This window comes from Pleurodeles waltl, chromosome 6 (genome assembly GCF_031143425.1).
Source record: "Pleurodeles waltl isolate 20211129_DDA chromosome 6, aPleWal1.hap1.20221129, whole genome shotgun sequence".
In the NCBI taxonomy this organism is placed as follows: domain Eukaryota; kingdom Metazoa; phylum Chordata; class Amphibia; order Caudata; family Salamandridae; genus Pleurodeles; species Pleurodeles waltl.
This window is the reverse complement of record NC_090445.1, coordinates 772463455-772535543: the sequence shown is the minus strand read 5'-3', so window position 1 is coordinate 772535543 and position 72089 is coordinate 772463455.

Below are 72089 nucleotides of genomic sequence, written 5' to 3'. Positions count from 1 at the left end.
AGCAAGGATAAAACTGGCAGACCTGCACCCACGCCTCAGATCCCCTCCAGAATTCAACAAGAAAGGAACTAAAGAAGAAGAAGGACTGCCCTGCTGGACCCTGCACTCAGAAGGACTGCACCAGCTGCACACTTGGGCTTCACCACAAGAAGGACTTTGCCTGGCTTCAACTGGTTCAAGGAGGGACTCCCTGTTTGCTACAGGTGAAAAATTGCTAAACCAGAGTCCCCTGCACCAACTCCTGAAGAAAGCGACCAGCTGACCACTGTCCAGTGGCCAAAAAGGAGTTTGCGCCAGGTGCATTCTGGGAGTTGAAGTCCGCACCCCCAAGGACCATCACAGAACTTCTGGACCCTTGGGGTGAGCTGTGGACCCCAAAAGAACCTTAAAAGAACATCTGGGTGAAGCCCCAGAAGTTTGGAAAAGATTGGAGAATTTTTGAAAAAAAGCTCCATAAAGTGACCGACCCGACGCGGAAATTCTAGCCGGCTTGCCTCAACCGCGACCCGGCCTGACTTCGTGGTTCGTCCCGGTAAAGAAAAACATCCAAAAAAAGAGACTAAGTCCGAACGTAAAAAGTTGACCGGGACCTTCCAGCCATCGTATCCGAGAAGGGCTCCACGGACGTCGGATCAAGATCCAGGTTTACCCCGGTCGAAGGATTTTCATCTCGAAAAAACGACTAAGTCCGAAGGTAAAAATCACCACCGAGGAAACCGACTTTGCGTATCCGGACAGGGGCTCCAGGAGGTCGGATCCAACTGGCAGGTTCGTCCCGGTGAAGAAAAACTTCAAAATAAAGACTAAGTCAGAAGGTAACTTTTTAACCGAGGCCTCCCGCGACCTGTAGCCGAGCAGGGCTCCATCGCGGTCGGCCTGAAAGTTTGACTTAGCCCCGGTCCTGGTGCAACCAGATGACCCGATTGGCGCTTTTTGTTTCTAAGCGCTAGAAAATAATAATACTTTAAAAATTCATATCTCCGGTTCCCCTGAACCGATTTTAATCGTTTTTGTGTCATTTTAAAGATAAAAATATAAGCTATTTTTATAAATTGGTTTTGGATTTTTAAACTGTTTCCTGTGTTTTATTTAATTACTGTTTTGTGATATTTGAATGCTTTACACTTTGTCTCCTAAGTTAAGCCTTGACGCTCGATGCCAAGCTACCAAGGGTAGAGCTGGGATTAATTTACTGAGACCTAACTGTACTTTTGTGGAGGTTTGTGGCTTGTTGCTAGGTGTAGGTACCTACCTGCCCTACCAGTAACCCATTTTCCAACATAATTGGAAGCAGCGACGGGATCCTGTACTTGTGTTCAATATCACGTTACAGTTTTAGATAAAACAAATTAAAAATCCTTTAAATTGTCCTAGTGCAAAAATTGTTTTTAATTTTTAATTTTAATTTTTTTTTTTATTTAAACTAATTTGGATTAATTTCAATTATTGAATTTTTGTAATTTTTTCTAAATTCTTGTTTCCAATTTTTGCAAAAAGTTTTTGTTGACACAAAACTAGGGAACCATGGAGCTTGATCTGGCTAGCCTACCCATACTGACAGTAGTCCAGCTTAGGGGGTTGTGTATTGAGAGGGGGTTGCCTGCAACCCCTGATCTCAGGAAGCAAATCCTGATTAAATCCCTGACAGCATGGGCTGAGGCACAAGAGGTAGAGACAGAGGAAGCTCCAGAGGAGGAAGAAAAAGAGGAAGATGCTAACTCTAACCACTCAGGGGAGGGAAGGCATCAGACCCCAAGTGAGGAAGAGGAGGAACGGTCCTCACTGGATACAGTCACTAGGGGCAGACCCAAAGCTAGTGGTAGGAAGAGGGTCCTTTCAGGAGGAGAGAACCCATCCATCAGGGAAAGAGAGCTGGAAGCCCAGCTAGCCTACATAGCTTTGGAAGCAGAGAAGCTGGCCCTAGAAAAGAAAAAGTGGGCATACAAAGAAAAAAGAGATGGAAGCAGCGATAAAGAAGCTGAGGTGTCCATGGGTGGGGGAGTTTGCCCCAGATTACCCAAGGGGGTGGTCCCTGCTTATGTAGAGGGGGATGACATAGATAAGTGGCTGGAGGCCTTTGAGAGGGCACTCCAAATGAGAAGGGTTAGGCCTCAATACTGGGGTTCCCTTTTGTGTGAGTTGGTCCCCAACTCAGGGAGGGATAGGCTTCTGACCTTAAGGGGGGAGGAGGCAGATTCATACCCTAGTATGAAAAGGTGCTTAGCCAAGAAGTTTGGTCTGACCCCAGAGCAATATAGAATGAAGTTCAGGGACACCCAGAAGGTCAGTACCCAGTCTTGGGTTGACTTTGTAGACACCTCACTAAAAGCACTGGAGGGCTGGATTATTGGCAACAAAGTTAATACTTATGAGGGGTTATACAATCTGATCATGAGAGAGCACATCTTGACCAATTGTATCCAAGAAAGGTTACGCCAGCATCTAGTGGACTCTAAGCAGACCAACCCTAGAGAGCTAGGGGAGGCAGCTGATGAGTGGTTGAGAACCAGGGTGGTTGTCAAGTCCCAGGGGGGAGACTCCAAGAAGGGGGGGACAGGTCCCCAAAAACCTAAGGAGGGAGGTGGTAAGCCCACCACAGAGACTCCCTCTGTACCCCAGAACCCTAAGAAGGAGGAGAGTAAATCCCACTCCCAATCTGACATGCAGAGACAGGGAGACCCAGGGTTAAAAAAGCTCTTGGACAGTAGGGCTTGCTTTGACTGTCAGCAGACAGGTCACTTCAGAGGAGATGCAGCCTGTCCAAAGAAAGTGGTTAGCACTGGGCTGTCCAGTGTAGCCATAGAGGAGGATTCCTCAGATGATGAAGTCCTCCTAGCATTGTGCTGGGAGACAGGACCAGATGGTAAGCTGGTGATCCCTGAGGGTGGGAGTAGGCACTTCCACCACATTCAAGTGAATGGGATCCCTACCACTGGCCTGAGAGACACCGGTGCCAGTCACACTATAGTGAGTGACCGGTTAGTGACCCCAGACATGTATGTCCCAGGAAAGACAAAGAAAGTCAGGATAGCCACAGGGGAGGTCACCTCCAAACCTGTAGCCATAGTGCCCCTAGAGAGGGAGGGTATCCTTGACTGGATTAAGGTGGTAGTCAGTGCTGACCTTCCCCTAGATTGTATCCTGGGCAATGACCTCCCAGAGGTGAGTCTGGTCACAGATGGGATGGTCGCCCAGGGCGCCCCCCCAACCCAAAGTCCTGGGGAGTCAGTCCCTACAGTTAGGAGACAGGGGTCCCCAAGAAAAGGAAAGAAGAAAAGGAAGGGTAGGCCACTCTTAAAGAGAGTTCCAGGGAGCCAAGGGCCTTCTGCCCCAGTAGGGGGGGAGCCCAGAGTTGGCACTGGTGAGGCCTCACCTGACCCCAAGGAAGTCCTGAGTAGTCAGGCAGCTGTCCAGATGCAAGGTGTTGCCCCTGCACTGACAGAAGGGAGAGTGGAAGGAGGGTGTCTGCCACAGGAGGTGGTAGCCCCCCACTCTAGACAGCAAGAGGGGTGCCAGGACCCCAAAGTTGCCCCTAAAGCAGCTCAGCCACCTGTCAGTGGAGAGCTTAGGGTGTGGTTCTGGGTACTGACAGCTGTCAGTAGCCTCTGCTGGGTGCTAGCCTTCCTGGCAGCACTGTACTTGGCCTGGGAGGCAGACCCCAGGGCCAATAGCAAAGTAGGCCCCCTGACCCTATTGGTCATGGTGGGGTTGCTCAAGTGTTGGGTGACCTCTTTGGGTAAGCTAGGTGTTGCCCTAGCAAAGTTTGGAGTAGGGGAGGTGGGCACCTCACTACCCAAGTTGGCAGAGAGAGAGGAGGAAAACCCCCCTAGAGGGAAGTTTCAGTTTGAGTTGGGTCCTTTTACTGTTGGGATGGCTTCACTACCCAGAGGGAGTGACCCTGACAGGAGGATATAAGGCAGAGTAGGCCCTGCAAAGGGACAGCCAGTTTTCTTCACTGTCTTCCTCGCCTAACAAGCCAGGAAGACTCTCCCAGGGTTGGGCTGAGTCTCCTGGGCGTGTGGGCTGGGGGGGGGTTGTGTGAGAAACTGGGGCTGATTGCAGAGGCCCCCTAACTTTTTGCCCCCATTTTCCACTTTATTCTGGTGTTTTCCTGACTCTGATGGTGCCCTGGGTACTGCTAACCAGTCCCAGGGCCTGTGCTCTGTGTAAAATGGATATGCAAATTAGGCTAATTATAATTGGCTAAGTTAACCTACCTATAAGTCCCTAGTATATGGTAGGGCATGTAGGTTTAGGGACCACAGCATAGGTGGTGCACACCTAGGTGCATTGCTGAGGTGCCCAGTGTCATTTTAAAAGCAAGCCTGCCTTGCTGGCTGCTTTTAAATTAAAGTTATATGCAAATTCGACTTTGGAATTAAAGGTACTTCCAAAGTCTTAAACTACCTTATTTTTACATATAAGTCACCCCTAAGGTGTGCCCTATGTGCCCCTAGGGCTGGGTGCCATGTAACTATAAGCAGGGACTTTATAAAAATAGATTTATAAGCCCTGGTGAGGTAAAAACAGCCAAATTCGTTTTTCCCTCATTGAAGTAAATGGCCTTCATAGGCTAGAATGGGCAGACTTTATTTTAAATTTTAAAGTCTCCTTAAATGTTACATACCAAGAATTTGGTATCAAATTGATTGTTATAATAAATCCCACAACTTCCAGTTGTTGGATTTAATATAACTAGTGCAGGTAAAAAGTTTAGACTTTACCTAAAAAGTTGCCAATTTCAGCTCTGCATTGTTTTTGCTGCTGTGCTCTGATTGGCCAGCCTGCAGCAGCTTCTGCCAGGCTACTTTAATGAGGTGTGAAGTGGCCTGACTTCACACAAAGGAATGTGCTTGGGGGAGAGAATCTCCCCTCAGCAGATGGTGAGGCAGGAAGGGGGAGGGCTGCCAAACTGGTCTTCAAAGGCAGAGAAGGACATCTGGAGCACCCAGCAACACCCCCACATCCTGCAACCCCAGACAGCTAGGTGCCCCTTTGATTAGATTAGGAGAGGGCAGGAGAGGGGTGTGTTTATGATTTTTAGCCACACCAGTGGGTGGGCTCAGCCAGATCTCTCCTCCAAAAATCAGATTCATCCATTTTGGATTTTTAGAGACTGTTGCCTTCTGGGATGGATTTTTGCCACACTTCCCAGGAAGTGGTCATCACAGGGGGACGACCCTGTCCCTGATTGGAGGACCAGGGCCCCCCTGCTTTTCACCCAGGAGCAAGGATAAAACTGGCAGACCTGCACCCACGCCTCAGATCCCCTCCAGAATTCAACAAGAAAGGAACTAAAGAAGAAGAAGGACTGCCCTGCTGGACCCTGCACTCAGAAGGACTGCACCAGCTGCACACTTGGGCTTCACCACAAGAAGGACTTTGCCTGGCTTCAACTGGTTCAAGGAGGGACTCCCTGTTTGCTACAGGTGAAAAATTGCTAAACCAGAGTCCCCTGCACCAACTCCTGAAGAAAGCGACCAGCTGACCACTGTCCAGTGGCCAAAAAGGAGTTTGCGCCAGGTGCATTCTGGGAGTTGAAGTCCGCACCCCCAAGGACCATCACAGAACTTCTGGACCCTTGGGGTGAGCTGTGGACCCCAAAAGAACCTTAAAAGAACATCTGGGTGAAGCCCCAGAAGTTTGGAAAAGATTGGAGAATTTTTGAAAAAAAGCTCCATAAAGTGACCGACCCGACGCGGAAATTCTAGCCGGCTTGCCTCAACCGCGACCCGGCCTGACTTCGTGGTTCGTCCCGGTAAAGAAAAACATCCAAAAAAAGAGACTAAGTCCGAACGTAAAAAGTTGACCGGGACCTTCCAGCCATCGTATCCGAGAAGGGCTTCACGGACGTCGGATCAAGATCCAGGTTTACCCCGGTCGAAGGATTTTCATCTCGAAAAAACGACTAAGTCCGAAGGTAAAAATCACCACCGAGGAAACCGACTTTGCGTATCCGGACAGGGGCTCCAGGAGGTCGGATCCAACTGGCAGGTTCGTCCCGGTGAAGAAAAACTTCAAAATAAAGACTAAGTCAGAAGGTAACTTTTTAACCGAGGCCTCCCGCGACCTGTAGCCGAGCAGGGCTCCATCGCGGTCGGCCTGAAAGTTTGACTTAGCCCCGGTCCTGGTGCAACCAGATGACCCGATTGGCGCTTTTTGTTTCTAAGCGCTAGAAAATAATAATACTTTAAAAATTCATATCTCCGGTTCCCCTGAACCGATTTTAATCGTTTTTGTGTCATTTTAAAGATAAAAATATAAGCTATTTTTATAAATTGGTTTTGGATTTTTAAACTGTTTCCTGTGTTTTATTTAATTACTGTTTTGTGATATTTGAATGCTTTACACTTTGTCTCCTAAGTTAAGCCTTGACGCTCGATGCCAAGCTACCAAGGGTAGAGCTGGGATTAATTTACTGAGACCTAACTGTACTTTTGTGGAGGTTTGTGGCTTGTTGCTAGGTGTAGGTACCTACCTGCCCTACCAGTAACCCATTTTCCAACATTATCTTTCTAATATTTCTTCTAATAATTTTCTTCTCTCTTCCTAGACTTTGGGGTAATGGGACCTGGTGTATTTCCTCATTTCTTTCTCAAATCTATTTTCCTTCCCTGGGCTATAACCCAGTGGATTTTTTGTTACGATCACTGACTTGCATGACCTTCTTGCGTGCCCAGACTTCTACTATCTGAAATAAATTAGAGCTCACAGGTCTACTAGTGACCTCATTATATTTTTTCTTAATGTTGTTTTCAGGCTTGAAAAGGCCCCAGGTGAAATAACCATAGGGGGCGAAACACGTGTCGGCTGTTCTCATTCGATCCTATGTATTGTGATTTTATTGGATCTACCTTATTACATTTCTTATCATTCAACGTGTTTTTGTGTCCTTTGCCTTCAATTGGACTCATGGAGTATTAATTAAAGACATTTCTGTCGCAATTGATGTATGTGGGTCCTCCTCTTTCTAGCTGCATACCTGTCATTTCCTGTCCTACCCACACACTATACAATTGAGATCCCCTCAGGTGAGTATAGGTCAAAGGCTGAGTAGAGGGAGAATGGTCATAGTAACAGAGAACACAGTTGAAGCGAAGTGTAGTGAGAGTTCCAGTGCCTCCTGACCTTAGCATTCCTGTCATTGCCTGACCTAACCACACACTATACAGTTGAGGTCCCATCAGGCGAGTACGGGTCAAAGGCTGAGTGGAGGGAGAATGGTTATAGTAGCAGAGAACACAGTTGTGGCTGAGTGTATTGAGAGTCCCTGTGCCTTCTGGCCTTAGCATTCCTGTCATTGCCTGTCCTACACACACACTATATAGTTGAGATCCCCTCAGGTGAGTACAGGTCAAAGGCTGGGTAGGATGAGAATAATCATAGTAACAGGGAACATAGTTGTGTCTGAGTGTAGTGAGAATCCCAGTGCCTCCTGGCCTTAGCATTCCTGTCATTGCCTGGGCTACCCACACATTATACAGTTAAGATCCCCTACCATGGGTTCACTCCAATGGGGAGTTGATAAACAAGGTGATTTCTATTAAAGCTACACTGCTCCGGTTTTAGTGATAGTAGAACAGTGCCTGCTGGGACTTGTAGTGCTGTCAATCCCTGTACTACACCCACAATATAAAGATGTTGTTCCCCCATATGTGACTATGTTGGAGCCAGACAGGAATCTATGCACAGGTGGACACTGGGCTGTTGAGTGGGGTGACATTGTAGGTGTCAAGAGGTGATCAGTGAACATGCATTTCAATACATTTTGGTGCATTTTTTGTTGTTGTTACTTAACCAACTCCACTTCCCCCGGTATTCCTGTCAAGCCCTCAGGATGCAGGATGGCCAAGTCCTTCTCCTCCCATAATGTGAGCTGTAGGGGAGGAGGTTGAGGACCACCACCAATGTTCAGGACTGCAAGCTGGTGCCTGGACGCCCTGGTATGAACCTTCCCCATGAAGTTGTTCTACCTGTTCCTGATGTTCTCTCTTATGCGTTGGTAGATACCTACAGAATTCATTCTGTCGACTAACCTGTGCCACATTTCCATTTTCCGAGCAATAGTAGTTTTCTGGACTTGGGCCCCAAATATTTGCGGCTCTAATTTCATCCACCATGACTCTTAACTCAGCATCATTTTTCTTTGGTGACATGGTGGCGGAAAACAGGAAGAAAAATATAACGGTTAGATGATGTATAATGAGGAGGAGATGGGGAGTAAATGGAATGTAGAGGTGCAAACATGTGTGGTGGAGTGTGGGATATGTGCTTGGTGCAACTCAGTGGGGTGTCTAATCCATGATTGGTGAAGTTTTTGGGCAATGCTCGGCATGGAGATGCAAAGAGTTGTTTTGTATGAAGGGGTGTGTTTTACAGTGTGGTTTGTAGGTGTGTCAAGTGTGTGAATGTGTGTCAGGGGTGTTGTTTTCGAATGCATCCAATGTGGTGTTGTGTACTATTGTTGTGACCGCTGACCACCACTGTTCACAATGCCATTTGTGGACTGCAATAGCAAGACCACCATCGCGATTTTCGACTTGTAATAGTGTTGGTGGTTGATTGAGGGTTTTGGCAGTGCCAGTGGTGAGGCCATCCTATTTTCCTCCCTCCAGGGTCCTAGAGGGGTCTGAATTTTGTCTGGCCTTCCTGTGTAACTCATAATACGGCAATCTGAGAAACCATCAAAATGGCTTTCTTTTGGCGGCGGCCACCATGACGGTTTGGCGGTCTGACTGTCAAATTTATAGTGAGGCACAAAGAAAAGTTCACATTCAGTTCCTGATGCAAAGACACTCTGAAATACTGCACACAGCAGGACGTGTGGCAGATTCTTCACCATTTAGCCTTGAGGTGGAACATCCATTGTGGAACAACAAAAAGAGGACCAAAACAGCAATGACTTGGAATAATACAATCAGTATGTGTCAAAAAATACTTGAAACCAAAGAGTGCAGAAAGAACGGTTTACAGTCTGGAACTTGGATTACAGTCAGGAACTTGATCACAAAGCCAGACCCAATCACTTTCAAAAAGTGTACCACTCCCTAGATATTAGCTGCATTAAATATTCAGTAAACAAGTTCACCAAAATGCTGCAGCAAGTTAGCGTGCAATAAAAATTGGACTTCCTTCAGAAGAAGACCTTGCAGCTTGGATATCAAACGTTTCTTGAGCTAATGTTAAAAAATCATCCTGTTGTCAGAAGTCAAGAACTACGCTCTACACATGTAATGTGGAGCTCCCGTTGAATTCTGCCATCCTATGTGTGGTAGAATTATTTTTCTGCTGTTGCATGCAAGATTTGTTTTGGTGCGCGCTGGTGAGCGCAGTGAGATTTGCAAACCAATAGTGAGCGCACGCAAGATTTGCTGGCCGCTCGTGTGTCTTCCATTCACCATGGAGACTTCTAGTGCCATTTTCATGATGCTGGCAAGCACGAGCGGCCACAGCTGCCTCTCAAGCAGATTTTCTCCTAGAGAAGCAGCTAATTCTACTCAAAAATACATTTTTAAGTGAATATTCTACTCTAACAGACCGTTCATGTTGTTTTAAAGTAAGAAAACATTTTTGTTTTCTTTTTTTTCAACATGAAGAAAGTGCACCGGAGACTCCAACTTCCTCTTCCTGTCCATCAGGCTTCTCCCAGTGCTTTGTCCATCGCCTAGTCACGTTTCATTTGAATTTCAAGGTGGAAACTCTTTGCCTGCACTCACTGCTGCATATATACCATTTGATTTTAAGGACTTTGTTTTTGTGATATCACAATTAAGTTGAACAACTTTTGTATAAGGATGTTGTTTGTGTGACAGAGGGCATGCATTAGTATTTATTCATACTTTTATTTGGTTTTCAAATTTGATTGTGATTGTGGTGGGTGTTCTGGAAATTAAGTAGAGGCCTAGTTACTATTTTGCATTGAGTATTTTTTTTAAGAGAAAAAGGTTGCACAGTTCAGTACTTTATCTCTGTGTTTGTTACATTTGACCTATTCATTTATTTGACTATGTGGCCTAGTCTGCCCACGGGCCATTCAGCCAGTACTAGTCATGGGTACATGAAAAAGCTGTTTATGTGGTATGTGTTGTTTTGAAACGTCATTTAGGCCAGGGTTGGCATTGAGTTGAATGAAAAATTGGGATTACAATTTTTTTGTAGTACACATTTCCTTCTGCAAAAAGTGTAATTTGGCAGGGTAATATTTGATGCCTTGGGAGGATGTGTGTTGTACTTTTTTTTATAGCTCACTTCATTTTTGTTTTAGGCATTTTTGAAATAATGTTAGTGTTTTCTTCATTGTTACCATGCATCCTTTGTCTGGTCAGCGTGTGTGTTTGCAATAGGCCACCATTTGTCTTTTTTCTCCATGCCATCTGGCTGGGTCCATTTTGTGTAGTCGGTGTCCATAGGCCTGCATGTGTATTTTGTTCTCCAGGCCTCGTTGCTTGTTGTTTGACTGTGTGGCCAGCAAACATTTTGTGTAGCCAGCCAGTTTGCTTTTGCCATAGTCCTGCATCTTCTTTGTTCTCCAATGCCTTCTTGCTTGCTGTTGTTGTTTTAGCATGTGGCTGGTGGCCATTTCGTGTAGCCAGTCAGTGTGCTTTATTCATAGACCTGCATAAATTCTTTGTTGTCCATGCCTCCTTTCTTGTTTTTGTTGGTTGATCATGTGTGCAGCTAGCCAGTGTGCTTTCACGATAGGCCTGAAAGTATTCTTCTTCGTTGTTGCTTGACCATGTTGCAGGTGCCCATTTTGTGTAGCCAGTCAGTGTGCTTTTTCCATAGACCTGCATGTGTTCTTTGTTGTTTATGCCTCCTTGGTTGACCATGTGGATGGCTGCTATTTTGTGTAGACAGTCAGTGTGTAAATCCTTTGTTTCCAGTTTTCAAAAGCCATTTTCTAGGAAGATTGATAGAAGAGGGTTATGCCTTTTTGTTTTTGTTCATTTAAAAAAACGTTTTCTCTGATAACAGTTTAATATGCGTGAGGATCATTGTAGTATACGTATGAACAGTGTTTATTATCATATGTTTTATTTATTAGTTTTCACCTGCACCTCCTAGCTTCCTAAATCCCAATGGATTACTCATTGTCCCTTAGTACCCCAGCAATTAATGAATTATTTAATAAATTAATGTATTTATTATTTATGTACTTATTTATTTTTTACGTTTTTAATTTAAAAAATAAATAAATAAATCTTTGTTTTGATTTTTTTTAATTTTTCCTTCATCCACCCCCTGCTTGCAATTAGTGCCTGCTGCACACCAGCATTCATTTTTTTATAGCCAACTTTATTTTTTTAGTAGTAGAATAAGGACAGTGAGCACCATTTAGTCCAATCAGTAAAAACATATAAATACATTTGATGCCAATCTCCCTTTTCCCCACAGTATCAAGTAATTCCACACAGGGGGGAAACGCATGATAAGCTCGCCATTTCCCCTAGATTTTCTCGTATTTCTGAGGGCATCCCCATGCTTCATATAACGGCTTTTCTAGTTGAGAGCACCAGTCAATCCCCACTCGCCAATTAGACATTGATGGTGCCACAGGTTTTCCCACAGTTGAGCAATATCTCTATTAGCCAATAGGCATGCAACCCCTACAAAGGTTCGGTCTGCCCTTGGCCCACCCAACTCCTCCAAAGCCCAGCAGTGCCACTTTAACAGTCAGCTCAACCGGAAGCTCTAGAACCCCAGAAATTTCCCGCTCTGCCGCCTCCCAGAAGGGACCCACCCCTGGATATTCCCTGGCTACATGCAGATGGTGCACCTCCAGGTGGCCCCATCTCGGACAGGCATGAGGCATCGCCGGACACATGCATTGCAGGTGCAACTGGGACAAGTATGTCATATGGAAGTAATAGACCTGTACCATCTGTGAGAGTGTGGATATGGCCAGTTCTTTATGTGTAAGGTATGCTTCCCTCCAGTCATCTTCATCCTGTTTTCCCACCCAGGCCGTCTACCTGTCTCGCAGTGTGGCAAGGCTGTCGGGGGCATTAGTAAGCAACAAGTGAAAAATCTGAGTAATGGCTCTCTAGCCCACTTGGCCCATAAGCAGTTTAGCCTCAAGATGAGGGGACAAATCAGACAGCAGATCAGGTTGTAGGGTGTGGTGCAGCTGAAGGAAGTGGAAGAACCGGGTATTGGCCAGGGTGTACTGGTCCTTCAGCTGCTAGAAAGACATCAAGGCCCATATTTACACTTTTTTTGCAGCACACTTGCGTTATTTTTTTACGCAAAAGTGGCCCAAATGTAGAAAATACAATTGTATTTCCTAAGTTTGCACTGTTTTTGTGTAAAAAAATGACGCAAATGAAGTGCAAAAAAAGTATAAATATGGGACCAAGTCGTCACCATCATACATGTCCTTCAGGTAGGTAATCACAATATTGTCCCACTTCCTGAAGCCCCCCCAGCCGAGACACATGTTGCAGCCCGTGTCCTTCCATAAGGGAGTCAGTTTAGTATGGCACAATCCCAACATTTCAGTCATAGGGTTGCCCTCCAGCACTGCACCGCCACCAGTTTAGTATGGCGCCGATCCGAACTCATCAGTCATATGGCTGCCCTCCAGAACCGCACCGCCACCTGTGTGTAGTGGTGGTGGCCTGCAGAAATGGACCACTGTACAATAGCCCCTATCAGCCATTGAATCCCAGGTGGTAGAGTTCTAGTCGATAAGCTGAAGAAGCCATTCATTGTCTGGTACTATTTGGGCCACTAGATAATATATGTAGATGCCTGGTATCCCCAATCTACCTTTGTAGGAGATCTCTTGCAGAGCAAAAAGCCACTCAATGTCACTCTCCCACCCATATAAAGGAGGTGATTTTGGAGGTAAGGGACCAGAACCAGTTACGAGGCACCAACTATGGGAAGTTCGTCTGCACACACAGATAATGAGGGAGACAGATCATTTTGAAAAGGGCATTATGGCCCAGTGGGTCAGTGGCAGGCCATACCAGCAGGCCAAGTCCCAAACCAGGGCCTGAGATAGGGGCTGAAAGTTAAGCTGCCAGGCCAGATCTGGAAGTGGGGAACGGTGTATTCCCGGATATTTAAATGCATTTTGCCTCACTGGGATATCCAGTCACTAGATCCTGCCCCCAGGATTTCCCCACCCATCCACTAGTATTGACTTCTTGGGATTAAGCCACAAACCCAAGACTTCACTGTATAAGGTCAGAAGCTCAAGGCAATGGGGTCCAGAATGCTGGGGCCTTCCCAGGAATACCAGCATATCATCAGCTTATAAAGACACACGATCCTCCTGACCGACCCCCCATTTCCAGCCACTGACCAGTGGGTCACAACGTAGAAGGCAGGCCAACAGTTTGATGGCTAGGGCAAACAGCAGAGGGGACACCCCTCACACGTCACACATCAGATCAGAAAGGGTCTGACATAAAGCCATTGACTCGCACCTGAACTGTCGGGTTATGGGGAAGAAGATGGATCATTTTCCGAAATGTCAGGCCAAAGCCCAATCACATCAGGACATCCTCCAGAAAGTTCCAGGTAAGGATGTTGAAAGCCTTTTGGAAGTCTACCTTCAGGAGTGCCAACCCGCCTTCCAGTCTCTCCTTCTACAAGAGTGCCACCTGCCCGCCTTAAACCTTCATTCATCAGGGTGGATCAAATAGGGTAAAGTACAGGCCAGTAAGGTCGCCAGAATCTTCGCATATATTTTTAAATCTGCGTTGATCAGCAAAATGGGGTGATAAGATGAACATTGGTCCAGGGGCAGGTCACTCTTGAGTATGACCACAATGGTGTCACAGTCAAGGCCCAAGGTGAAGGAGCTGAATTTAAGAGCCTCTTAATAAGCGTTCAACACATGGGGCACCAGGTGTGGGCGGAACTTCTTAAAATATTCAATGGGATACCCACCGGGGTCAGAGTTTTTCCACAACTGAAGGTGTGAGATGGTGTCATCTACCTCCTCCTCTGTCAGGGGTAGATCTATTCATTTAGCCAAAGAGGATTGAATAGAGCACATTGAAATATACCCAAGAATGGGGCTCTCTTATTCCTCTGCAGGCTGGAGGACCTGTGCATAATGATCTTTGTAATAGGTGACAGAAGAGTGGGTGATCACCTGCAGCTCCTCCTGCATGGAATCCGCCCGATCCCTGATGAGCAGTGTCAGCTTAGATGACACATCGCAAGTCACCAACCAATACAGCAACTTCCTGGTCTTATCACCTAGCTCATACATTGTCTGTGTCTAGGGCTGCTAGTATTGTCTATCCTCCGCAAGGGACACCTTTTGAAGTTCCGTGACCAAGAGCACAAACTGTCTCCCCAGCTCTCCCCCGCCTGACCCAAGAACCCGACGCTCCATGTCTGCTATTCTGCTTTCCAACCCATTATACATTGAGATTGCCAGTCTTCTCACCGTCTGACATATTCTTTAATAATTCCCCTTAGGGAGTGTTTACCAGCTGCCCAAAGGACCATTGGCGATGACACTGACCCAGAATTCCTTAGTTCTTAATCTATGGTGTCTGCACAATAAGAACCATGTACTAAAACTCCACATCAGGCTCTGAGTTTGTGAGGGGGTGCCCCATCTCATAAGGCTGCAGGCATGGTCAGAATTACAGCGGGTGAAAATCTGGACCGAGGTCAAGGCCAAGAGGTCCACCGCCGGGAGCCATAGCAGGTCTGTCTATGCCTCTGGGTGATGGGCTTCAGATTGGTAGGTGAACGCTCTCAGTTGTGGATGCGTTGAACGTCATGCGTCGCAGAGGCCCAGGGAGTCCGTACATCCTGACAAGCATGCGATACTGACCACTGGCCAGGGCGAGGGTCAGTAGAAGTGTTTCAGATAGGGTCTGGGGCTGCATTAAAGTCACCTCCTATAACTGTAGGACCCTGTGGGTGGGTCAACAGTAGGTTTGCAGTCTTGCCAGAGTGGGACATAACATATGCAGAAAAATATAACAAGGAACCAGGTTTACCTGCTTACCAGCCATGCAGCCTTTTATGCCAATATACCTTCCCTGAGCGTCTGCGTGGATCTTGGCCACCAACATGAGCAAGGATTTATGGTGTATGAAGGCTACCCGCCCTTCAAGCCTCTGGAAAAACCAGCATTTTACACCTGATCGTAGCCAATATGACCCAGAAAAGCACACTGGGTACCCGCCAGTTGGGACAATATCTTTTTATATATCACAGGACGACTGATCTCTTAATATAGTCTAGCGGAATGTTGACATTCCAAGAGAGTATCACAAGGATGGCACTGGGTTGTTTATGAGTGTTGGGCTCAGCCAAACCCCCTCGAGAGACTGAGGCCACTGTACTCATGGGCCACCCCGGGAAGACAGGGACATCATGTTGTCAGATAAGGCACTCACTGTGAATGCAGCTAGCCTGGAAAACAAACAGTTAAAGCAAACATACCAACATAACATAACTCCCCATGAGCCCCCTCAACATACCCCAACCCATACTTCTACCCCTAAAGCATTTGTCACCCCTATCCAATGCATCTTTGAATAACCAGCTAAAATAACTCATTTTGGGGGTCCTTGCAGCCAAATCATGGCTTAGATATGAATATGTCACCTAACAGCAGCAGATTGATCAGCAAAAACAGTTCCGGTCACCAGGGCCATGAATGCCACCCTAGGCCCAGCGGCCCCAGTGGCTGCCGTGCAGCCCAGACTGGGCCCCAGTCACTGGACCGTCCACCATTGGCCCAGCATACAGTGCCTGTGATCAGCCCAAGGCATTCTGCATCTCCTCCTTTGAGCCAAAGAGTGTGGGGGTGGCCTCCGAGATAGCATCTGGGTCCATCTCTGCCTGCATCTCACAAGTTGGTGAGGCCTCCTGGTGTGCTCTCTGCTCCCCACGATCAGCCCATGACTTCTGTGAGCAGGAACGCTTCCTCTTGGCTAGCCCCACTTTCCGTTCCAGGGCCTGCAAGGTGCGCTTTTCTGCCACCCACTCCCACGTGTGCTCCGTAGTCTCAAAAATTATGTGGTAGATTGAAAAATTACCTTGAGGTGGGCTGGGAAGAGCAGCATGTATCAGAGATTCAGAGCCCAAAGTTTTTGCTTAACGGCCTCAAAGGATTTGCAATTTTGCTGCACTGCCCTGGAGTAATCTGGAAATATCAGGATTGTAGAGTTCTGGTGGCAGAGATCAGATTGGGAGCTGGCCTCGCGTAGGATTGCATCGCGGTCCCTAAACTTCAAGATCTTCAGGATAACTGGGCAAGGCGGAGAGCCCACAGGCGGCCAAGGTGCCAAGGAGTGATGGGCCCGTTCGATAATGAATGTGGGGGGGAGTTTCTCAGTGGGCACCCAGAAGGGAAACCCAATTCTCTCCAGACCTGGGCCTCTGGCACAGATCGTCCCCCTTAGGCGCGAAAATAAGGCCCTCATTACCCACCGAAATGGAAATAATTTCAATATTAGGGTGCAGGATATGAAGGGGGTGAATTTTAGCAGAAGGAGAGGAGGAGGTGGAGTTGGGAAGAGAGGAGACCCGTTCTATTCTTTGAGAAGCAGTAAGAAAAGCCCTGGTTTAAAAAGGAGTTTGGTTCCTCAGGTTGCACCCCCTCCCACATAAAGAGCTGGAGAATTAGTGAAACCGCTGTGGTGGATAATCAGGAAGCAAGAGATAGTGACAGTACCAGGCATACAGGGGTGGTGGTGCTGAATTTGAGACACTCAGTATTGGGTCCCAGGAAGCCAAGAATTACCCCGCTGCTAAGAACATACTTTAAAGTCCTGCGTGGCACGAAGTAGACGGAGATGGAGGTAGAAGGACACGGAACTCCTGATTATAGTCAGGAGGGAATATAGAGAGTAGTAAGGTTCTACAAATTGAGCTCTCTCCTGAAAGGTTTCAGCTGTTAGAGGCAGAAAACCTGCCCCAGAGTAACAGCAGGGGGGTTTTGAGTCAAGAGGATGGTCCAAGACTCTCCAATGGGGTTTTTAACACGCATAAGCAGGATTCAGAGTTAGGAGGGAGGCAAGGCAAAGAAGGAGACTTGTAGGAGGAATAGGTTATTTCCCCCCAGGGAAGCGGGGGAAGTTAGGGGAGGTTTTGAGACCTCTAATACAAACCAGAAAGAGATTAGAGGTTTTTGTGAAACTATTGGGCAGAAGCTGAATGATCGAGCAGAACGAACGGCTGCCCTGGAATTTGAAGTCTCTCATTTAAGGAGCGTTACGGAAGAGTATAGGGAGGCAATTCATCAGGTGAAACTGGGGGAGGACAATTTACAAGCAAAGCTTGAAATGATGGAGAATAAAATGAGGAGGAACAATTTGAGACTTTTAAAAGTTCCGGAGGAATTGGAAAAAGGGGATCTGAAAAGCTTGGTAGTCCGTTTGATTAAACAAGGCACCCAGGTTGAAGAGGAGGAAGAAGTCTTACTAAAAGACATTCAGCGGGTGCACAGGGATCCTTTTAGGAAACCCCCAACATGGATAAACCTAGAAAGATATTGGTTTGCTTCCACACATATGCCATTAAAGAACATATTTTAGCTACGGCACTGAAGAAAAAGACTCTAACAGCTGAAGGTATTAATTTTGAGATCAGATCGGATTTATCTACTGCGACTTTGAATAAACAGTGGGAGTTAGGGAAAAGAATTGATGTTTTGAAGCGCTTAGTGGCTACGGCCTAGCTGAAATTCCCTGCATCTTTGAGGGTGATGGCAAACAATAAAATGTATACTTTCAGAGACATCAGAGAGGTAGACGGTTTGATTAAGACAATGGATAAAGACTATCAGCCTTTGGGTTAAGGAGCATGGTTTATTTAAAGTTGACTATGGGCTGGCAGGAGTCTTCCACGGCAAGGTGCCGTGTGAGGAGACAGGGTCAGTTCTCTCAGGGTAATGGTGGTAGGATTGGGTGATTGTAGGGGGAAGATGGGGGTTTGGGAGGGTGGAGGGGTTTGGAGAAGGGCACAGGGTGGGGAGCATGGGGAAAAACAAAAAAAATTCTATCCTGATTCAGGTGTATTTGACATGAAATGGTTGTTAATCTCTAGAGATGTAGTTAGACCGTGTGGGAAGGGAGGAAAAGAGGATGAAGGGTAACGAATTAAGGCTTCTTTCTTGGAATGTTATCGGTTTAAGAGTAAGGGCCAAGCAAAAGAGGTTAGTGCAATACTGTAGGGATGCTCAAGCTATGGTGATAATTTTGCAAGAAACGCACTTATCTAGTGAAGAGTGTAGGAATCTGTTTAAGTCGCATAATTGGATTCAGCATATTTTATGTTCTACTTAGGCGGGGACAGTAAAGGGGTGGCTATATTAGTTAAAAATCATCCTGAGATCTCTTTCCAGGGAGGGCTAGTGGATAAAGCTGGCAGGTGGGTAATAGGGAGGTTACTGGCTTTTAATCAGGCTATCACCCTAGTGGGGTATTATGGCCAAAATAGGGATGATGGTCAGCTCCTGCGAGAACTGTATCAGCACTTGCCACAGCATACAGACCCAATAATATGAGCAGGAGATTTTGATATAGTGCTGGACTATGACCTTGATAGGTCAAAGGGGAGTAGGGCGAAAATGAACGAGAAGATGCGATCCCAGGTGATTAATATGATGTCCCACTTTGGGTTACACGATATTTGGAGGGAGAGGATGGGAACAAGGTGGGGTACACTTATAATAACAGGAAGAATAAACATCAATCTAGGATTGATTACGTGTTAGTTGATGGGAGGGTGAGAGAGAGTTTTGAAGAGATTTCACATGTTAGTGTACATTTTCAGATCACTCAGCACTGAGCGTGAGTTTCAAGCTCAGTAGGAATATTAGGCAGACAACGTGGACATTAGATAGGACTCTCCTACTAGATGAAGATAGAGTGGCAGATTTGAAAAAGGAAGCAGAAGAGTTTTTCAAGTTAAATGTTGGCTCATCATCACCAGAGGTGGTTTGGGATGATTATAAGGCTTTTTTGAGAGGTAGACTGATGAGAGCAGCCTCCTTTTAAAGGAAAGTATATAAATACAAGATTAGTGTTCTGGAAGTAACATATAAAGTCAGTAGAAAAAAGTTAATAGGTAAGGAGGGTCAGGAAGAAGAAAAGTAACAACTAGCTAAGGTACTCCAAGAATATCGAAATGAGCTTGGAGCTGAATTAGATAAAAGAATTAAGGAGAGATGTGAAGTTATTAGGATGATTTTTTTTTTTTTAATATGGGGAAAAATGCGGCAAAATATTAGCCTGGCAAATAAAATCAAAGCAGATGAGGAACAAAGTGGTAGAGATCCGAGGGGGAATGTAGGGACTTCCTGTAAAGGGAACAAGGAAATAGAAGAGTCATTTCGGGAGTATTTTCAGGAGCTCTATACAGAAAGGTCAGAGGTACGCTCAGGGTTGGTCCAGACTTGGCTGCGGGTGTAGATCTCACTCCCCTGGAAGATGACGATGAGGATGGAGAAAACTTGAATGAAGAAATCAATCGGGCTGAAGTGGAAGAAGTGATTTCTTCCGGGAAATTGGGGAGGCGCCTGGTCCAGATGGATTACCCCTTGACGTTTATAAAGTTTTAGGGGACAGCATAATTCATGTTTTGGTAGGATTGTGTGACAGTATTTGTAAGGAGGGGGCAGCGCTCCCCCCTTCTTGGAGGGAGGCAACAATTACCTTAATAATCAAGCCAGGAAAAGACCCCACAAGGTGTCACTCATACAGGCGCCTATTTCCCTATTGAACAGCATTTATAACATTTTTGCAAAAGTTTTGGCAAAAAGATTGGGTATGATGTTGGGGAAATTGACCCATGCAGATCAAAAGGGGTTCATAAAGGGTAGATACCTACATGATCTAACACATGGTTTAATAGGGGCAATAGATTTGGCAAGCACTTGTAAGCTACCCCTAGCGGTGGTGATGATTGATGCTGTTAAGGCTTTCGATATGGTTAATTGGTCCTACTTGGTTATGCTCTGTGAGCACCTTAATTTGGGGAGTAGGTTTATAAGAGTACTACGGTTGATATATCATAACCCAGTTGCAAGAGTTTTAGTTAATGGCTCCCTAACTTGTCCCTTCAGGATTGAGAGGGGAATGAGACAAGGATGTCCGTTATCCCCTCTATTATTCAAATAATATATTGAACCCCTGGCTTGTAAAATTTGAAATAATCCGTTGATACTTCCATTTCAGTATGGAAACTGGTATAGGAAAGTAGCTTTATACACGAACGATCTGATTGTTTATACGAGTAACTTAAAACAATCCCTGCCTGCTTTGGAATAGTTGATAATCGAATTTGGGGGAATTGCGGGGGATGTGGTTAATAAAGGTAAAACAGAAGTCGTGGCTTGGAATATGCCCAAGATTATCCCCCTGGGGAGTGTTAAGATAAGTGGAGAGTTCAAATATTTGGGCATTAAAATAACAAATTACTTGGGGGTGATTGCCGAAAGAAACTTTGTGAGAGTTATGACTGAGGCCTGTAAGCAGATGAAGAAGTGGGTTAACCTGCCTCTCACGATCCTAGGTAGGGTCAATCTGGTTAAAATGATGCTTTTGCCGAGAATGCTATTTATTTTTAATGCACTACCTCTGAGATTTGATAAAGAATGGATAAACAACTTTCAAGGCAAGATTAGTAGCTTTATATGGGGTAATAAGAGTGCTCGTATAGCATGGAAAAAGTTGAGGCGGAGGAAAGAGAAAAGTGGGTTAGCATTGCCGGATCTACAACTGTATGCCTGGGCAACTTTTATAAAAAAGGGCTTGCGGTGGTGCTTCAACCTCTGAACTGGGGCTGCTCCTAAAAGTAATGATGAAATCTGAGAATGTCGCATAGTAGGGTTTTTTGTATAAATTTAGAGACTGAAATTTTTTTAAGAAAGAGAGACTCAGAATATTGGCTGATTCGGCAAAAATCTGGTATGAGATGAGAAAGGGTACTAACTTGCCTTATTATAGCAAATGGGTCCCCATATGGAATTCACCAGGATCACCTGAATGGACAAAAAATACTCTAGCTGTTCCGTTGTGGGAGTCCCGGTCGTGGCAATGGGGACAGCTGTGTACTGTAGAGGGTTTGATTTCCTATAGTGATCTCCTAAGGGACACAGCAGGAAATGTATCCAAATTCAAATATTGGCAAATAAGGAGCTGGGTGAAACAAACCAAAGGAGGAGTGGGCAGCACAAATCCAGTGGAGGAGTTATTACAGAAGGGAGAAATCGGTAAAAAGGAACCATCAAGATGGTATTGGACTCTCCTGGATACGATAGATGGTGAATCTTCTTTGCCGGAAGACATTTGGAAAGAACATCTTCCAGGAGTACAGACAACGGAGTTGTGTCAAGTATCTATAGATATGTTGTATTCTGCAGTCAAACTGACTTGTTTAAGAAGGAAGCATTTATTTACAATTTACAGGGTTTTTTGGACCCCTGGAAAACTGTCAAGATTGAAGTCGGGCAATAAGATTTGCTGCTGGAAATGTAGTGCCGAATCTGTAGGTGATATGCATAAGTTTGTGGAATGTCCCTGTCTCCATCGGTTTTGGATAGAGGTGGGTGACTGTATCTGCCCATGAAGTGTAAGGTAAGCCCCTCTCTGATTATCTTTGGCTGTAGGCAGGGAGAGAATAGGATAAAAAAAGACAGTGCTAAGTTACACTTTTATATGATTTTGTTGGCTAGATGAGAGATATGTAGGAAATGGATTAGCCCGGTGCCCCCAACGATTGTGTAATGGAAAGACTCATTAATGTATAATCTAGTATGCGATACTAAACGGGGAGGAATAAGGGATTAGAGTTATGGGTTTTGGGAGCTGTTAATAAACTGGTTTGCAAAGTAGCAAGTTGGCCCTACACTTAGAAGTCCAAGGAACGAGTTACTCAGCGTTACAGCAGGTTACCCAGCCCAGAGATGGACTGTTCCCAGGTCTGGAAGTCTTATGCAATAAACTACACAGGCATTTTTAGGCGTTTCAGACCATGGGACTAAGAGAATGAGGACAAAAAAAAGAAGGCCCTCATTACGAGTCTGGCGGTCTCATGACTGCCAGACTTGCGGTGGCGATTCCATCGCCAACAGGCTGGCGGTGAAGACCACCACATTATGAGAGTGGCGGGTTGGCAGAGGCCATACCGCCAGGATGGTTGGACCCGCCTTTCCAGAGATGAGCATCTCTGACCCGGAAGACCAATGAAGATCACTTGCTGTATTAGGAGTCGGCTTTCTACAAAGGTTTCTGCAGCTGTAGCACGGCCACGAAAACCCTGGCGGAAAGGCTACCGGTGACAAGGAATTTCTTCCCTGCCATCGGCAGATGACTCCCCACACAGCTAGCCCAATCTCCCCCCACCCCCCCCCTCAATATCAGAACACCCCCTTCTGGTACAGCGCCCTCTGCTAGTACAGCGCCCGCCTCCCCTACCCCCTTTTAGTACATCACCCCACTCCCTTCTCGTACAGTGCCCCCCTCCCCCCACCTTCCACCCCCTGCATACACCCACATGCACACTTACACCCACACGTACCCCACATACTCATTCAGCAACACTTCACACATTCACTCACATGCATCCATACACGCACTCGCTCACATGCATCCATACACACATTTACTTCAACATTCACACACTCATTCACTTCAACATTCATACACGCATTCAACCACGCATACACACACACCCATACCTAAACACATACACACCACCGTGCACACACGCATACACATACTCATACAAACATGCATGCACACATGCATATACACTTACAATCACACATGCAGACAACACCCACTCACACACGCACACACAACACCCGCCAACCTCCCCCCGTCAGACACCCAACTTACCTTGTCCGGCGAGGAGGTCATCCGGCAGGAAACGGAAATGGGCACTTCCACCGACGGCAGCTCAGCAGAAATCTTGCAGTACTCGTAATATGGTGGGTGGACTTCGGGGTGACTTCTCCACTCTGCCCAAATTTTTCCCCCATAGGTCCACATCAACCCCCCCGGCCAGTGCACAGGGGCCTCCTGCATGCCGTTTAGGCTGGATTGCCTATCACCCCCTCCAACCAAATGCGCTTCTCTACACGGCACCCATGACGGCCAGGGCTCCAGTGACTGCAGGGCTCCACTGGGCATCAGCCAGCCCATGAGGAAGGAAGGGAGGGGCAAGCAGACAACCCCTACCGGACAGGGCATGCGCTCCGACCGAAATGCAATAACAGGCCCCAGCCGAGCAGCAGGCCCCGTCCAGCTGACCCCCCTCCTCATCTTCAGTCCCCTGCCACCATGCCTGTCTCCACCTCTGCCAGGTGGGCAGCAAGGCCACAGGATGAAGACCCAGGACCGCCCAGCCAGGGACACCAAGGGATGGGCCAGCTGGCAGGCACACAACAGAGTCCCAGGCTCCAGGGATTGCCTTGGACTCATCTCACGGGGCACCCGCCATCTTGAGGTCATGCAGGCAACGCAGGCAGGCATGCTGTGCTGGTTTGGCGGCCCACCCAACTCAAGATGCTTGGCTGCGAGTCCCTCCTCGACCATGGAGGTTGTCTCGCTGTCCTCGGAGTCCATTGGGGGCCACGCTGTCAGTCAGGATGGCTTCAGGATATAGGCGGGCAATGGAGCCTCGCTAAAATGTGGCCACCATGTTGGCCCACATGGTTAGGCCCCCACCAGCATTCAGTATTAGGTCAAGCATAGCTGCGCACAAGCGCTGCTTTTCCGATGTGTTGGTATCAATGTTGGCTTTTAACCATGCCCACCTCACACCCATCACTTCCATTCGATCGTGGGCTTGCCTTCCAAAAATTATTTGTAGCGCCTTGGGCGGTTTTGTTACCGCCTTGGACATTGATCATGTTACATGGATAATTGCATGTTTGCCGATATGTTTGATTTCGGGACAACTTCTTTTTCCTTTTGTGTCTCTCCTTCATGCTCATGGAGATGCAAATGCTTGTTAAGAAATATCCCATGGATCCCTTGCCTGTCATAGGCACACATCCACACACAAACCAGCACTCATTACTTAAGGATAATTCCATTTTCCCCTAGACCCCTTGCCTGCCAGCCATAGGCAGGATGTTTCCATTATCCCCTGGACCACCTGCCTGCCATAGGCACACACCACCATTCATTTTTAAAGATTATTTCATTTTCCCCTGTACCCCCTTCCTACCTTAGGCAGGATTATTCCATTTCCTCCTTCTCCAAGGGATGTGGCACTGGTGTCACCACCACCATCAGCTTCAACATTTGTAAGGCACTCCTGCAACCTGCATTCGTTGACACACCTACCTTCCTCCAGTTCATCAGGCATTGGCAGTGGCACCAGAGACCCACTGGAAACTTTCTGCTCCCCAGTTTGGGACTTCTTTACAACTAGGAAACAGGAGGATAACATTGCAGTACGCTCCATTTGTCACACAAGTGTTCATCGAGGTAAGCCTGGTTCACACTATGAAATTGGAAGCCAATTGGCCCACACAATAAAAAATCACACAATCAGGAAGGAGGAACACCTTACAAAGTTGCTACATGTGGGGGTGGTGATGAGAGAGGGGAATAAGCTCTGATCATGATGGGAGTTTGAGGTGATAAGGAAGAAGAGGGTGACAGCATTAGACAAAGTAGCCCTATCCCCAGCAATGCACCAGTATCACCCACCTCAGCAACCCAGTGGTGTAACAAAGCTTGAGGGAGCCCCATGCAAAAGTGCATGAAGGGGCCCCCTTTCTCTGGCTCACCAGCTACCACTCTAGGAGAGGGGGCCCGCACCACAGGGGCTGCATGAGCTTCTGTTACACCACTGCAGCAACCTCAAAATGGCACATCAGCTTCAGATCCCAAAGCATACAGTGACTGCTCCAAAATGCACATTGAGTCTACCACCTCCTAGTTCTCTCTGGAAGTCACCTGCATCAGTGGCACCAGAAAAAAAACAAAAAATCCAGGCTACCATTACAGGCATGATTAGGCAGAAGGGGCCCTATGGTTGTAACCACCCAATGGCACGTTTGTACAACAGTAAGCTGGCTAAAATGTTAATGCTCAACCGTCTCCCTTTTTTGTGGAAGGTGTGGGATTTTTAGAATTAATGGTGGCCATCTGCCCAAAATTGAAGGGTCCCAGTTGAACCTATTTTGAGAGTTGCCGTTCCAGCGCTCCATCATGATATGCTGCAGTTGGTTGGACAAGCTTTGCAGCAGAGTGCTGTTCACACTATGCACCTGATGACAAACATGTGGACCAGTTGTCAAGCAACTGATCACAGGTGTATCAGTGCACACTGGATCTCTTTTGTGGGAGTGGAGCACCAGCTTTCTACATGTCTTAGCGCTGAAGAAACCTTTAAGGGTGCTCCATGGCATGCAACAGTAGCTATATTCATCATGGAGAAATCCCATACAGCTGCAAGCATCTTGGAAGACTTTAACAGCAAGACGTTTGAATTTGAAGTCTCAGAATTGGAATTATTGCCAAGGACAATGGGAGTAATATAGTTAAGACCATGGCAGATGGTGGCTATTTCAGGGTCCTGTTGTGGGCGCATTGGATCAACCTGATTGTTCAGGACCTTCTCAAAAAGGAAGACTTAGCAACATACTGACTACCTGCAGAAGAATCTGCACTCATTTCAGTCATTCTTTTAAAGCCAAGAAGATGTTGAGGATCATTCAGCATGCTAATAGAGGATCAGCTAAAGCCCTCATACAGGGGGTGTCAACATGTTGGAACCTATTACTAGTTGCAATGTATGTTTGCACAGTACAAACTGATCAATGACTACGTCATTTAAAGAGGAGGGGATGCAATTGGAAAAAGCATGACCTTGGGGGTGGACAAATGGGGCCTTCTCAAAAGTGTTGCAAAGGTTCGCCGGTGTGAACTGCAACAGAAAGTGCATGAGTTGGTTCAGAGCTCAATCCTTCACTTGACTGTGAATCCAAGGCTGGAAATAGATATTGTGTCCTCCAAAGAGTACATCTGTGCCACAATACTTGATCCACAGTACCTGAAAAATACTTGCCACCTTCATTCCTTTTTAAAAGGGGATGTTTCACTATAGAAGAAGTGGATTGTTGAGTAAGCGAGAGACCTGGAAGAGCAACAGTTAGAAGTTAGAGTCCCTGGCAGAAGTTCTAGCATGCAGCCTTCAACCGCCAGAGAGGGCAGTGCTGTTATCTCACAGCAGCCAACACTAGCAAAAAAGAACGGCAACAACAAGAGCAACAGAATAATCAGACCAAACCTCTGTAACGGCTTGGTTTCAAGTGGCAGGGCTTTAGGCAAGTGCAGACGCAAAGGCAAGATGTCGAGTAGGTGGCAGCTCCAATGACCTTTCAGAGGATTTTCCAAGAGTATCTAGAAAATCCTCTGATCATTTGAATGATCCAAAAGAGGTCTACATGAATCAAAACCCATTGACATATTGATATGGGAAGATGCACCAATGGCCAAAGCTCAGCAGGCTGGGTATAAAGTATCTGGCTTGCCCGGTAGCCAGTGTCTCTGCTTACGGTGTGTTCTGTACAACTAGCGCAGTTGTCACAGTGAGAAGGACCAGTCTCTTACCTCAAAACATGTAGAGATTGTCCATGATCAGAATGAACTAACACTTCATACCACACAATTACACTGTCCCTAAAATACCACAGGAGGAGAAGGATGAGGGTGATTGGTCAGACTCATGTGTGTAAGCTGACCACTTTCTGGGTGAACCACCCGAGTCTGAGGATTAACTCTGCCTCCCTGACTGAGTAGGTCACCATGGAACTTGATTATTTATCTTGACCTGTTTTGCCAAAAAATAAGGATATAGGTAGATGATTATCATATATTTTGTTTGTGTCTTATTTATGCAGCACCACCATTTTTAGGCCCATGTATGGCCGAATTGGAGTTGGACCGATGTTCAGTGAAGAAGCCTCCACATTCCCTTCAATGACATTGGAGACAATGCTTGCCTCCGTCCCATGCCTGTCCTATTTTTCTTCCTGTAGCAGGGATGCCCTGATAAAGATAATTTGGCTTACAAGACTGTCAATGTGTTGTTTCCATTGAAGAGGAGATATAGTTGTGTACGACTTTGCTTGGTTTGGAACAGGCTAGTATTGCACCAATGAGTGATATATTATTAGTGTTTGTGAGTGATGATTGATGATTCATGTAGTGACAGAGGTATTTTTCTCTCCATTGGATTGGACAGACTCAGACTGGTTTATAACTCAGGGTCAGAATGGAAGGACTCAGGGAAGGACTACCTTAACAGCCACAAGAAGGAAGATATTGACTTCAAGTTCAAAGAGAAACCAACATGATGATGACTCTAAGAGGCCTACTCAGCTCTGTGGACTGGCGAGAGGTGCGCTTATTTTGGAGATGCTGCTGAGTGCATGTGCTGGCTCAAATTGGAAACTCCTCTATTATGTGGTTGTGGCTGGGTGTGAGGGGCTCTTGGAACTGGAGACATCATCATATGATGCACGCACTCTTCTAAAAGCTATGATGACAGTTGTGAGATTTATCAGCCCAGTACAAGCAGTTACCTGTGAGTGGTTGTAAAATTGCAATCTCTTCCCAGTTAATTGCAGATGAATCATAATGAATGATTGCCTTGAAACACTCCTCATGAAGCCTACCTTCTGCCCTTTTCCTTGACTCTACAATATCATTTCCGTTTTACAATCCACAGGCTTTCTGTTCTCCTGCACAAAAGTTGAAAGCTCCTAACACTCTGGCTTACCTTACCAGACCGTTTCGGCCAGGCACCTTAGATGGATATTGTGAGAAGAATGCAAATTCACCACCCAAAACAGTATCAATGTTTTTTAACTAAGAAGAGGGGAGGAAAAGAAATATAGGGATGGCGCTCACAGCCCCAACACCATTTATTCAACATAAGAATAATATAACCACGGTGCTCCTGGAAGGAGAGTTCTCCCAACGCCTCCAAAATTCTTGATGAGAATGTCTGAAAACAGTACAAGAATTTCAAGGCACTACGTGTATATAAAGAGAAAATGTGTCCATATCTCAAATGTCCATGTATCTCCTCTTTGATGTTAAAGCCAGATGCACAAAAATTAGGTATTCAAGTCCAAATTCATATTTATTCACGTTGTCCAAAATACCAGCTATCAAAACGCCAATTATTTTCCATGATCAGAGTACAAATGAACAGTCTTCAAAGTAATGCCGGATTTACAGTCTTCAAGAAATGCCAACACATGTTTTGTCAAGCGAAATGTATTCGCATAGACTTCTTCAGGGCATAGCACTCGATTCTTTGAAGGTTCTATTAATAATAAAATAAAATTGAAACTTTAAGTCACAAACTTCAAGAAAAAACAATATCACTGGGGACATCACCCAAAGTGCCAACAAGTAAAGGCATTAAATACAAACAAAACCACAGTTATTCATGCCCCAATTTTAGAGAATAGCAGTATGCTCCTTAGTTACTTAACAACCACTGTGAGGTGAGCAAGGAAATCCCAATCATATCAAATTGGTAGTGTTATAAAATATGTACAACAATATTTGCTGAGAAGGAGAGTCTTAAATCCAAATCAAAGTGGATGCCAAATCTTTTTAGTGGTAATAGCGTAGATACTTTTTTCAAATTGGTTTGGCAGGACCTCGACAATTTAGAACGTAGACACAGGAGACACTCTTTTTCAGCATAAAAACCTCAGTCATGAAGAATATACAGGCGCTGCATCGATCTGTCAGGCTTTGCATCAAAGTTTGCAGTTGTTGCATCGATTTTACGATGCAGTAGATTTTCTTCTCTTTGGTGAAGTCTTTGATAGCCCTGAGACCTCAGAACAGGAGGAATGTTCAATCTGAGCCCTTCGAAAGCACTTGTGGAGGAAGGCAGAGTCCTTCCAGCAGAGTCAGGAATCAGCAGGCAGCAGGGCAAAAAGCAGGCCAGCAGTCCTTCCAGCAAAGCAGGGCAGATGAGTCCTTTGGTCAGCCATCAGTCCCTCTGACAGAGGCAGTTGTAGGTCAAGACGTGTCTGATCTGATGGAGGTCACAAATCCAGTATATATACACTCAAAAGTGCCTTTGAAGTGGAGGAAACTTCAAAGAGTAGTTTTGAAGTGCACAAGTTCCCCTTTCAACCCAATCCTGTCTGCTGGGATCCCTGTGGGGGGTTATCAGACCTTTGTGTGAGGGCAGGCCACTTGTCTTTGAAGTGTAAGGGAAAGCCCCTCCACCCTTCCTGGCTAGGGAAACCCATCAGTATGCAGATGAAGGCAGATGCAGCTGAGTGTACTGTGTTTATGGCTATCTGGGTGGAATGCACAAGGGGAGTTGCCAACCAGCAAAGACCAGACGTGGATTTGAGACAGACTTTAAGGCACATATGGCAGTAAGTTCAGAGAAATGCCCACTTTCTCAAAGTGGTATTTCTGAAATAGTAATGTAGAATCCAACGTCATCAGTAAGTAGGATTTCTCACTACTGTTCCAACCATACAAAACATGGCAAGCGTATTCCTCTCAGATCAGAAATTACCACTTAAAAGCATAGAAGGTAATTTCTAATGTTGGCCTATGAGAGGTTCAGGCTTCAAAGTAGTGAAAAACAACTTTGGGTTTTTTCCACTACCCGGAAATGTAAAACTTATAAGTGAAGCAGCCCCAGCTTGCGGAGCATGCAGCATTGGAAGTGGTTTGGATAGTAAGGGGCAGCAGTTGTGGATTGGAAGATCCCAGCTGTCATCGCCTTGTGATGTTGTGGCCAGGATGGGTGCATTGGCGGCTGGTTGGAGGAACCGGGGACCAAGGCAGTGCCAGATGACTCTGCCTCTTCTTTCAGAGACACAAGCCAATGATATTCTGTCTAGATGGCCTAAATCTGGTTCTGCTGCAGCAGGGCTGCTATATCCAGCTGATATGGTGGACCAGCAGCAGTAGCTATATCAAGAAAGAAGACAAAGAAAAAAGGCAAATTATAAACCATTCTCAATGCAAACACAGGTTTATATAGCAGCATGGTAGCAGTACAATGCTGGTCCCCTAGGGCCATTGGAATTTTTGAAATGATTAGCAACAGGGCCACGTTTTCCAAGTTTTCTCCACACACACCTCCACACATGCCTCACATAAACGCTCTGAATGGCAGAAAGGAATTAAGCCAGATTACCATTAGTTTTAAACTAAATGTTTTCTTTTTCTTTTAAAGGATTTCCCAGTAAAAAACTAAATAAATTACGTCTCGTTAATGAGTAAGGCATTATGCACAATGTAGCATTTTTAGTAGTATTCTTGTGGTGCTAAATCAATGGAGGCATGCTGGCGTGTCTGGTACTTTGCTACTCTCTTCAGTCTGCAGCTAGGGCATCTGTAATGGACAATTTATTATCTTACTTTAATTCCAATGTCCCAGTTCTTCTCTGACTGCCATTTAATTCTACCCCGATTACAAAGAGGCATATGAATAATAATAATGATACATCACACATGTCACATATAACACGGATATCCTGTCTGCCGTAAGTGGATAGTGGGAAAAATGATGCACTGCACTACAAGGAAAGGAACGAGGTACAGATTTGATTTGGCACATTCGTCAGAGAGTACCCTATCCGCCTAATCAGGGACTTAGTGCCACTTTACTCCATGGCCTTATGCTCCAAAACAAATTATTTTCAACAAATGCCTTTGCTTTGCAGTAAAAAAAACTTACTCTACTGCAGGGTAAGTTAGAGGGATGAGGGTAGGTAGAGGTTTGCTGAAGAATAGTGGAGTGCCACCGAGCATCATGTGCTAAACTTTGGCATAGTCGTTCACTGTAGTTGATGAATGAAAAATTTGAAAAGGCATAAATCTGTTATGATAGAAGCCATGAAATATATATATATATCCATAAATCTCTTGGCCAGAAAAATGTGGCACATGCCAAAAATTGATTTTTTCAACACTTTTGGTAGGCTGGGACTGAAGAAAGAATAAAGGAGTGAAGTACAAGTAGCAGGTGACTGAGTTGGCACTCAGAAACACACCTTATTATTGGTTTGTAATACATTGAAAACTTTGTAAATGCTACATTAACTGAAGCAGATACACATTGCACAGCCAACACTGCAGTGCCGAATTGAACCATGCTGCAATTAAGTCATGGGTGGTGAAATGCCATCAGCAGGGAGGTGATGAATGATGATGGGTGGGATATTTGCCTTGCTTAACAAATGCTGTGAGTATACTCAATTTGTCAATAAGCAGGCAATATGACTTACCGCCAACCATGCTTGCCACCACTGGGACTCCCCCTCCAACTGCCTACTCTGCTGCCTTCAGGCCACTGGGGCTGCCGCTGGTCCTGGCACTAATTGTCTGTGAGGCTAGAAAAAAAACACATATAAGATGCCAGCTACGCCTCCCTTATTATCTTTTTTAACAAAATATAACTGCACTACGAACTACAGTTCGTTTAGCAGTTGCTTCTATCCAAACCATCAGTTTGGATGGTTTGTTGCAAGTGGTTAAGAATGGTAGAAAAACCACGTAATAAAGCCAACCACAAACCTTTCATAATGGAGGGGCAGAGCTATGATGACTCTGGGTCAATAAAGCAGAATGAAGGGGTGAAATAATCATCAATGAAGGACATATGATCTTGGTTGGAAAATGCAATTGGACCTCATACTTTCCTGCCATGCTGCACTGTCATGGAAACTGCTAGTATACTGTATAAATGAATGACAACACAAAATTGGCGGGGTCCACCATGGCCACTCTCTCATTTTCATTGATTGAGCATGAGCAAGAAAATGAAAGCCTTCTCAGCAAACGTGTGTGGTGAAAAATAGCTTTCTTGGGCCAGCAATCTTCACTGTATAGTATCAAAAACCTATTCTCTTAGTCTTACATTACCACAAGATACATAAGAGGAGAGGAAAAGCTTACTAACAAAGCAGAAGAAAGCTACAAGCTAGTAAACAGAGGAGGAAGTCAGCTACAGAAATATGAAATATAGAAAAAAGGATAATGCAGGGATAACAAGAATTTAACAAACAATAGCTAGAGGAGTTGGAAAAAAGGAGACAATATAAAAAATAAAAAAGGCAAAATTGAAATAATTTTAATAGTGAGGAGAGGTAAAAGGGAAATAATAGTGATAACAGGACCTACTGGCGCCAGCAGAACTATCATCTGTAGTGCTGGTAGTTCTAACCACATGGCACTAGTGGCGGCAGCCACTCCTCCATCCACCTTAGATGCCCTCTTGCCCTTGGATTATGTTATGAGCAATAAAGAAGAATAAAAAATAGGTGAGTGGTACAGTTAATCATCCAACATATTTTGACAGGCAAAAGTAGTAGCAATGTACTTTTCTAAATCAGATCGCCTATAGTATTGGTAGTATTGAGTTGATTTATTTCTAATTTTATAAACCTAAACCCTATTCCTAATTTCCTAGACCTAAATTACATTTGAAACTACTAATGCATTGCGTACCCTCTGCCAGGCCTGACACCTGCTGCCAGTATGGAGAGTAGGTGGCTTTACACATAAAAAAGCAAGTGCGGCCACTTTGGATGGGGCTGCACCCCTTGGCAGTGCCGGGGACCACAAAGAGTGCAGATTGTAGCAGCAACACTGGCATCGTCACTTGCTGCCTGTTGCTCCTCCAACACGCCACTGGGGTGGAAAAAAGTAGTAAGTAAGAAAAAGAAGCAGAAAGGAAGAACTTAAGGAAGTAGAAAGGGAAAATAAGAAAAAGTACAAAAAGTAATGAAAAAATAAAAAAATACAAAGATGTAAATTACACAAACACAGAGGTACACACTTATAAAAAAAGGTAAATGGTGGTGGATAAGTGTGATAGGGGGAGGATTGGAATAGATTTTAAATGGGTACAAAAAACAGGCCCACCACCATGAAGTGGATAGAAAGCAGATAAAGCAAAATGTCCACACCCAAGCTGACCGCATGGCGCAGTTTATGCTACTGTCCTGAAAATGCAGCGCAAATGGATGGATGAGCATTCTTCTCCATGGAATTCTGTGGAGTAAAACTCAGAATGTTCGCCCCAGGCCTACTGAATTGCATGAATGATATTAATGGGCTCTGTCCATATTGTAACAAGGACGTGTAATTTTGCTTGATATCAAATGCAGATGACACAATGCTGTTCAAAGAATAAATGCAGCATAGTCATACCTGGGGGTAGTCTGCTCCAGCAGCAGAATTGGTGGAGTTTTGACCTCTCTGCATACCAATGAAATGTTTTAGCCAAGTTCTGCTGACCACTGCGTAGTGGAGAGATTTCTGACATGCAGATTGCCAAGGCATGTTGGTGAGTGCAAGTGAGAATTGCCATCCCCTAATGTGATTTTCCTGCGCTAGGAAAGCACCCAACTAGATTATCTCAATGCAGTACAGAGTAGAAAATCTACTTCAGCATCAGCAAAACCAGCTTGAGTAGCATCATCCTCTGGCGCATCGCATAAGCCAGTTGAATATGAAACTAGCTCCTGGCACAAAAAAAAATAGCACAGGCAGCGGAGGCAACACAGCATGTCCATTTCCGATTTTCATATAACTCCACAGAATTCAGAATTGCTTTTCTAAAGCTGCAGGAAGTGTTTTGGATGTGGTGAGCTAGGACCTAGCAAGAAATCCTGTAAATCCATGTCATCATAAAAGAGAGATAGGTGTTCCTTAACTGCAGCTAATGAGAAATATTGTAAACATTGCTGGCACAATTTTTGCCAGACCCATGCAAGTTGTTTGTTGCACTGTTTTGATCAGAAAAAATCGTTTGTCTAGGTATGAGACAGACTAATTCATACAAAGGTGCCCTTTACTTCCCAGAGATGTGTTCTCCAAATCATTTTCAAATCAATATAATCTTTCCAATATTCAAAACCTTGGACGGTTATTTGGGATATAAATGAGTCTGAATAAATCAATTTTGTTGGGGGGTCAGCATATTTTTCTTCCCTGGGGAAGGGGTAAGCTTATGACAAGAACTCAAGGGGTTGTGTCCTGAGAAATATGCAAACTTTCTCATGTATAATTTAGAACTACATACTGGTGGTGTCGGGCAATGTTCCACCTGTGTGTACTTAAAAACCGCATGTGGAGAACTAGCTCTGTGTAAATAATGATGAGCATAATGACGATAACAAAACATTTCACCTTATCAGAAGAATTGAAATACACATCTTTAGTTTCAAATACAGTGTACCTTTCCAGTTCAGAGAGCCTACCTCTTATGTAAAGTTTATGTAGGACCAAAAATATCAAATGGGACCATAGCGCACTCAATTTCATCAGAGACAGGAGGAGCAGAAATCGTCACAAAGCAAAGGTATCTTTGCACCCTATGCGACGGAGAATAAGGCTTTAACTCCTCAGCTACCAGTTCAAGAGCAGTGCATTCTGGAAAGTGATGTCCATTCAAAATTAAGAGGAAATTTGTAACAAATCCAGTCCAAATAATGAGGAAACACAGTGAAATGGCAATCCAAATATAAGACCAAGGAGGGATCAAATAAGTCTCCTTTATCCAAAGAAGCAAAGCACATACTCCATGTAAGAAAGTCTGTGAAGAATGTGTTGAGAAAACATTAGTGTCAACAAAGTTACCAGAGGCAGTCTGTGCAAAACCATGGACCTCACGTGGAAAAGAAGAACTGACAGTCTCTTCAAAGGTGGTTGATGATAAACTATTTCATTATTAGATCCAATAGGTGAAGACTGTAGACTCACATCTGGGGCATGTCCTATATTGGCATTAGCAACAGAACTAGTGGAAATTCAGCATCTGCATTCCCCAGCCGGGAAAAAGCAATACTTGCATTGCTCAATTCTTGTGGATGGATCTTATTTAGGATAGTGAGAAGAGGCAGATAACTACCAAGGAGCCCTTGTGGCCTAATGTGTAGGACTGGGCACATGGTGTAGCTTTATTAAGTTGATTGAAACAAAGCATTTGTTTTTATAACCAGCAAATGGGGCAAAATCACAATTTGTGTACCTTGATTGCCCAGATCTGGCTCCGGTGCTCAGAATGCTGAGCCAAATTTCTTCTTATGAGTAATTTTGTCTTGTACAAGATTCACAAATTTTGGAATTCATCCGGAAGATGCTGGCTGCTCCTTCACCTCATCAGTGGCAGAATGTTTGGTAGTTTCATTTGAATGCTCATTTCAGAAGTCTTGCAATTCCTGTAAGACAGCAAAACATTCATTGATGCCAAAAGGTGTGTCTTCTGCCACTGTGTCAGGATTATTGATATCTGGATTGTATATCCGGATGCCAAGGACAACCTTGTAGGGAGTCTGGGCCCCCAATGATCTTACAGGCAGATTATTTAAAGCTCTCTGAACTTCATGGCTCCAACTACGACCTGAAACCTATTACTCTAACTGTGAAGGACTGCTTTAAGTCACAGTCCTTCTTTTCCAGTATTGAATTTCCCACAGGGTGGTAGGGAGAGGAATAATACACTACAACACCCATGGTTCCCATGGTATCCCTGTAGGCCATAGAGACAAATGCTGGTCTCTGCTCTGAGTGGAATGCCGCTACTGCATATGTCCCTCAAATCTTTAATAACAGTTTGAGGGTCAGTGGAACTTGAATCTATAGCTAGTAGAATAAATGTATACACACTATCAGAATTTAGAGGATCTAAATACACACATTATGGGGCTTTGTTTGAAACTAAGATGGGTGTCTCTTATGGGTGCACTGCCGTGGAACTTTTAATTTGTTGACAAATGTCCCAACTAAGGACACACTGTTCACAGACATTTCCACCAATACTGTTTCTGAAATAAGGCAACTGAAGCCACCACACCAGCATGTGCAGATGCCAATTCCTCATGTGCTGCAACAATTAATTCCAGCCTGCAGTCCTGGTTGGGTATCACCAGCCCCGGGAATGCAGGCAAAAGGAATATTTTGAGCACTCAATAGATATTTCTTAGGTAACAGTGAACCACTGCATGAAGCAGTGACAGCAGCCTTGATGTCATCATCCACCCTCATGTGAGAATGAGTAATCACAGCTACTACAGCAGTCTGGACCGCTGCTTTTGTGGCTTCATCAATCAGTCAAAGCCCTGCAATGTGTACTCTAACACATTGATGACTACTTTTATAAATTACATGAGCAAGGGCAATCAATCTTCTAAATTGTGCCACCTTTCCCCAAAGCAGTTTATGCTTGATAGTATTCCCTTTGGAGTCTTTGAATCCATTGAGGTGCCAATAATATGGATTTGGATTTTGGGACTTGGCACAGTAATACGAATCGCCCAACATGTGTGTGGGGAATTTAGGGTCTGTATTCTCCAGTGCCAGAATCAGCACTTTCAGTTCAGCCAGTTGGGCTCTACAATCCCCCAAGCACGTTGTAAAAGTTTTTGCTGGCTAGAATTTGACATTTCTCAGGACACCGCATATCACTGGGCAACTGGCACAATATTGTTGTTTGGTGCCAATAGCAGGTTCAGATGAACCATCAGCATGGATTATAAAATCTTACGAATCAAGAGGCAAATATCACTGGGCACAGTGTATTCTTATTCTTATTGAAGGAATTCTTGAGTCTGGAAAGTTGGGTCAAAATAATCAGTAGCTGTCAAGGGAGTGGCCCAATGTATCCATGTTGGATGTAAGACTTTCGTGTTAGGAATGCTGGCCTTTGTGACAGCCTCTAAGGCTTGAACGGGAGTAACAAATATTATTTGCTTCCCTTGAGCCAAGGTATTTCCTTCATGACAGCCATCTGAACTGCAGTCAATATTTGTTTAGTGGATGCAAAACACATTTCAGCATTAAAATATATATATAAGATTGATATGCAATAGGCACTGGATCTCATTCGTTGAATGTGAGATATATACAGTGGATCCTGCAATTAGACTTATCGCTAGACTGGTTGCTTTGACACAAGTATGTAAGTGTCTGGATGCAAACATGTCAGTTTGCAATGAACTGAGGATTTGTGTATGTTCTGATGTCCAATGTGTATTGGAAAAATCTGGGCATATTAAATCATACAACAGTTTAACCGGCTGTGCATAATCTGGTCAGTATGTTATACCAAAGTTCAGCAAGCCTAACAATGATTGTAGCATGTTGTGGCCTTTGGTGGTTGCAAAGGAACACATGTCTCTAAGAAATGTGAGGCAAGGCTTTTACCTTTGTTAGACAACTCATATCCTAAAAACAGGACACTAAGAAAAGCAATTTTTGAAAGTTACATTTCTAGCCATATGCGGCAAATCCCAATACAATGCAATCTACTCTTGCCAAGTGTGTGTTCAATTCATCGTCCATCAGATAGATGTTATCAACAGAAGACAATGCCTTTGAGTCAAGTGTTTTTTCAAAATTGATGGAACTCGGGCAGCGAACAAGTCAGGACTATTCCCAGGCCCTTGTCAGACTCAACAGAACCATCTCTGTGGTCCTAGGTCTGAAAACACAATCAAATCTCTGGTTTCAGATGCTATATTTTTAACAAAAATCCCTTTAAAAATGTCCAATGTCGTTTTGTATTTTTTACAGACTATATTGTTCATTAAAGCCATATTATGCAAATGTGTGTGCATGACTGTTTAGATGTCTGTGGTCTAATACTATGTGATAGGAATTATGTGGATTTCTGACATGAAAATGAAAATTATTTATAGGAGACATATGGGGTTCAATTATTCCCTGGTATTCTAGTTGTGAGATAATTTCCCTCATTGGACCCTTAGCTTCATGGTATTGCTGTTACAATTGTGGACTAGAGCATAAATGTAATTTACGGTAAGGGGAACCTTCATCCCAACCTACATGATTGTGGTATAATGTAAGGGCTTGTTCACAAGCCCACTCTTCGACATATGCTTGCTTGACTGCTTCAGGAACAAGGACAGAGAAGGAGAGTAGTATTACATCTTCTCCTTGTGGGGCTTTCCTAACAAACTCAAGTGGCCAATTCACCTCAGCCCGTTGGAAGTCATAAGTATATGTAAATTTGTCCTAGAAAATTACTTTGGTAGCGTATCACCCTCAATCTGAATGTCCAATTCATAAAGTCTGTTAGGAGAGCTCACCTGCTGATCTGGTGTTTCAATTTGTGCAAATTAACTAGTTGCTCTTGAAACTAGAAACTCTTGAGAATTCTGGCCAACTAGTGTGACACCTGCTGCACTGTTTAGCAGTGTTAAAGTTCACGTCTGAAGGAGTGTTCGCAGCATGCATGGCATATTTAACAGAAATACCTGCCACTTTCTTTTTTTTCAACTGGGGTTTTTGTTGTGCGAGTTTCTCGTCCTTTTTTATGATGATTTCAGATGAGGGCTGTGAGTCCGTTTTCGGTTTTACATACTCTTTATGTCTGCACTCGGGTCATCCTACTCTCTCAGAGAGGGTGTCTGGAGAGTCCTAGAAGGAGTGAAAAGGACGTGTCTGTATACTGATACCTATAAGGCTGTTTAAGTGCATCATGGTTATATAAATTATAATGCTTTTCATTGGGATCTGGCTTCAGAGATCCACCCTGTGTTTTTGTTTTATTTTTATTTTTTCATTTTCCCCAGTGTTTTTAGAGGACTCAGGTGCCTGTCTGGGTTACCTTGGTCAGATATTCCTTTAAACTGCAGCTTTTTAGGCATAGCATCCAAATTGTCTCGACCTAGAGAGGTATAGGTGTCCGCAATCATTTTTGGTAGTTCACACTTCACTCATGGTCTACTACAGGAACCTGTGCGAGGTGTTGAAGTACTGCCAGCGCTGCTGCCTCTCATTTAATATTAATATAATTGAGGAAACTGTGGCAAAGTTGCCAATTGATTTGATCCCCAAGTTCATGGTAGGGGCAGCCCCACATTCATTTTGAATCTGTTTTAGCACGTGTTCTGTTATGATATATATTTGGCAGCAAAGATGGTGCTCTAAGTGGCACAATCTTCAATCGGGGGAAACATACCAAGTGGTAGACACATAGTTTGAATCCTATGTTTATCTTGGGGTCCACATAGGGAAACAATACTGATTGGAATCTCCTCCCATTTGGTGGGAACCTTACCCATAATTGCATTAATAGTGACAGGACTAACTCTAGGCACAGCTAACTGTGGATGCAGAGTTTGAACAGCTCTCGCTGGGGCAGTTGTTATTGTTCACATAAACTGGGTGAGACATCTATGTGGTCTAACTAAGAGTATGGGCTCAACAGCATTTAATGGCGCCAAATTTGGGGATGGTGTATAGCTGGGTAGAACTGGCCAGGTCACCCCATTATTGCTGAGGGGGATCCAGTCTTGCATTTTGTGGTGCATGTGGAAATGTCCCTTGGTACCAATTTTGATGTTCCTGATATGTTAATTATATTCATAATTGTTGGTAGGGCCTGTAGCTGTGTCCTCATCGCATGTGTAAAATGTTGGTGTATTTGCATCTACTGCAGGAAAGTCGACCCATGAATAAAAAAAACTTTAAAATGATTTATGGCCCTCTACTATGAAGGCAACATTTCTACTCATGAGAGTGAGTCCCTGTTTCGCCAAACATGCTGTAACAGCATGTCGACAATTAACCACAATGTTAATTGGATTCACTATTTTGAAGAGTAGGATTCAGAGAGGAAACACCATAGTGGGGTTATCCTTTTAAAAGTTCACGCTTGAACAACTTACAGAGTAAAATAGGGGGTTCCCTCTTAAGCTGAGGAGGACTAATCCCTAACACCACAGACATCTCCGTAAAAAGGTGAGAAGGGACACCCCGGGCACATGTAGCAGCTACTCAGGAAACCCATTAAAGAAGTAGTGTACCTAGAACATTGTTATATGTTATAAGTTTCCTATTAATCAAGTAGGACTGTGTATATGGTCAACATAAATGTCAGTGGTTATGGGCTCAGTCCGCCTATACCACCAGGAAATGTGATGAGGTTCCTAGCTGGCTCACAGTGCCCTACCAGGACCCCAAACATACAAAAGTACCAGATGCTATCTGCAGCTTCGAACATGACTACTACTCAGATTCTATAGGAAATCATCGAAATAGATCTACTCTTTCTTTGTCACAGTGCATATAAAAGATGCAACAAAAGAAAGATGAAAACATTTATTTTGAACCTTTATTGCAATAGTTGTATTCTGTCATGAAAACATGAGCTGTGATTGTTAGGCAAGCAAGACAAAGCATGGTAAGCAGCACTATGAAAATGGTGAAAAAGATAAACAGTTCAACCACAATAACATAATTCTGTTGGTACCCTCCAATCTCTTACCTACATGATTGAGAGCATAGAGGGAGTACACTCTGCCAGATCTATTTGGATAGCCTAACCGCCCATACCTGGGTGAGTTGTACTGGGAAGTAAGGAAGCTGGTCTGGTGTAGTGCAGGCTAATGTTCCTTGCAGGGTTGAGATCAGAATAAGCACGACTGCATCTTGTACATAGTGCACCACTTTGTAGGGCAATTCTAGAAGAAGTCCTTCTCTGCTGAATGCAGTGCAGAGGCATTTTTTATAATATAAGCACCATTCATGTCGCACTGTGTCTCACTATGTCGGAGATGCAGAGGTGTTGCAATGTTATGTCTTCCAGTGAGGATTTATCTCAATGAACAATCACAATATTAGGGCATCGGGTTCTGTGTGCTTAGCCTTGGACACAGTGTACAGACTGGATGGCAGCACCACTTACAAGAAACAAGATGTATGTGCAGTGATTTCTCTGTACATTAGCACATAAATGAAATGCCATGTAAAAAGTCATCATTCGAAAGAAACGCTAAGATAAACTGTGCATTCTTAAATGGAGACACTAAGCGGGCCCTATCATGGTTTATCAAAAGATGGGGAAGGAGGATCACCCTTTTGTTACTGAGTGTCTATCAAACCAACACTGACTAGAGAAGGTGTTTGAGAACACTGGTGTCCATAGTGCTGCCAAATCACCATATAAGAAAGTGTTACTTTCAGAGCATCGCTTAGATGGTCGGCTGTCTTAGAGATCCAACATCCAAAATACTGAGCATGCCCACCCCCTCACTTTGACCACCCTGGTAAAGGAACATTTGCCCTGAAGTTAATGGTTGTACACCAAGACATGCTAGTGTACTGCACCCTCAGCAATGATTGCCAAAGTTTGAGGGGAAGCTATAGGTTTTAGTGACCAGCATTGTTCTTGGAACTGGAACCTATAACCTATTCATGAATGAATATCCGTCCACAGTCAAAATGGTGTCATTCTTTCTCCATAAGGAGTCATCAGATCATCCCTAATGCAGGACTCAATTTCATTGTTTGCTATGAACATTTTTAATGTTGCCATGCTTGCAAATCATATAACCAATGACAATTATTTAGGCTAGCAATTGACAATGGGTTGAAAAGAGACCCCAAATGATTGCCAGTGTTTAGACTATTGGCCAGCAATCCTCCCATCACCTTTTGTGAGTTTGATAGAATGCCTTGCCTAGACAAGGGTATGCCAAGAAAGGGCCCTGTGCTTACTGGTGCAATGGAGTAAAACCACAGCTGAGGCCCAAATAGACCAAAAACAGTTTTAAGTGCCACTCTTGTAGTTCAGAGAGGACTCAACAGTTCAGGCTGGATTATTCTTGTCTGAGCAGGACCAAGTTTGATTTGGATTTGACTTAATGTAATCCGAGGTGACATTACTGGTATAAGAACATTATTGAAATGCTGTTACATGAAATTGTCCGTGGTTAGACTAGATCCAGGCATTCCTCCCGTACCTATTATGTGTTTAAGTAATATGAAACTGGTTCACCCAGTCTTACAAAACTCCAGTGGTGAAAATAAAATATTTTAAAGTGGCTTGCTTTATGCATAGTATCTACCATACATCAAGCTTTCTTCTTGGAACAGAAAGTTCAAATAAGTGGACATCATGGAATCTTGGTTATAACACCAAGATGTTGTTCTTAGAACATAAAGCTAGATTCAAAAGTGGAGAAGGAAACATTACAGAACCCAACAAATGAGCCTATTGGAATGCTGCCTAAAAGTGTGATATTTTTAGAGAACAAAGACCCAGTTTGAAATGTTATATTTGTTGAATGGTGTGAACTACAAAGGTACTGACCCTCTCAATTCTCACATGGGGCCCTATTGCTGGAAAGTGTTTCTTCTTCTCAAACCATATACTGCACTAAACAGGAGGCTTTGCAGTGGTCAACAAGAAAAATGTACTGTATCAAAGTCTCAGAGAAAATGCAGTATAAGGATCGTTCACCCTTTTAAGTGCTTCAACAGCAAATTTATCAATGGTTTAAGCAAATCCAGGTCCTTAGTAGTTGCAAAGCATTGAAAAGTCACTGATTGACATTGCATGGTTTTAACTCAGGTTGTCTGAAATTCATGTAATGTGCTTTTTGATAATTAATTATGTGTTCATGTTGATCTCATGCTCCTGCATGATCATTATTTTCCCATGAATCTTGGTGTACTTATATAGTGTGGCATAGTGGCATCATTTTACTTAACCGGTGTAACATAAGATTCCCAAAATTATACAACGTACCCCAGTGTATAATTTAAATTTCATCTGGACCTGCTTTAAAATTTTCACAAATTAGAAGCTTACGGATTGCTTCCAATGTAGAAATGTCAGCAGTTACCATCTGGAGAAAATAGCTTCCCTATGATTGGAAGAATGGTACCCTGATGTGCCTTTCACAATCAATCCCTTTCACTTTGCATCACTTTTTTTGTCACTGAAACCCAAATCCTTTTATGAGACAGGGATTGGTAAGTTAGCAGTTAGTCCCCAACATCTCCATTTAGCTGTGGCTTATGATGGCTCAGAAACCAGCTTATTTGTGGTTTGGGGTTTAGTTGTTATGCAATTTTAGTAACAAGACCGGGTCTGGCTCTTGCTCTCCCTCTTTTGGATTCTCTTCTCTTCAAATGGTTCCAGAGTGCCTCTCTGCTCCGTTCTCACTCCCCACCTTCACTGCATTCATTGTCACACATCTCCTTCTCTGCTTTTCTTACTAAACCTCCTCACTCCTTTCCACCAGTTTGCTCTTCGCTTCTGTACTCACCTACACTACAATCCTCTTAACACCACTCCACTGTATTGGTCTGCCCTGCTCTATTCTACTTCTTTTTGCTTCTTTCATCCACTCATCTGGTACCCACACATTCATCATCCCCTCCAACATAGCCCTCATAATAATTTATTTGCTATGAATTGTTTTGAATGTTTGGGAAGGTAATTTCTTGGTAAAGTTATATCTCTGGATCTCTGGTGATACCATCATTCCCAGCATACTAATCCCAGATAATAGAAATGAACATTCCTTAGTAGCATGCATCTATTAACACATTTTTGGGAGTAAATCTGTATCTATATCACATTAGCTGGGTCTGTCACAGGCACAAACACAGGGTTAGCCAGAAAGTTTAAAAAGGTAAAATGGCACAGTCATCTATTCAGTATGATGATGTTTGCGCTTACTTCAGTTGATCATGAGTTTTTTCTGCCCTTTTTAAGTAGAAACCACAGTATCATTAACAAAGGTTGTAGGGGCCACAGCAGGGTAGTGTTTCAAATGGGACACAAGAACATCATTTTGATTATATTAAGTCTTTAGGAGATCATGTGTCTTCTGCTTTGCAACTTTGGAAATATCTTCACATCAAATTCCTACTTTACATCACAGTGGGTGACTGTATGATCTGAACAAGACTGAGATTAGTAATCAGTGATAAGATATGGCATGTTATGAACGGGAATAAGCACTCTTGGGCTGACCGTATCACTCACTATTCATTGTACATAGACACACAAAAGTGGTCTTATTTCTGTGCATGTCATATATGCCAGGATGATTTGTGTCACATAACCTTTTCAGTCTTTGTCATAGTTCTTTAAAAGAATGTATTTTGCCATGCCAGGTAGATACCAGAGAGTGCTCCAGCAGTCATGTCAATCAACCAGATCTCAGATACAACCAGTTGGTTGGAGGGAGAGGTGAATGGTGGTATTTATGGTCTGGAGTGTGAAGAGAACGATTGAAGACTATGGCCCTCATTATGACTTTGGTGGTCTTTTCCTAAGACCAACAAAGCCATGGGTGCCAGGAGACTGCCAGTGTTGACAGTCTTCCGACCACCATATTACGAGTACTGAAGGATTTCTGCCACAATTTGGGTGGAAATCCTCCAGTAGTTGTTCCACCACCACCCCGCCAAAAGTATTTCACCAGCCATATTACGACCTGCAATACGACCTAGCGGTGTCCTTATGGCAGGGCCCAGCTGGCAGTGGGAGCACCGGGTCCCCTTCCCGCAGGGAGGAGTACCTTGTCGGATGAGGTAAGTGTCTTCCGCAAGGGGAGGGAGTGGGGTGTGATAATGGATGTGTGTGAGTGTGCGTATGTGTGTCAAGAATGGGTGGGAGGGAGGAGGAGTGTTTGTGTATGCGTGTGTGTGTGTCTGTGTTTAAATGTGGTGTTGGCGATGTGCATGTGGGTAAATGTGAATGCTGGGTCGGGGTGCATGTGCACATGCATGTAGACAGGGGTGGGGGTTGTCTGTGTATGTATGTTGAGGAAAGGACGGGGTGCGGGGATGCAGTGTGTATGTGTGTCAATGGGGTGAATGTAATGAGTGCGTGTGTGAGTGGGGGTATTGTGCGTGTGTGCATGTTTGCGTGTATGGATTTGGGGGGTGTTGCGTGTATGTGTATGGATTTTAGGGGGGTGTTGTGTGTGCGAGTGTAAGGATGTTGTGAGTTTGAGTGAGTGAGTGTCAGGGTGTGCATGTCTGTGGGTGCATGTGGGTGTGTGCGTCTATGCAGGGCTAAGTATGGGGGTGGGGAGTAAGAACATGTATTTGGGGTCACTACTGGGAGCAGGAGGTTGGGGAGATTACTGGGGGTTCAGGTAGGTGGGGGAGTGGGAATGTTGTAAAGGAAGGGTGGCTCTTGGGTAGATGGGGTGGTGGGCGAGTGATCTACCGGCGACAGGAATGTGAATTCTGTTGCCGGTAGCTGTTCCACCAGGGATACGACTGCCACAAAATCCCTAGTGGAAGAGGACTTGTGTTACCTCTGGCGGTATTGGGTGGACTGTCGGATCAGAGAAGCTGATCTCCGGCCCGGCTGTCCAACCACTGTGGCGGTACCAGCCAGAATGTGGCAGTTTGGCACAGGCCAAACCCCCACACTCATAATGTGCCGGTCTTCACTGCCGGCCTGTCTGTGGCGAGACTGCCACGCAGCCCCGACGGTCTTTATGAGGGCCTATGTGTAGATAGCTTGATTACCTGCACAGATGTGTCTTCCCTGATGTCTCCAATATATGTTCTCACTGGGGTTCTAAGAGATGCATTGGTTAGTGTGGTATCCTAGGTTCATGTCATAGCTATGACAACCATGAGGTCCTCACCTCCGCCAGACCCCACCCCCAACAACTCCTCCCACACCGACCACATCACCACCTGGACCTAAGTAGATGATGCCAAAACCCTAAAAACCATGAACTCCATCCACTCAGGATCTCCCTCTGACCCCTGCCCACATCACGTTTTCAACAAAGCCGACGTCGCCATCGCCCCCATACTCCGCAAGATCATCAACCTTTCCTTCAACACCGCTACCTTCCCGGACAGCTGGAAGCACGCAGAAATCCAACCTCTCCTCAAGAAACCTAAGGCTGACCTCAACGATCTCAAAAACTTCCGACCAATCTCCCTCCTCCCTTTCCCAGCGAAAGTCATCGAGAAGATCGTCAACACACAGCTCGCCCACTACCTTGAAGACAACTCCATCCTAGACCCCTCCCAATCCGGGTTCAGACTAAACCACAGCACAGAGACTGCTCTCCTCGCCGCCACAGATGACATCAGACTACAAATGGACAACGGCGAAACCTCAGCCCTGATCCTCTTAGACCTATCAGCCGCCTTCGATACAGTCTGCCACCGCACCCTACTAACCCGTCTACACGAAGCTGGCATCCAAGACAAAGCCCTCAACTGGATCTCCTCCTTTCTCTCCGGCAGAACCCAGAGGGTCCGACTCTCACCTTTCCACTCCAAAGCCACCAACCTCATCTGCGGCGTCCCCCAAGGCCCCTCACTAAGCCCAACGCTATTCAACGTCTACATGGCCCCCCTCGCACAACTGGCCCGCCAGCACAACCTCAGCATCCTCTCCTACGCCGACGACACCCAGCTCGTCCTCTCCCTGACCAAAGATCCTCACACCGCCAAAGCCAACCTTCATGAGGGACTGAAATCCATCGCCGAATGGATGAGCAACAGCCGCCTTAAACTTAACTCCGACAAGACGGAAGTCCTCATCCTCGGGCGCACCCCCTCAGCCTGGAACGACTCGTGGTGGCCCACCGCCCTGGGCCCTCCACCCACCCCAGCCAACCACGCACGAAATCTCTGCTTCATCCTCGACTCCGCCCTCACCATGTCCAAACAGGTCAACGCAGTCTCATCCTCCTGTTTTAACACCCTCCGTATGCTCCGCAGGATCTTCAAGTGGATTCCAACAGGAACCAGAAAGACGGTAACCCAAGCCCTCGTCAGTAGCAGACTCGACTACTGCAACGCACTCTACACAGGCATCCCAAAAAAAGACATCAAAAGACTCCAACGCATCCAGAACGCATCCGCCCGCCTGATCCTCAACATACCCCGCCGATGTCACATCTCCCCTCACCTGAGGGACCTCCACTGGCTCCCCATGGACAAGAGGATCACCTTTAAACTCCTCACCCACGCACACAAGGCTCTACACGACACCGGACCCACCTACCTGAACACCAGACTCAACTTCTACATTCCCTCACGTCAACTACGCTCTGCCAAACTTGCCCTCGCCATCGTCCCCCGAATCCAGCGCAAGACCTCTGGCGGCAGATCCTTCTCCTACCTCGCCGCCAAGAGCTGGAACGCAATCCCAACCTCACTACGCCAGACCCAGGACCTCCTCACCTTCAGGAGACTCCTCAAGACATGGCTCTTCGAACGATAGCAGCACCACCCCCCCCCCAGCGCCTCGCAACCCTAACGGGTACATAGCACGCTTTATAAATTATTGATTGATTGATTGTATTGAAGCCCAAAGGCAATTGCAGCAGCTTCAGATTGCTAATGCCTGTACTGGTATAAGAAATAGTTTCTGCTCACATGAAACTCATTCCCTATGCAAATTACCCATATTTTGACGTGCAGCGGCAGTATTTAAGCTACGGTCACTGTAGTTGATGATATGAGACGGAAAATGGCACCAGCTAAAGCTGTTTTGCCAATGCTTGTTCCTCTAGATTGCCGTACTGTGTCATCATAGCATTTAATGAAGATTCATTTAGTAGAAATATGCATGACAAACTGTCCTGTAGTGACACATTCAACTAAAAGATATGTCCGATTTCACAAGATAAAGGGGGTCATTCTGACCCCGGCGGGCGGCGGTTGCCGCCCGCCTGGCGGGAACCGCCATTTGGCCGGACCGCGGTCAAAAGACCGCTTGTGCCATACAGCCCTTCCCGCCGGCCCAGCGGGAAGGAGCCCTGCAACACAGAAGCCGGCTCCGAATGGAGCCGGCGGTGTTGCGGGGGTGCGACGGGTGCAGTTGCACCCGTCGCGCTTTTCACTGTCTGCTAAGCAGACAGTGAAAAGCTTAATGGGGCCCTGTTAGGGGGCCCCTGCACTGCCCATGCCAGTGGCAGAGGCCCCAGGACACCCGTTCCTGCCAGCCTCTTCCTGGCGGTGTAAACCGCCAGAAACAGGCTGGCGGGAAGGGGGTCAGAATCCCCTGGCGGATTTGCCCAGCCGGGGGAAATCCGGCGGGAAACCGCCGGACCCGGTTTTCTGACCGCGGCTTTACCGCAGCGGTCAGAATGGGCAGGGAAGCACCGCCAGCCTGTTGGCGGTGCTTCCTCCATTCGCGGCCCTGGCGGTCTTTGACCACCAGGGTCGGAATGACCCCCAAAGTACTGTGCAAGTTTGATTAAGATAATTAATAAAAATGGAGGAATGGCATTGCATGGTGGAAATTAATTGTAAATCTTGAAAATGACTTCCTTGTTTGGCCCCAAATGTGATCAATCCAATATGTTTTGCTTGTTGCTGCAGAGATTATTACATTGTCGCACTGCAGAAAGGGTATTTTTTCCCTCACTAAATCTGGCTCCATCTGCCCTCATGACTGAGAAATCTTCAGAGTAAATCAAGGAGAAAGCAAATACATATAAGTTGACATCACGCTAGCGCATTAAAACACATCCTAATGATTTTGCTCTTATTAAAACAGCACCATATTGATACATATACCCTTAAATATTGTCTCATAATAACCACATAACTTCTTTCATTCTCTTACTGTCCATCAAACTCTATAGGCCTAATTATTTGAGGGTACTGTTGCACCATATACAACTCTCCCTTTCTTTGATGCTTCGTTCTCAGACTCGATGCACATTTCAATTTCTCTTCAGCTTCAGTGGGATTCTCTGCTCCGCTCCTCCACACTTGTCCCTGGTTCTTCTATTCCCCAGTCCAGCGTCGCGAATGCCGATCCTAGAAAAGAAGAGATCAAGAAGATTAGCATCATAAAGGGAGGTAATGCACTGCACATGCTTGCCCATGCTTGAAAGGCTTCTTTTGATAATTGATTGTTGGATGTTTAGAGGTGCAGTGCACACTAGAAGGTCATGTTATCAGTGTCCTTGGTTACTTAAATACTTGCTGTCTACCGAATAATAACGCTCATTGTTTTTAGCTTGCAATGACAGTACAGATTTGAGGGCATGTTGGACAATTATTATTTTAACAATCTACTATGAACATGTTTGTTATTGTTGAGTTTTATGTAGCATTTGTGTGATACTAATCATTGCCTATGAAAAGAACACTCAGAGCCTGGCACACACTAGTTTCAAAACGTGAATCAAAGGTCTGTTATTTCCATGTTCAATTGTCACTGTGCTGTAACAGTGATGACACCAATTACATACAAAAGTGAGCTTTAGTATATTAAGCCTATGTTCTCAGTGTGGTTAAAACACTGAACTGTGTTCTTTCTGATACTAATATGCTGCACTGATTAATCTGTGACTATTTGAGAAGTCTAATTACGTAATAATTCATTTTTATTCTTTATCACCTGTTACATGTCTACGATTGTGAGTGTGACTGTGTTTCAGAAAGTCTCATCAAGACCCAACAAGCAAGAGGTACACTGAATTTCTGGAACACTTTAGGTAGGTCTTCCATTGAGGCCACATTGACTTGAGATCAAGGTGGGAATACATGTAGATAGTATAGAAGGCTAAACATTTTGGGGGTCATTCTGACCGCCGGGGCCAGGGTCGGCGGGAGCACCGCCAACAGGCTGGCGGTGCTCCGCAGGGCATTCTGACCGCGGCGGTATGGCCGCGGTCAGAACAGGAAAACCGGTGGTCTCCCGACGGTTTTCCGCTGCCCTGCAGAATGCCCTGCTTGCTGCGCCGCCATGGGGATTCCAACACCCCATACCGCCATGCAGGAACAGGATGGCGGTATGGGGTGTCGTGGGGCCCCTGGGGGCCCCTGCAGTGCCCATGCCAATGGCATGGTGTTGGAAAATGGGTTATTGGTAGGGCAGGTAGGTACTTACACCTAGCAACAAGCCACAAACCTCCACATAAGTACAGTTAGGTCTCAGTAAATTAATCCCAGCTCTACCCTTGGTAGCTTGGCATCGAGCGTTAAGGATTAACTTAGGAGACAAAGTGTAAAGCATTCAAATATCACAAAACAGTAATTAAATAAAACACAGGAAACAGTTTAAAAATCCAAAACCAATTTATAAAAATAGCTTATATTTTTATCTTTAAAATGACACAAAAACGATTAAAATCGGTTCAGGGGAACCGGAGATATGAATTTTTAAAGTATTATTATTTTCTAGCGCTTAGAAACAAAAAGCGCCAATCGGGTCATCTGGTTGCACCAGGACCAGGGCAAAGTCAAACTTTCAGGCCGACCGCGATGGAGCCCTGCTCGGCTACAAGTCGCGGGAGGCCTCGGTTAAAAAGTTACCTTCTGACTTAGTCTCTTTTTTGATGTTTTTCTTCCCCGGGACGAACCTGCCAGTTGGATCCGACCTCCTGGAGCCCTTGTCCGGATACGCGAAGTCGGTTTCCTCGGTGGTGATTTTTACCTTCGGACTTAGTCGTTTTTTCGAGATGAAAATCCTTCGACCGGGGTAAACCTGGATCTTGATCCGACGTCCGTGGAGCCCTTCTCGGATACGATGGCTGGAAGGTCCCGGTCAACTTTTTACGTTCGGACTTAGTCTCTTTTTTGGATGTTTTTCTTTACCGGGACGAACCACGAAGTCAGGCCGGGTCGCGGTTGAGGCAAGCCGGCTAGAATTTCCGCGTCGGGTCGGTCACTTTATGGAGCTTTTTTTCAAAAATTCTCCAATCTTTTCCAAACTTCTGGGGCTTCACCCAGATGTTCTTTTAAGGTTCTTTTGGGGTCCACAGCTCACCCCAAGGGTCCAGAAGTTCTGTGATGGTCCTTGGGGGTGCGGACTTCAACTCCCAGAATGCACCTGGCGCAAACTCCTTTTTGGCCACTGGACAGTGGTCAGCTGGTCGCTTTCTTCAGGAGTTGGTGCAGGGGACTCTGGTTAGCAATTTTTCACCTGTAGCAAACAGGGAGTCCCTCCTTGAACCAGTTGAAGCCAGGCAAAGTCCTTCTTGTGGTGAAGCCCAAGTGTGCAGCTGGTGCAGTCCTTCTGAGTGCAGGTTCCAGGTGCAGGCCAGGGGTCCAGCAGGGCAGTCCTTCTTCTCCTTAAGTTCCTTTCTTGTTGAATTCTGGAGGGGATCTGAGGCGTGGGTGCAGGTCTGCCAGTTTTATCCTTGCTCCTGGGTGAAAAGCAGGGGGGCCCTGGTTCTCCAATCAGGGACAGGGTCGTCCCCCTGTGATGACCACTTCCTGGGAAGTGTGGCAAAAATCCATCCCAGAAGGCAACAGTCTCTAAAAATCCAAAATGGATGAATCTGATTTTTGGAGGAGAGATCTGGCTGAGCCCACCCACTGGTGTGGCTAAAAATCATAAACACACCCCTCTCCTGCCCTCTCCTAATCTAATCAAGGGGGCACCTAGCTGTCTGGGGTTGCATGTGGGGGTGTTGTTGGGTGCTCCAGATGTCCTTCTCTGCCTTTGAAGACCAGTTTGGCAGCCCTCCCCCTTCCTGCCTCACCATCTGCTGAGGGGAGATTCTCTCCCCCAAGCACATTCCTTTGTGTGAAGCCAGGCCACTTCACACCTCATTAAAGTAGCCTGGCAGAAGCTGCTGCAGGCTGGCCAATCAGAGCACAGCAGCAAACACAATGCAGAGCTGAAATTGGCAACTTTTTAGGTAAAGTCTAAACTTTTTACCTGCACTAGTTATATTAAATCCAACAACTGGAAGTTGTGGGATTTATTATAACAATCAATTTGATACCAAATTCTTGGTATGTAACATTTAAGGAGACTTTAAAATTTTAAATAAAGTCTGCCCATTCTAGCCTATGAAGGCCATTTACTTCAATGAGGGAAAAACGAATTTGGCTGTTTTTACCTCACCAGGGCTTATAAATCTATTTTTATAAAGTCCCTGCTTATAGTTACATGGCACCCAGCCCTAGGGGCACATAGGGCACACCTTAGGGGTGACTTATATGTAAAAATAAGGTAGTTTAAGACTTTGGAAGTACCTTTAATTCCAAAGTCGAATTTGCATATAACATTAATTTAAAAGCAGCCAGCAAGGCAGGCTTGCTTTTAAAATGACACTGGGCACCTCAGCAATGCACCTAGGTGTGCACCACCTATGCTGTGGTCCCTAAACCTACATGCCCTACCATATACTAGGGACTTATAGGTAGGTTAACTTAGCCAATTATAATTAGCCTAATTTGCATATTCATTTTACACAGAGCACTGGCCCTGGGACTGGTAAGCAGTACCCAGGGCACAGCCAAGAGTCAGTAACCACCAGTACCTATCCAGAAAGAGTGGGGGTGATCAGGCAAAAAAAAAGGACTTTCCTACACTGCCCCCCCCCAGATGAAAGGTGATGGGTACTAACCTACACCCTGGTAGTCCTCATCAGCTAAGTGGAAAAACCTGGAAAGGCCATCTGCATTGGCATGAGCAGTCCCAGGTCTGTGCTCCACTGTGAAGTCCATCCCCTGTAGGGAAATGGACCACCTTAACAGTTTTGGGTTCTCCCCCCTCATCTGCATCAACCATCTGAGAGGTCTGTGGTAAGTTTGTACACGGAAGTGAGTGCCAAACAAGTAAGGCCTCAACTTCTTCAGGGACCAAACCACAGCAAAGGCCTCCCTCTCAATGGCACTCCATTTTTTCTCTCTGGGGAGTAGTCGCCTGCTGATGAAGGCAACTGGGTGATCATGGCCCTCTTCATTAACTTGTGCTAACACTGCCCCAATCCCTTCCTCTGAAGCATCTGTTTGCACTACAAACTCCTTGCTATAGTCAGGGGCCAGTAACACTGGTGCTGAACACATAGCCTGTTTTAGGGTGTCAAAAGCTTTCTGACACTCTGGGGTCCAAATGACCTTCTTGGGTTGTTTCTTGGAGGTAAGCTCAGTCAGAGGGGCCACTATGGTCCCAAAATTCTGAACAAACCTCCTGTAATACCCAGTCAGGCCAAGAAAGGCCCTGACCTGAGTCTGGGTTTTTGGAGCCTCCCAATCCAGGATAGTCTGGATCTTGGGCTGGAGAGGTTGTACATGGCCTCCACCAACAAGGTGGCCCAGGTACACAACAGAACTTTGCCCTATCTGGCACTTGCTTGCCTTGATAGTCAGGCCTGCTTGAAGCAGGGCCTGAAGCACTTCCTTCAGGTGGACCAGGTGGTCCCTCCAGGTGGAACTAAATACAGCTATATCATCCAGATAAGCTGCACTAAAAGATTCCAACCCAGATAGGACTCTATTCACCAACCGTTGGAAGGTGGCAGGAGCATTTTTCATGCCAAAGGGCATCACCTTGAACTGAAAGTGGCCCTCTGGTGTGGAAAATGCTGACCTCTCCTTAGCTCTTGGACTTAAGTCAATCTGCCAATATCCTGAGGTCAGATCAAATGTGCTCAGGAATTTGGCAGGCCCCAACCTGTCAATGAGCTCATCAGCTCTAGGTATGGGGTGAGCATCAGTCCTAGTGACTGCATTTAGACCTCTGTAGTCCACACAGAATCTTAATTCTTTCTTCCCACCTTGGGGATTAGCTTTGGGCACCAGTACCACTGGACTGGACCAAGGACTATCAGAGGGCTCAATTACCTTCAGGTCCAACATCTTAGCCACTTCAGCTTTGATGTTGGCCTTGACCTGGTCAGACAGCCTGTACAGCTTGTTCTTGACAGGCAAGCTGTCACCAGTGTCAACATCGTGGACACACCAATTGGTGAGTCCAGGGGTCAGGGAGAACAGACTAGCAAACTGTCCCAAGACTTGCTTACAGTCTTGTTGTTGCTGATCTGTCAATTTGGGAGAGAGTACCACTCCCTCCACTGACCCATCTTTTTCCTTTGAGGACAGGAGGTCTGGCAGAGGTTCACCCTCCTCCTCCTTCCCTTCATCAGTGACCATCAGCATGGTCATGGTCAGCTTTAGCAGGATCAAAATTCTTTCCCTGATACCCTTTCCCTTTAAAAGTGAATTGGCTCGGGGTTCCCCCTCCCTGAGAAGTTTTTGGGGACTCTTGTGAGGACTCTTTGGGTTTTTTGTCATCTTTCCCCTGGTTCTTCCCCTGAGAAGAACCATGTCCTCCCTTTTTCTGATCACCCCCTGGGGGTCTCTGGTTAACTCTAGTTCTTAACCAGTCATCTGCTGCCTCCCCCAGCTCTCTGGGGTTGGTCAACCTAGAGTCTACTAGATACTGGCGGAGCCTCTCTTGGACACAATTAGTTAGAAGGTGCTCCCTCATAATCAAATTGTACAGCCCCTCAAAGGTACTTACCCTGTTGCCCTGTATCCAGCCCTCCAGTGCTTTTACTGAAATGTCCACAAAGTCCACCCAGGACTGGGTGCTTGTCTTTTGGTTGTCCCTAAACTTAAGCCTATACTGCTCTGGGGTTAGACCAAACTTTTTAGTCAAGCAACTCTTCATACTGGGGTATGAGTCTGCATCCTCCCCACTCATGGTTAGGAGCCTATCCCTCCCAGAGTTGGGAACTAACTCCCAAAGGAGTGAACCCCAGTACTGAGGCTTGACTTTCCTCATCTGGAGGGCCCTCTCAAAGGCCCCCAGCCACTTATCTATGTCATCCCCCTCTACATAGGCAGGAACCACCCCTTTGGGTAATCTGGGGGCAAAACCCCCACCCAGGGACACCTCAGTTTCTTTCTCGCTGCCTCCATCTTTTTTTTCTTTGCTTGCCCACTTTTTCTTTTCTAGGGCAAGCTTATCTGCTTCCAAAGCTATGTAGGCTAGCTGGGCTTCCAGCTCTCTTTCCCTGATGGATGGGTTCTCTCCTCCTGAAAGGACCCTCTTCCTACCACTAGCTTTGGGTCTGCCCCTAGTGACTGTATCCAGTGAGGACCGTTCCTCCTCTTCCTCACTTGGGGTCTGATGCCTTCCCTCCCCTGAGTGGTTAGAGTTAGCATCTTCCTCTTTTTCTTCCTCCTCTGGAGCTTCCTCTGTCTCTACCTCTTGGGCCTCAGCCCATGCTGTTAGGGATTTAATCAGGATTTGCTTCCTGAGATCAGGGGTTGCAGGCAACCCCCTCTCAATACACAACCCCCTAAACTGGACTACTGTCAGTGTGGGTAGGCTAGCCAGATCAAGCTCCATGGTTCCCTAGTTTTGTGTCAACAAAAACTTTTTGCAAAAATTGGAAACAAGAATTTAGAAAAAATTACAAAAATTCAATAATTGAAATTAATCCAAATTAATTTAAAAAAAAATTAAAATTAAAAATTAAAAACAATTTTTGCACTAGGACAATTTAAAGGATTTTTAATTTGTTTTATCTAAAACTGTAACGTGATATTGAACACAAGTACAGGATCCCGTTGCTGCTTCCAATTATGTTGGAAAATGGGTTATTGGTAGGGCAGGTAGGTACTTACACCTAGCAACAAGCCACAAACCTCCACATAAGTACAGTTAGGTCTCAGTAAATTAATCCCAGCTCTACCCTTGGTAGCTCGGCATCGAGCGTTAAGGCTTAACTTAGGAGACAAAGTGTAAAGCATTCAAATATCACAAAACAGTAATTAAATAAAACACAGGAAACAGTTTAAAAATCCAAAACCAATTTATAAAAATAGCTTATATTTTTATCTTTAAAATGACACAAAAACGATTAAAATCGGTTCAGGGGAACCGGAGATATGAATTTTTAAAGTATTATTATTTTCTAGCGCTTAGAAACAAAAAGCGCCAATCGGGTCATCTGGTTGCACCAGGACCGGGGCAAAGTCAAACTTTCAGGCCGACCGCGATGGAGCCCTGCTCGGCTACAAGTCGCGGGAGGCCTCGGTTAAAAAGTTACCTTCTGACTTAGTCTCTTTTTTGATGTTTTTCTTCCCCGGGACGAACCTGCCAGTTGGATCCCACCTCCTGGAGCCCTTGTCCGGATAGGCGAAGTCGGTTTCCTTGGTGGTGATTTTTACCTTCGGACTTAGTCGTTTTTTCGAGATGAAAATCCTTCGACCGGGGTAAACCTGGATCTTGATCCGACGTCCGTGGAGCCCTTCTCGGATACGATGGCTGGAAGGTCCCGGTCAACTTTTTACGTTCGGACTTAGTCTCTTTTTTGGATGTTTTTCTTTACCGGGACGAACCACGAAGTCAGGCCGGGTCGCGGTTGAGGCAAGCCGGCTAGAATTTCCGCGTCGGGTCGGTCACTTTATGGAGCTTTTTTTCTCCAATCTTTTCCAAACTTCTGGGGCTTCACCCAGATGTTCTTTTAAGGTTCTTTTGGGGTCCACAGCTCACCCCAAGGGTCCAGAAGTTCTGTGATGGTCCTTGGGGGTGCGGACTTCAACTCCCAGAATGCACCTGGCGCAAACTCCTTTTTGGCCACTGGACAGTGGTCAGCTGGTCGCTTTCTTCAGGAGTTGGTGCAGGGGACTCTGGTTAGCAATTTTTCACCTGTAGCAAACAGGGAGTCCCTCCTTGAACCAGTTGAAGCCAGGCAAAGTCCTTCTTGTGGTGAAGCCCAAGTGTGCAGCTGGTGCAGTCCTTCTGAGTGCAGGTTCCAGGTGCAGGCCAGGGGTCCAGCAGGGCAGTCCTTCTTCTCCTTAAGTTCCTTTCTTGTTGAATTCTGGAGGGGATCTGAGGCGTGGGTGCAGGTCTGCCAGTTTTATCCTTGCTCCTGGGTGAAAAGCAGGGGGGCCCTGGTTCTCCAATCAGGGACAGGGTCGTCCCCCTGTGATGACCACTTCCTGGGAAGTGTGGCAAAAATCCATCCCAGAAGGCAACAGTCTCTAAAAATCCAAAATGGATGAATCTGATTTTTGGAGGAGAGATCTGGCTGAGCCCACCCACTGGTGTGGCTAAAAATCATAAACACACCCCTCTCCTGCCCTCTCCTAATCTAATCAAGGGGGCACCTAGCTGTCTGGGGTTGCAGGATGTGGGGGTGTTGTTGGGTGCTCCAGATGTCCTTCTCTGCCTTTGAAGACCAGTTTGGCAGCCCTCCCCCTTCCTGCCTCACCATCTGCTGAGGGGAGATTCTCTCCCCCAAGCACATTCCTTTGTGTGAAGCCAGGCCACTTCACACCTCATTAAAGTAGCCTGGCAGAAGCTGCTGCAGGCTGGCCAATCAGAGCACAGCAGCAAACACAATGCAGAGCTGAAATTGGCAACTTTTTAGGTAAAGTCTAAACTTTTTACCTGCACTAGTTATATTAAATCCAACAACTGGAAGTTGTGGGATTTATTATAACAATCAATTTGATACCAAATTCTTGGTATGTAACATTTAAGGAGACTTTAAAATTTTAAATAAAGTCTGCCCATTCTAGCCTATGAAGGCCATTTACTTCAATGAGGGAAAAACAAATTTGGCTGTTTTTACCTCACCAGGGCTTATAAATCTATTTTTATAAAGTCCCTGCTTATAGTTACATGGCACCCAGCCCTAGGGGCACATAGGGCACACCTTAGGGGTGACTTATATGTAAAAATAAGGTAGTTTAAGACTTTGGAAGTACCTTTAATTCCAAAGTCGAATTTGCATATAACTTTAATTTAAAAGCAGCCAGCAAGGCAGGCTTGCTTTTAAAATGACACTGGGCACCTCAGCAATGCACCTAGGTGTGCACCACCTATGCTGTGGTCCCTAAACCTACATGCCCTACCATATACTAGGGACTTATAGGTAGGTTAACTTAGCCAATTATAATTAGCCTAATTTGCATATTCATTTTACACAGAGCACTGGCCCTGGGACTGGTAAGCAGTACCCAGGGCACAGCCAAGAGTCAGTAACCACCAGTACCTATCCAGAAAGAGTGGGGGTGATCAGGCAAAAAAAAAGGACTTTCCTACACATGGGCACTGCAGGGGCCCCCGTAAGAGGGCCCCACAAAGAATTTCAGTGTCTGCTTAGCAGACACTGAAATTCACGACGGGTGCAAATGCACCCGTCGCACCTTACCCACTCCGCCGGCTCCATTTGGAGCCGGCTTCCTCGTGGGAAGGGGTTTCCCGCTGGGCTGGCGGGCGGCCTTCTGGCGGTCGCCCGCCAGCCCAGCGGGAAAGCCAGAATGGCCTCCGCGGTCTTTCGACCGCGGAGCGGCCATATGACGGAAATGGGCATATTTATACTCTGTTTGCGATGGATTTGCGTCGTTCTTTTTGACGCAAATCCGACGCAAAACGAACTCCATATTTATACTTTGGTGTTAGACCCGTCTAGCGCCAAAGAACTTGGAGTTTGCGTCATTTTTTAGCGTGGACACCTTCCTTGCGTTAATGATATGCAAGGTAGGCGTTCCCTTCTAAAAAATGACTCCGAGGCATGTGTGCCGTATTTATACTCCCGGGCAAAAATGACGCGATGAGTGGGCGGGTAAAAAAAAATGACGTCCAGCCGCTTTTGCGTCATTTCTTAACGCCTGGTCAGAGCAGGCGTTAAGGGAACTGTGGGCTCGGAAGGAGCCCAGAGGTGCCCTCCCATGCCCCCAGGGACACCCCCTGCCACCCTTGCCCACCCCAGGAGGACGCCCAAGGATGGAGGGACCCATCCCAGAGAACTTAAGGTAAGTTCAGGTAAGTATTTTTTTTTTTTTTGTGGCATAGGGGGGCCTGATTTGTGCCCCCCTACATGCCACTATGCCCAATGACCATGCCCAGGGGACAGAAGTCCCCTGGGCATGGTCCATTGGGCAAGGGGGCATGACTCCTGTCTTTGCTAAGACAGGAGTCATGTCAATGGAGGGTGGGAGTAAAAAAAAATGGCGCTAATCGGGTTGAGGCAGATTTTTTGCCTCAGACCGACTTGCCCCATTCTTTGACGCCCAAGCTCCCTTTTCCCCTACGCCGGCGCTGCCTGGTGTGGGTCATTTTTTTTTACGCACACCAGTCAGCTCCGCCGGCTAACGTCATTCCATAAATAAGGCGCCCGCATGGCGCTTTGGAATGGCGTTAGCCTGCGTTAAATTTTTTGGCGCACAACTGTGTTGGTGCAGTTGTGCGCCAAAAAGTATAAATACGGCCCAAAGTTAAAACAGTCCTTCACAGGGGCTGGTCAGGAACAGTCACCAAGTAATGCCCCAGTAATCCAGGTCACTACAACATACCAAGTACCATTAGCCCCCCCAGAGGGTTCTGCAGGGGATCCTGCACATTTCACAATATTTTTAAATTATTGCCCCCTTCATATTTTATGCTGAACAGCCTCTTTTCCTGATGAGCAGTCTAAGGTGGCATTTATCTTCTCGTATCTGGCTGATACTGCTACTTTTTGGTCCATTCCTTTAGTAGAGCGAGATGACCCATTATTATGTGACTATCAGGCCATTAAAGCAGGCCTCACAGTGAGCCACTTTCCCTTTGGGATTCTTGAGATTTGAATTTGAATTTTTACTTTTTCTTGCAATGTGAAGATTTGAACCTCACCAGGATTTTCTTCTTCCTCTTCTGGATTCGCACAGCAAATTTGAACTTGACACCATGATTCAGTGGTTATCACAACTTCTTAATTTGCTGTCTTCACTCTTATTATATGAACTGCAGGGATACTCATCATTGTAGCATTAGTCATGAGAATAATTTGATGTGGCCTCTTCTACCACAGTTCTATCTATTTGTGCAGACCTATTTCTTCAGCAGGGCCCAGCCTCCTGGTTGCAGTGTGACACTGAACTTCTTTTGTTGATCATGTTGTCAAATTCACCTAATGAGAGACAGATTTCACCACATCAGCCAGGCCTTTACAGTCATTCTAAATAATGTTATCAGTTATTGATACAAGTGAAGCTGAAGGAATGTACAGTATCTGCATCAACCTGCCCATGAGGATTTCATGACCAGAAAGACAATTTTTTGTTTGTTTAGAGTGCTTCTAATGCATCACATCAAGACCAATACCATTTGGCCATGTTAAAGAAGTTGAGGCACACAGTTTTATAAGCTATGGGCTTAATGGTGGCAATCATCATATCAACTCCTGATCGGTAACTACAGCAGAACTTTTGCTCAGTTTATAATGCTGTACACAGTAGTTTTAGGACTTCATTTTTAAAGTGAGTTCCTCGATCCATTTGAGTAGAAGGAGACATGCCAAGTCTCAGTATTAATTCCCATATCAAGAGCTTGGCTACAGTCATACTGTTACTTCTCCATCTGGAATACAAGTAGGCAAATACAAGAATATCCCTGAGCCCATCATAGAAAGTTATCTCTACAAAATATGCCTTAAGTCTAGGAAATGGTCCTTTAGGTGCCTACGACACCCAGTTTTAGTGTATGTTTATCTTGACTAATCCTCCGACAACTAATGTGTCTTAATCATAAATCTCCTACTACATTTCTGAATGTATTGTGCCAGTATTTTTTAAAGATCCGGACCATATTGTTTTTTCCTACAAGCAGCTGTCTGTGTCAGAACCTGGCCATACCCTGAAAAACTGACTTAAAGAACATACTCATGATCTGGAGTTACACAATGATCATTATAATCCCTGTTACAATCTGCTGTTTCCCACCTTTTTTTCATCCTTGATACCTCCTCATGCTATTCTCGGAGTGCACAATGTTGCCTGCATTGTAATTAAGAAAAATACAATTCACATTATCTGCATCATCACCTTTGTATCCTCTTCACATTGTTCTGATTATTGTTCATGTGATTGCATAGTTAAGGTTTCAAGACCACAATATTTTGCGACTTGATTTGTATAGTGAATACCTACAGTAACCATTTCAGCACTAAACCTATAAGCAATGCACTTTACAACCGATCTCTCTAAGCTGTTGTATGGCTTCTAACCAATCTAAAATCTATGTTACGTTGCATATAGGGGCACACAGGATCCCATGAAGCCCCTTTGTGACCATAATTGTTCAAAGTCTTGTACCTCCGCTAATCTATACTGGCTCTTTGTAAAAATCGTCACACTCAGCTCATTGGCTAGGCAACAGGCGTCTCAGTTTAATTATTACCACAGTGCATACCGCAGTGCTGAGCAGACAGATGGTGTGCAGCACTGCACAGTGCCACTTACACATATATCTGGGCCCTGTGTCCTGTCCACATATTGGGATGAATGCACTGAAATGTGTATACAATGATGTGCCACATTGACATCCACTCACTAATCTATCAATGGAAATAGTAGTTATTTGTCAGTATGCATCAATGTGTAATTTCACTCTGTCTGGATGGTTGAAACCACATCAACTACACTGGGTAATAAATCATCTATTAATTCATGTGGCATAACAGAGAAGCCAATTATGGGTACAAAGGCAACACCAGACAAAAGTCTGAGGTGAGTGTTCCTTCAATGGCATACGACCTCTTGGTATCAGTCACATGTCAACAATCTAAGTGATGTTTAAAACAGTACTGTGGAAAGCAGCAAGTGTATTTTGCATGCAAGTATACTTGTATGTTGACCAAAGTTGTAGGAGCAACACAGGAAGAAGTATGTGTAAAGTGCATGTGTGGCATGCCATGTCAGTGTGGGGCCTAGACAAATGTGAATGTTAATCCAGGATGACATTGTGACACCAACAGTACAGACACAAACGTCTTGGCAATAATGATGGTCTGTGTACACACATATACACAAAGGGAGTCAGCCATATTGAAGGATGCATCCAGTGGAATGGTTCAACTGTTCTTTGTAGTGTGTTGCACAGATGAAAAGCAGATAAAAATCACAAAGTCAAACACAATGCTGGCAAGCATGTCATACATCAGTCATCAACATGTATTAATGTCTAAACAAGGCAAGCCAACACAGTGTACTCAGAATACCAATATCAAGATTCAATTGCCACAGCACCATTGAAAAAATCAAGCTATAGGTTCAAAGTCCCCTACAAGTTAGACACATACACATATATGATTAAAAAATTGTATTGTGTCTACTTTTGCTGTACCCAGCTCCTTGTAACAACAATACTGTATCCCACATTAAGATAGCCTACACTGCAGTGCATAAGTGCTAATCCAAGGGCACCTTTATAGTTTCTCTGCCAAAAACGATAGTTAAGTCTGACAATGATCAGCATAACAATCCATGTGGCGTTCAAACTGCACCCCATGAATATTCCAAAATCAAATAGAAAAGTATGTCTACTATGAAATGGCTGTGCCAAGCTCATGTAGACCATCTATGACATCTGTGGTTTACCATGGACCTATGTATGTTTAAGTGTCATACATGTTGGCAATGTGAATACCTATCTAAGGTGGAGTAACAATCCAAATATTGGATTATCAACCTGTCACTTCGCACATGTAGTGAGTGCACATAGCATACAGTGGTCAGGAACATCTCCAAATAGTCAGCATAAAAATCTAGTTGATTACTGTAGAACTGTATAATGTATCAGACCATGCCCATTATTTGCTTTTGCCCAAAGAAATTGAAGAGATGTGTAAACTCATGGCCAACTGTGTAAGTAACCTACTTTGTGATATACTGTAAGAACCGTGTATGTTTATTTTAGTACACATAGCACACATGGACAGGAATGTGGCTTTTACAGAAATCACAGGCATTGACAGTTGTCATTTCTCTTTCACTTCCAGCTGACCAAGGATATGGTCTCCAGCCATGGGTCATGAACCCAATACCGCATCCTCAGACTTAGCCCGAGTAAAAATACAATAATGTACTTTTCAGGACATGCAACACTGTGGAGAAAAACCTCAGTGTGTTCAAGTCCTACTTCAGGTGTTTAGACATGTCAGGGGGCAGATCGCTTGCTCTACTCGCCCCTCTTGACTGCAAAATAGTACTTGTTGGTGCTATCCCCCAAAGTATTTGTGTTAGGACAAATGTCTTGTGGTTTAGGGACCACCAACAGCAGGAGCCATTGGTGGATGTTGAGCAACATGGGGCCATTCCCCACATCTACCAATTGCACATATGGAGGAATGCCATGTGAAACAGTCTAATACACTTAAGGGACAGGCAATCTATGCAACATTGGAAAATCCAAATTGATCATCACTCTCCTTTGCACTTGAGCAGTGCAGGGCTGCACAACTAGCAGTCTTGCAGTGTTGTGCAGCAGCAAAGTGCACAACAGATGGCACTCAGTGAAATGTTGAACACAAACCATCAACTTCCATACCAGAGAATCAGCTTACAGTGTAGTGCGTCTCACAATTGTGTGAACATGCAGAATCACACCATCTTGCTGCAACTATTGTTGGAGCTGATACCTATCTGTGTGACTGATGTCATGGACTAAAGCCTAGTGTCATGCAAACATGTAAAACCAGTCACATTGACAAATGCATACACGTGTAGATTTCAATCAAAACACAGCACATGTAATCATTTTTTTGTCTATATTCTTATTTATTCCACATTATGCTGCAGTAGATAAAGGACATATGTCTCATGAACTGCACAGCAATGCAGTGAGGAACAAAGGCATGTAAAATTAAATTTTTAGCAAATGACATTGTCCAGTCAGTAACTAGGCAGAGTAGTATGACATTAGATAGGCGATATGTTAACATCTGAACATTTGAAGATCACTGAGATGTCAATAGTGAAATTATACTTAGATTCAGAGGCAGACACAACTGTATGTGCATACGCACAAACACATTGAACGTGGTTAGATGGGGGACTTTTGTGATGAACCTTGCTTTGCATGGCAAGAGGTGTATACCTGTGACCTGTGTGTACAAGTGCATAGAAGGGTGGTTCACAAATCTTGTATCCACACAAAGGTGAAATTTAAGTTGAATGTGTCCATTACATATGCTAGTGTCAGGCAATGCAGTCTCTTTGGACCAGGCGGCACATACAAAGCCCTGCCCTCAGAGTCTATGTAGTGTCACTAACATTGACAGGAGTAAGATATAGATCATGGGAGAATGGCATCATCTTATTGATTGAACATCAGAAGCACAATGGACTATTGCACCACGTGTTATTGCAGGGGTGATTGAGGGCTAACTCACCTATCTTCAAGGTATGTTGCTGGGTGACATAGCCAAAATATATCAATGTGTAGCTTTCTGCACATGCACAGATTATGTGTGCTGCTGCAGTGTGTTCAGCAAGAAACCCTCAACCACAGTCGAAAGCGAGTGTGGTACCAAATAGCGTTCAATGGCTAAGTGTGTGTCATGCACTTCATGATGTATGTTGCTGGCTTACCTAGGTCAATCACAGTATAACTCTGATTGTAAATAGGAGGCATCTAATGTGTATGGGCACAGAGTGCAGCCATGATAGTCTCCCTATGCTACATCAATGTTTGCTAACACATAGCAAGATAAGTATGGTATCTTACCTAACACATATAAATGTTGACTCTTGAGCTGTGTCAGTGGTGGAATGGCTACCTAGGCCCAAAGCTGGCACACTTGCCCCATTAGGCAAGATGCAACTGTGATCCCAAGCAAATATTTGATTTCACCATGCAGCAACGGATGTGATTGTGTTGGAGTGTCCTGTGTTGGAGTGTCTTACTATTAAACAAACAATGCTGTGAGTTCTAGTGCTCCATCTATGTGTATTGCTGAAAACAGGACACAACGTAAGTCAAAGTTAAAATAAGATGTCAAGGTCTAACTGCATGGAATATCACTCCTGTCAAGTTAGCATGCACTTTCGCATTTGAGGTCACACCATGTGGTGTGAATGACTATACACATTCGAAGTTCATGTAACCCCTCTCTGGTGCAGAATATTTGATACATGGGAATGTGAAACATATTTCCATTTGTGATTCATCACACTTGTTAGGCCTGATCAAACTAGCCTCATGATATACTATAGGCAAACAGTTTTTGCAAACACATTTTGTGCCAGAAACTAAGCCTAGACCTCATTATATGGTGGTCATTGGGTATTTTAGTCTGATAAATGATGTCTGGTCCACGATAACACATGTCATATTATCCTAACACCATATATTTCACATCTATCCAGTCAATCTGTGAACTGGATGCCACATACACTGTAGACTGGCTGAAGCAGTCGGTATATGTAGTTCCTTGAGTGTGTATTGCATCTGTAATACATCCTATGGCAGAAATGCAGACCAATAGTGTGATGTTTTACTTTGTGCATGATCATCTATAACAGTGTGTAATTAATGTGCATAGGACTGCTATATATATATGAAAGGAAAAATTGCAACTACGCAGCTCCCTAAGTTCAACCAAGCATGCTACAAACTGTAATACATAAAAATTATGTAAAGGTCACTACAATTCACAATATGTATCTGTTTTTCACATTAATATACTGTAAGTCATAATGTCCACAACATAAATGCAACAACTCATACATATTCCCACTTTTAACATAGACATGCAACACATTCTAAGACTTCAAGCGTGTCAGGTAAGAAAATATGAGAAAGAAAAGTGAGCCCTGGGACTGTTTACCTGCATTGCACAAATGACTACGCTGTGCATTGTGAACGCCACGAAAACCATGGGGGTAGGAAGGGTCAAGATGCTGACGGTACAATTGCAGCCGCAGGGCTGGAAACTCTTAGCTCCAGCCTACAGGCTGCTACTGCCATGGCGGTCAGGATGGTAAATTGCCGGCTTGTCTACAGCCAATGTCATAATGTGGCGGTATGTACCACAAGCCTGTTGGCGGTACTACCCACATTATCACCGACCGCCGGGGTCATAATGACCCCCTATATGTTTGATATTATCCTGAAACACTTCAACATGGCACACATATCTCTCTAGTTAAGCCATGTCAAGTTTGCCACATGCTACCTGTCCAAAGTTCAGACAATACCAGACATCTGTGTAGTCATTATACTGTACTTCATATGTACGCACTGTTCATATTCAATACTTACGGACCAATATACCATCTTTTTGTCTTGTTTGTGCACCTGACCATACACCTGTGGTGAGGTGGAGTCTTTCCAGGATCCCAATGCTACCAGTGAGTGTCACCTGAATGATTTCTCAGCTATATTTAAATTGTGTGTGATCCATGATATTAGTAATTTTGTGATGTGTAAGGGGTAGCATCATTCACTTGTAACCAATTTTGCATACATGTCAAATCAAAAATGAAGTAGCACAAAGTGACATGTGCAATGGCTAAGGACAAATGTCAATGCGCATGTACTGACAATGTATGCAGGCCCACATGATTGCTCATTATATGCTGCGGTAACGATTGCCCATTTATGGTTTGAATGCCTACGGCACATGTACCATTACCAGCACCTAAAACTACAGATGGTCAAAAGTTCTATAGTCTAGCACCCATATAATGGAAAAAATGTCAACAATATTGCCTCAAAATATGTGACAGAAAAGTAGCACAAGATAGGCTGAGATTTTTATGACACCGTATTTTTGCCAGAGTCCAAATTTGGGCATGATACAGGTGAGGATGGGCTGTTACACATATCCAAGACAACATTACCAATTGTCAACATGACAGGTTTGTGGGATAGCATACACAGTGAACATCTTTTAAAATATACTACTTCTAATATTGTGGTTTCACATCATACTATGCCCATTCATGTAGAAGACATTTATCCTCACTACCACAATTAGTACAGTGTGAAAAACCAAAGCCATGATCAGACATTCATGCTATTCAAAAAACAAAATCTTTCAAGATCCATACATGTACCAATAGCTAGGCATGTAGCCAAATCTCAGAATCAGATATACTTGTGTGACCATGTGAGTAGTATACGCAACACAAAACAACATTCCTTCTATTGCTAGATGCTGCATATGTAGTTGTGAGAGGGCAAAGGTAAACATGTTCATTTATTAGAGCAATCACAGTGGCCAAATGGCATATCCCCATGTGTTGCTGTGAGGATGTAAGTACATTGTCTGTAGGGATCATTTACTTTGTTTCATCATCTAGGCAGCCACACCCAGTCCATTGGGGCTAAGATGCCACGCCACCTCACCTTTTGCCCCTCTATAAGAGTGTACATCAGGCTGACCTCAATCTGACAGACATTCCTCACTTTCAAATCAGTCAGCCAGGAGCTAGACATGCACTAACTGCATGGGTTCCTGACTGCCTGAGCTGAACTTTGCTGGGCTGAGGAGGTCACAGCCCCTGTGGGCGTGACCTCCTCAGCTCAGCAAAGATCCTTGAGGCTCTACCCCTCTGTGATGAGGAATAGCATCAATCATTTCCCCAAACCTGGGTGTTTCAGTTTTAAGCCCTCAAACGCCCAGGGCTGTGTGTCAATCAGTGACACCTCATCACAGAGTGGGGTAGGGTCAGCAGTCTTACTGATCCCATCCCAATCCGTGACGAGGTTGGGACTGCAGTCTTCCCTCCTGGGACCTCCGAAGCAGAGCTACAGGTAAGTGTGTTTTTTTTGGTTAATGTTTGGTGCATGTGTGCAAGTATGTTTGAATATTTGGTTGTGGGTGTTTGGAATGAATGCATGAATGCATGTGTATGAGCATGTGTGTGAATGAGTGGGTGTGAGTGTGCATGTGTGCCCCTTCTACCCCCTAAAAGTACTGCCCGCCACTGCACTTCTAATATATATAACTGCCCTCCACTTAGGCCACATTTGTCATGATGTATGCCAACTGTGATCCAGCCTCATGGGTACCTGAACATCGCTCAGTACTCCATATCATTAACATGTGAGATGGGGTGACAGAGGAGCATTTTCCAAGATGCAATGAGGGTATTAAGGATGCAGGTGAGAAACTTGATTTGACTATGGGTTTGGAAAATTCATCTTTAGACTGCCTGTCAGATGCACATTGCTATTGTAGTGGTCCACAGGGCATGGTATGGACATATTGCCTCGCAGGTCCTGACAAGATGTGTGGAATCAGTGCAGACACAATAGGTATGGGTACATGTGGCACATGGCAGTAGTGTACACATCGATATACAGTTAAATACCTGACTCATGGCCTCATATACCGAATGTCCTACATTAGACACATGATCATACCTTTGAAGTGAATTCTTCAAAACAGATGCAATGTGGAAAGGACCACATGCATGTCTGCACTTTGTTGGCAGCATGCAGCCCATTACACAGTAAACCTACAGGTGGTGTTGCTGCCACTGGCTAGCACCAAACCTGTCACCGTTGAATCATAGTGGAAGATTATCTGCAAGATACAGCACAAACACAAAGTACTTATAAATATGAGATTTACAGCATGCATGCACACCCTCATTACATGGATATGTTTTTTTTTTTATTGTGCATCAAGGGAAGAAGCCTTGCTCACACAGGTGGAAAGATACTAGGATATGTAAAGGTCACCATGGAATTGCAGGGATGTATGACATGAGGTATGTGTTAGTGTTCTTGATTTTTTCATGAGTCAATATTGGAGAAGTATCCAACAGGTATGGTTTATGGGAGGTAGCTAGCCACCCTCCATCTATTTTTTGAGTACCTGGCACTATGCAGGGCTAAGTATGGGGGTGGGGAGTAAGAACATGTATTTGGGGTCACTACTGGGAGCAGGAGGTTGGGGAGATTACTGGGGGTTCAGGTAGGTGGGGGAGTGGGAATGTTGTAAAGGAAGGGTGGCTCTTGGGTAGATGGGGTGGTGTGCGAGTGATCTACCGGCGACAGGAATGTGAATCCTGTTGCCGGTAGCTGTTCCACCAAGGATACGACTGCCACAAAATCCCTAGTGGAAGAGGACTTGTGATACCTCCGGCGGTATTGGGTGGACCGCCGGATCAGAGAAGCTGATCTCCGGCCCGGCTGTCCAACCACCGTGGCAGTACCAGCCAGGATGTGGCAGTTTGGCACAGGCCAAACCCCCACACTCATAATGTGCCGGTCTTCACTGCCGGCCTGTCTGTGGCGAGACTGCCACGCAGCCCCGACGGTCTTTATGAGGGCCTATGTGTAGATAGCTTCATTACCTGCACAGATGTGTCTTCCCTGATGTCTCCAATATATGTTCTCACTGAGGTTCTAAGAGATGCATTGGTTAGTGTGGTATCCTAGGTTCATGTCATAGCTATAACAACGAGGCGATTGCAGCAGCTTCAGATTGCTAATGCCTGTACTGGTATAAGAAATAGTTTCTGCTCACATGAAACTCATTCCCTGTGCAAATTACCCATATTTTGACGTGCAGCGGCAGTATTTAAGCTACGGTCACTGTAGTTGATGATATGAGACGGAAAATGGCACCAGCTAAAGCTGTTTTGCCAATGCTTGGTCCTCTAGATTGCCGTACTGTGTCATCATCGCATTTCATGAAGATTCATTTAGTAGAAATATACATGACAAACTGTCCTGTAGTGACACATTCAACTAAAAGATATGTCCGATTTCACAAGATAAAGGAGGTCATTCTGACCCCGGCAGGTGGCAACCGCCATTTGGCCGCACCGCGGTCAAAAGACCGCTGGTGCCATTCAGACCTTCCCGCTGGGCCGGCGGGAAGGAGCCCTGCAACACAGAAGCCGGCTCCGAATGGAGCCGGCGGTGTTGCGGGGGTTTGACGGGTGCAGTTGCACCCGTCGCGCTTTTCACTGTCTGCTAGGCAGACAGTGAAAAGCTTAATGGGGCCCTGTTAGGGGGCCCCAGGACACCCGTTCCCGCCAGTCTCTTCCTGGCGGTGTAAACCACCAGAAACAGGCTGGCGGGAAGGGGGTCAGAATCCCCTGGGCAGCGCTGCTTGCAGCGCTGCCCTGGCGGATTTGCCCAGTCGGGGGAAATCCGGCGGGAAACCGCCGGACCCGGTTTTCTGACCGCGGCTTTTCCGCCGCGGTCAGAATGGGCAGGGAAGCACCGCCAGCCTGTTGGCGATGCTTCCTCCATTCGCGGCCCTGGCGGTCGGAATGACCCCCAAAGTACTGTGCAAGTTTGATTAAGATAATTTATAAAAATGGAGGAAAGGCATTGCATGGTGGAAATTAATTGTAAATCTTGAAAATGACTTCCTTGTTTGGCCCCAAATGTGATCAATCCAATATGTTTTGCTTGTTGCTGCAGAGATTATTACATTGTCGCACTGCAGAAAGGGTATTTTTTCCTTCACTAAATCTGGCTCCATCTGCCCTCATGACTGAGAAATCTTCAAAGTAATTCAAGGAGAAAGCAAATACATATAAGTTGACCTCACGCTAGCGCATTAAAACAGATCCTAATGATTTTGCTTTTATTAAAACAGCACCATATTAATATATATACATGTGAATTAAAATGTTGAATGACTACTATTAATGCAAATATACAGTTTTAATTGAATAACTTCCACATAGTCTCCCCTTGATGATTACATCATCACTAAATCCAAAACTATTTACAATACAGTATGCATCACTTTCTGTTTCTTGTGTCTTGATTCTTCCAACATGTTAAGGATGTCTCACTCTTTCCTTGAAATCTTCCACTCAATTAAATTGCATTTCCTCTTACACATCTTCACACCTTCTTCTCATCATTCATAGCCACAACAATGGACAAAATCATAAGAATCCAATACATTTTACACAATTTGACCAAATCCCAGCCTCATTATTTCAAACTTAATCACTCATTTAATTCACTTGCTAAACCAGAGAGACTACCAGAGCAAGATAACAACTACTTACCCAATTATGAGGCAGGTTAAAATAGGCAGTCTTCCACACATAATAAATTCCCTTAAATATTGTCTCATAATAACCACATAACTTCTTTCATTCTCTTACTGTCCATCAAACTCTATAGGCCTAATTATTTGAGGGTACTGTTGCACCATACACAACTCTCCCTTTCTTTGATGCTTCGTTCTCAGACTCGATGCACATTTCAATTTCTCTTCAGCTTCAGTGGGATTCTCTGCTCCGCTCCTCCACACTTGTTCCTGGTTCTTCTATTCCCCAGTCCAGCGTCGCGAATGCCGATCCTAGAAAAGAAGAGATCAAGAAGATTAGCATCATAAAGGGAGGTAATGCACTGCACATGCTTGCCCATGCTTGAAAGGCTTCTTTTGATAATTGATTGTTGGATGTTTAGAGGTGCAGTGCACACTAGAAGGTCATGTTATCAGTGTCCTTGGTTACTTAAATACTTGCTGTCTACCGAATAATAACGCTCATTGTTTTTAGCTTGCAATGACAGTACAGATTTGAGGGCATGTTGGACAATTATTATTTTAACAATCTACTATGAACATGTTTGTTATTGTTGAGTTTTATGTAGCATTTGTGTGATACTAATCATTGCCTATGAAAAGAACACTCAGAGCCTGGCACACACTAGTTTCAAAACGTGAATCAAAGGTCTGTTATTTCCATGTTCAATTGTCACTGTTCTGTAACAGTGATGATACCAATTACATACAAAAGTGAGCTTTAGTATATTAAGCCTATGATCTCAGTGTGGTTAAAACACTGAACTGTGTTCTTTCTGATACTAATATGCTGCACTGATTAATCTGTGACTATTTGAGAAGTCTAAATACGTAATAATTCATTTTTATTCTTTATCACCTGTTACATGTCTACGATTGTGAGTGTGACTGTGTTTTAGAAAGTCTCATCAAGACCCAACAAGCAAGAGGTACACTGAATTTCTGGAACACTTTAGGTAGGTCTTCCATTGAGGCCACATTGACTTGAGATCAAGGTGGGAATACATGTAGATAGTATAGAAGGCTAAACATTTTATCTGGTTGCAGGTTCCATACTGATTCTTGAAGATCCCTTGGTAGAGGGGAGAGCCATCAAAAGCAAGGAAATGGGACCCTGACAGGTGCACCTAGTTTGTGGGAATTGGCGAAGAATAGTTATAGTATATGGGTTACATTAAAAGCGGATATCTGCTCTTTCTAGACCACCGCTAGCCATCCTCATCCTGCCTTGCGACCTCCGTGTTTCTCTCATATCCATCCTCTTTCCCCCAGAACATTCCTGTGCCAATCACGTGCCAGTAAGTGGGAGGCACGCAACGTCTAGGTGGAGTTGGGAATAAGCAACTTCGGTCAGCATTGTGTCTGCTCGACAGTACAGCAAGCCCATGTTTAATTTTCCACCCGGACACAATGGAGACACGAGAGGTCACCCTGGCTGATTTGGCACACATGTTAGGAAACTTACAACGTGAAACCCAGGTGCTCTCACAACGATTGGATGCTCTGCAGGGCACCCCACAGTCCAACCACCTTCTGTCTATAAAACTGCTTTTTTGGAGCCAAACCATAGTAAGCTCCAGAAAACGCAAAGTTTCAACAGTCCTTCACAGGGGCTGGTCAGGAACAGTCACCAAGTAATGCCCCAGTAATCCAGGTCACTACAACATACCAAGTACCATTAGCCCCCCAGAGGGTTCTGCAGGGGATCCTGCACATTTCACAATATTTTTAAATTATTGCCAACTTCATATTTTATGCTGAACAGCCTCTTTTCCTGATGAGCAGTCTAAGGTGGTATTTGTCTTCTCATATCTGGCTGATACTGCTACTTTTTGGTCCATTC